Source organism: Salarias fasciatus, chromosome 8, assembly GCF_902148845.1.
Source record: "Salarias fasciatus chromosome 8, fSalaFa1.1, whole genome shotgun sequence".
NCBI classification, from domain to species: domain Eukaryota; kingdom Metazoa; phylum Chordata; class Actinopteri; order Blenniiformes; family Blenniidae; genus Salarias; species Salarias fasciatus.
The window spans coordinates 8,506,822-8,569,285 of NC_043752.1; the positions used below are offsets into that span (position 1 = coordinate 8,506,822).

Consider the following 62,464-nt stretch of genomic DNA (forward strand, 5'->3'; position numbering starts at 1 on the left):
CTGGTCAACACAGTGAGCGGCGACAGATCGGTTATCTTTGTGTTCTTTATTAACTGCAGGATCTCCCCTGTTTCATCGGTTGGCTGGTTTATCACATGTCAGCCAGGCAGAGGGGGGTTGAATAGCCCTACAAACAGAGCGCAGAGCCAGGACATGGCTGTGATAAATGCTGCCACCCCCCTGTCCTCCTCCCCTCCTGACCCCGATGAGTTAGACCTCCTCTGAGAGAGCGGGGGGGGAGAACGCTCTCCTGCTACTTCATCTTCCTCTGAATCGGCGCTGTCACCTCTCATGCTGGAGACACAAACATCTCTCCCCTCTAACGAATGGAGAGTGTTTTTCTATTTGCTTGTTTTGACACAGAGCCACAGCAAAACAAACATGTCCCTATAGCGTCTCACATTCTGACACTAACATCAAGGTCTTAGACCAGTGTCCTACGTTTTATCAGCTCACATGTTTTCAAATGACGAGTTGCAAATCAGGCAATGCGATGAGAAGCATTTCATCTGTTGGCTCATCATGACTTTTATTTGCAGATTTTATGATACAATAGAAATCTGATCACTGATCACGTGCCCTACTGTTTTTCTGCACTGATATGTTTGATAAATTCTTCCACAGACACGTCCACCTCCATTGTTAGGGTTAGTCCATCTAATACGGGTCCATCTAATAACTCCTCGGTGAACAGATGCATCGCAAACAATTCCGTTTTCAGAAAAACTGTTAAAACTGTGTGTAACACACACAAAAAAAATTGTTTCTTCAAATATTCAAATGTATCAGCAAGCCTGATAAATGCATGGTCTTCGATGGAGATGATAAGAGAAACGGCACACACGATGACCACCATCACTTCCTTCAGCTTGTTAGGTCTCACTCTGCCCCCCCCACCACAAACCCGCCCCCTCTGACCTCCGATGGTGACCCGGTAGAGCAACAACAGGCCTGCCTCCCGTCCCCCTGACACATCGTAAACATTGACAACAGCCCCTAACTAGCAACTAATTGCGTTCCTGCGCCGGCGCGGACGGCTGACCGGGAACACTTAATGAAAACTTTCCCATGAACAGCCGACCGGACGAGGCACCTGTTAATGGTGACATGATGTCACCCTGTTACCACGGCTACTGGTCCCATTAGTAAACAGATGTGTTCCCCTGGCTTTTTTTCTACTGAGGGCCACCAACAACACTATTCAGTTGTGCTGCTTCTGTATTTTTTTCTTTTTGGTTTTGATGGCGAACAGGATCGAAACAAAATATCTTTGCAGACGAATCCCAGCCGACCTCAGCCGAGTCTGGTTCCCGGTCTGGAAGTGTCCCCCAGTCTGATGTGGACATCCGTGGGTGTCATTTGATACTGTGGGTAACGTCGCTTTGAAAGAACTCTCCGTTCTCTGCCCTGGAGGTTACTCTTAGAGGTAAACACTGCTCCGAAACTACAAAAAGCTACCGGACAGCCGGCCACTGCTCACACGCATTGTTCCAATGGCTGGAACTATGAAAGTTCACGGGCAGTTCACTGCCCACCAACCACACATCGAGTGTTAAATAAAGCGTTCTGATCCCGAGCCTGTTAGACCCAACCGACCACCCTGGACCCTCCCCACCAAGCGCAGCCCCCTTGAGGTGAGGCCAGTAAAACGTGAGCAATAATCAGCCATTTTAATCACGCATATTATCCCTCCAATAACTTTAAAAGTCACTTAATCCTAAAAAAAAAGGTAAGGACTGTGAGAGAAAGCTGACCCTCAAGCCTAATTTTACCCCAGTGGTTTTCGCCGGGCGCCTGGTCTAATTCAAACTTTACGTGGCCTCAACACGTCTGAGAACAATGAGGGCGCCTTCAGGGAGCAACTGCGGTGACAAATGAGCCCAAATCGGCCTGGTGCTCTGTGACTGTCGCTGGACTGAATGTGGCTAATCTCTCAGAAAGTTTTAATGTGTTTCAGTGCTTGTGTGTGGTTTAGGACTTATCGGTCACGCACGCTTGTGAATCTACGGTTGGATCTAAAACCCAGAGGTGATTTCAAATGAGGTTTTTTTTTTTTTTTTTCTTCTCCCCATATGGTTGACCTACAAGGGAACTCGGAGTTAAATTGTAGGTAAAAACAAATCGATGTGTGAGGTTGTGTGTTCATGAATCCGCTGTGGTAACTCCGTGTCATTTTGAACTTTGACCTCCGCGCATTACCAAAAAGGAGAAAACGTGTTCGCTGGAGAGGCTGCAAAAAAAAAAAAAAAAAAAAAAAAAAATCTACATCTGTTCAAGTGAAAATGCCACAGTGCATAAACATTAGTGTGTGGTTTACAACCGGTCGCACATGTGCATCTGAATACATGCATATTCTCCACGTCCAGAGCTCTGTGTGTTTTGCTTCCCTCGACCTGCGCAGCTTGTTTCTCATTGCCTGCAAATTTCTTCCAGTTCTGTTTCATGCAAATGAACAAGCGGACGTCAGCGCTGTTGTCTGACCTCACACCCGCTCACTCTCTTTGCGGTGTGTGTTGTGTGTGTATCTCCCGTACCGAGGGCAGCACTGGGAACCACAGAGCAGGAAACTCATTCTCTGTGGGCACGAATCACGTTCGCATGCAAACACATAAATGTCCAACTGTAAATAATTTTTGGGTTGAACATCGTTAAAGATGCAACACAAAGCATGTTACTGTTTTTGGCAATTACTTATAAACAAATAAAGATAATTTAGCCGACTGTTGAATGTTGAGTAAAGGTGGCCTGATCCGAGCACAGAACATTATTTGTAAGCTTGTTTATTTTTAGCAGCCTCCATAAACAGCGCTCCAGCTGTGAGCACGATAAACAGATATAAACGCATCTTGGACGCATTAGGAGGTTAGCATTCATTATACTGGATCGGCCTGTTTTGTCAGACCAATCAAATTATTATTGTTGACTTTTTCCAATCGCACAGATCGAGGTTAGAAACTTAACCCTCGTCTGCCTGAGGACTGGAGGCAGACTGGAGGATCAACGGTGACCTCTAGTGGTCATGGAAAAAATGATGATGGCAAAGTAGGAGAGGAAGTATCGCAGAGCTGATCGCAGATCGCCGCCCGATTGGTCTGTCAGGAGGATAAACGGACAATGAGAAACTGTTTGGAAGGATTTTTTTTTGGGTCTGTCTTTGAAGAGGCTGTAAGAAGATTCCAGTTGTTGATTGGTAACATTAGTCCTGCTGTTAAATCAAGTGTTTTTCAAAATTATCAGTTAATATTTATGTCCTAATTACAACTTTAAAGCCTGACATAATAGTATAAAAGCCAAATCTTGGTGTTATCCTGTACTCTTGTGCCCATGCCCATGTATCCGATGCAGGCTTCCTGTCTGATCGGCTGTGCACCTCCTCTCTCCTCGTTCCCCAATTAAAAAGCGGCGCTGCTTTCTCCGACATCCCCCCGCTGACCCAGAGCGCCGAGGCCGAGCATGGCAGCTTTTGTTTTATGTGCTTGTAAGTTCTTGGCATTAAAGAGGAAGCGCTGGGTTTGCCAAGGATATATATATATATATATCTGTCCTGCTTGAACCCCATCCACACCCGTCACACACACACACACACACTCCGCACAGTGGTAGCCAGTGTAACAGCCGCAGAACATGCATTAATCATGAATCCTTCCTGGATTCCTGCTCCGTACCCAAGAAACATGAGCATTCTGTAGCAAAGAAACCAATTGTTTTCTCAATCAGCTTCTTACTTGTAACCTCCTGAAATCTGAGGACTGAAAATTATGCGGACGATTACCTCTCTTTTAAGGAAACATATCGAAACAATTCCATCTCCAGGCTGCAGGAGCATTTCTGTTAAGGTTTCCGTTGACTTTTAAAATGTCGATTGTGATTCCAACTTTTTTTTTTTTTTTTTTTAATTCTAATAAACTTCTAAATTTCCTTCAGTGGTGAGTGAACCGTGTTCAGACAGCAGGTCTGCTGCAGAGAGAATACAGGGCCACACACACACATAAACACACATTCCCTGTGTGTCCAAAGCGATCTCCTCCCAGGCGCTGCTGCTCCTGCAGGATGAGCTCATGCTCCGCCAGACCAAAGCACTTAAACATGTTCTTATAAAAAGATAACTGTTCTCTCAAGACCTCCGAGCCAGACTGACAAAGTATATGAGCTCTGCTTATAAAGACCGCGGCTCTTCAGTATGTAAAGCTTTAGGTGAGGATCATCAAGATGTCAGTCACAGCAGTCCTTTTTTTTTTTATTACTCTATTTTGATCAGTTCAAGAGTCTCCGATGAAAGGAGAAGCTTTTTGTTCTCTTAATGGTTATTTTTAGAAATCTCATCCTGCTGATTTCTTTATGTATTTTTTTTTTTTTTATGTTAATGAAATCATGACTCTCAGTTGAATGTTCGGCCATTTAAATGCTTGATCGGAGAGTGAAACTGCACAATAACAGATACATGTGATAATGTTGTCAGGTATTGCAACACTATATTTGATTTAACAGTGCTCTTTCTCTTGTCCCAATTTACACCAATTCGAATTTTTGTGAATTGCAATATAAATCTCAATTTTATGTTACAATTCATATTATTTCATTTTCAAATTGCAGAACAAGCAAACGCCATTGATCTTAGTCAATATGTATATCGTACATGTCGATATTGTGAACTCAGGAAAGTGTCACTCTCTCCTGGAACCAGGGTTTGAATTCCTCAATCTGCCTGTCTGATTCTCTTCTCTCTCTCTAACCGTTGTATCTGCTTTATGATGACTTTGTAATTTTGATGAGTCGATTGTAACTTTTCCATGATGGAAACAGCAGTATAGACGATGGTTGGATGATGGAAACATGGAAACAGTTCGTCTTGTGGAGTTATTTGCAATTTATTTGTTCAGAACTGCTTCTGTTTTAATACTTTCCACAAAACTTGTTTTCCTTACTTTCCGTCAGGTTGAGAGTCCCCGGGACGGTTGAGAGTCAGCCGGGTCGGCTCTGCCGGGACTCGCACCGCTCCAACGGTCCCGCATCGGTTCCCCGGCAACACTGGGTCTTCGTTAACCAGGACATTTCAGCGGGACACACACACATACAGACACACACACACCTCCCTGAAGGACATGCAGATACTCCAGCGTCACTGTTTGTCTTTTCGTTAGCGACAAACATGCAAAAACCAAAGTCAGATTCCGCTTTGGGGAAATGCAAATCCAGTGCTTGTGTGTGGATTTAATGAGAGCCATGCTGCCGCGGCGCTTCAGGGGTGGAGTGGCTTGTTTCTTTTTTCACTTTGAACTCTAATTTACATCACCGTGAAGACTCATGGGGGATTTGCAGATTCGGTGGGTATGATTCTCCGGAGATCTTGAATTTCAGAGTCAGAGGGCACATAAACACAGAGGGCCAATCCTTTTTTTGGTTGCTTTCTTTCTTTCCAAAGTTTCCTCTTCCGTAACGACTTTGCTCCAGTTTTGATCAGCTCAGATCGTCTGTGTGGTGCTGAAGCCGACACGCTCTCACCTCCCACCTCAAGGTCAGGAAATCACACAAACCACAAAACGTTTGATCGCCTCTCTGAACTCATCTTCATTAACAGGCACAACTGACATCAGAGGTGGAAAACACACCCGGCCTCGGGTTAAAATCCAGCTTTCGATACAGAGATTTCAGCTCGGTTCAGTTGAAAGACCTTTTATTTTCCGGCCTGGGCGCTGGAAATGATTCAGCTCCAGAGAGAGAAAGAGTCACTTCATTAAAGAAAACCCAGCCTCTGCTGTTACAACATAATCAGCAGGCAACATTACTGTCTTGAAATTAGTGGAAGTAGAGAAACGGACCGGCTCTGGCGAGCGTGACCGCTGGACGGTGAATCAAAGCGTTCTGCCTCGGCGTGTATGATGCTCTCCACCAACGGAAGACGTGGGTCGATCTGTTTCTGCTGCTTTGTGTTCCCTTCACGTCTTGACTTCTAGGTTAACAAAAAAAAAAAAGAAAAGACTTCATAATCCTCCAAGAACACGGCCGTGCTGCTCTGCCCAAAACCGACAAACCAAACAACCAACTCAGCCAAAAATGTCTGTAAAGTCTTAGGAGTGGGTCGTTGAGTTTTGCCATTGAACAGAAACAGTTTAGAGTTAAATAGTTCTGTTGCAGGTTGGGCTGAGATGTTTTCCTCAATCAGCTGTCATAAAGATATTATTTTAACCTTGACAGGAAAAAGAAGCGGCAATTAGCAACAGACAGATTTTTTGTTATTTTTTTCCTCCCAGCTGAAGGTTTGTGTCTGTGTGAAATCCCGCTAGAAGGAAATCTTTCACCTCCACTTCTGCAGACCTTTAATTGCTCCTTTGCCTGTTGGCTCCGCTCTTCAGAAATAATGACGTACCTGTGCCAGGCCTGCGGTCGACAGCGACCCGGTGACATGGGAGCAGGTCTGGAGCTGGCGCGGTGCCAGGGGGCATGCGCTCCCAAGCCTCGGCCTGCGAAATCATTTAGCTACAAAATGCGCTGCAGCGAAGCATAAAATCAATGAACCGTTTTATGACACGAAAATGTTGAAGCTGTTTTGAGATTTTAAGGGCATCCGATTTGTGTTCGCTGCGACCACGATACTTTCCCGCTGCCCGGTGGAAGTGAGAACTTCGACTTTCACAAGAGGAGGTGATTAGTGACGTATTTCTACCCGACTTAATGTTCCAGAGCTAGTTCATTTAGGATTACACTAATCCAACTTTGCTGTTTTAATGACGTACATATGCACGGTTTTGGCCATGAGGTAAAGATGATGTACTTAATCTCGTAATTATATGTAGGTGCGATTTCAGTGGAGTGTCAAATAAATCAATCTGAATATCCTCCTGGGTGGCATCTGGGTGGAGTGGTTAACAACGTCGCCTCACACTGAACAGAGGACTAAACCAGCCGTGAGGAAATAGCCTGTTTTCTCAAACCCATATCATGAGGGCGAGCATGTGAAAAAATGCCTGTTTTATGTTATATGTTAACATATGCGATACCCTTTTAAAGACATTGAAAGTAAATCTGTGTTGTTGTTGGTAGATCTACTACTATACTTTGAAATGGGTACGGCTCAATAAATAACACCCCCCCCCTACTATTTCATGTGTCTTATAAATCAAATCTCGTTCTTCAAGATGAAAACACTGGAAGAAACTTTATTTTTTTAATAATAGTGGGGGCAAGCAAGAGCTTGGATTTTCTTTAATGGCCTCTCTAAACTGTCACTGAGGTTTTAGCTGTGATGTTTTAAAGCTGTCTAATGATGTCCTGAAACACTCAAACCGTGCAGCACTAACAGAGATGTTTTCCTCTCCTGCGGTGAGGCTTTTACAGCGTTTGCTGCACCAGAATAGCAGATGAAAATATTTAGCTCTGCTACCTGCCTCAGCTCCGTCGTCTCCCTGCAGCGACCCCGAACCCACTAACATCTGTATCCGTCTGGAGCACAGCTCCTGTTGTCCCTGTTTCTGTTGAGCTGTTCCATTTTGGCAGGTGGACCGATGGAATTTTTTTATTTGTGTGCCGCAGCTGAGACGAGAGGGTTGCTGACTCTGTTATTTTATTGATATCGGCAATGAGAGCGCAAATGTTGTCGTCCTGCAGGTCTGTTTGCTCAGACCTGGTAACAGACGTCTGGATCTCTTGTGGCACCTTCTAAATGCTAACTCAGAGTGGACCAGGCCAGAAGTCTGACTGCAAGCTTTAAAAACAAAGATGGGGTTGCATCATAAAACCTCGGCTTTCCGTCTAGTTCCTGTCCTCAGACGATCTTTTCTCTCACAGGAAAAGTCCCTCACAGATACTTTTACACTGTTGGACAGGCTATTTTTTTTTTTAAATAAAGAGTTGTAATTTAGTTTCTTCTGTCTCCTCTATTTCATAATGCATTGAATTATTCTGTACGGCTTCCAGAAATGAAGCATGGACTTGGCAGAAGTGGGAGAGATGGCAAACATAAGGCAAACAAACCACAAAGTGAAGCTGGTACACTGCAGAAAAAAAAATTCTTTCTGTTCTTTTTTTAACTTATTTTGGTGTAGTAAAGGCTTCGCAGTCCCCCTGCTGTTGTGCGTTAATAGACCACAAGCCTCAGGCATGGGGCATGAATTTCCCCACAGAAATTAAATCAGACAGACTCCGTTGGGCTGTGCTTAAGAACAGCGTTGTCTCGATTTAAATACCAGCATTAGCATGCCAACATGCCCACAACGGCAAGCTAACGTGCAGATGTTTCAATAAAATAGAGAAACAACGACTTCACCTCAGTTTCAGAGGTTAGTATGTTAGAATATGCGAACGTGAACGGCAGGTTCACATCACGTTTACCCAGATATGGTGCGACAGTTGTGTAATGATTAGCTAGCTTCCCTCGATTGGGAGCGGATGATCATTATTCAAGTCCATCATGAGCAGTTTTTTTTTTGCTTAAACTTAAATATTGCCCTTCAAACTTGATTCCAGTTTCTTGTCGCCTCCCAAAAAAGCAGTTACCGTTGCTACTAGTTGGTGAAAACGACACAGCTGTGACGCATTAGCCGGGCTGTCAGCGCTGCGTGGGTCCCAGCGATGACGGATTCACTCATTAAGTTCAGCTGAGGTTACATCAGTTGGCTGGAGCTCAACACACACACACACACACACACACACACACACACACTATATTCATCTCGTTTGAGTTTTCCAGTCACAACTAAGTTTGTTTTTTTCAACTGCAAGTTCAACAACTTCTTTCATGTACAACAAAAATAATTGTGTGTGTCATCAAAAGACAGAAATCATAAATAAGTCTCACTGATATCTATCCGTATTCAGCTGTGACTATACCGTCAAAAATCCCAACATCACAGCTGCTGCTGCAAAGAAAAAAAAAAAAAAAAAACGTCCTGCAACATTAACGCTCGTAGGTTTTTTTTAACCCCAGAACGTCTGAAAATTTTATTTTGAAGCACAAAATGATGTATTGAGTGACTCTAGAATGTCAGATGTTCTTTGATTTAATAAACGAGATCATGTGCACTAACAAATCTTTGTATCTCGTTGACCCTTGAACCTCCGCCGGGGAAACTTGCAGAATCACAATAAAAGGTCAAACTTTCTGAAAGTTTTAGGGGAAATATGAGGGAAGGTGAAGGGCGAAGTGCCACCTCTGAAGTCAAAGGAAAACACTCCAACAGCTTTTCTTGTAATATTAAAGAGCCTGAAGTGTAACGCATGGTCATGAATAAAGATCTGGTAACTAATCAATCACATCTATAAGCTTCTTGTTCAACACTGAAGTCACTGTGTTACGTGAGTTTTTCAAGGTATGGATGAATCCAGGGATGGATCCCAAACATCTGTCTTTAATAGTCTTATGTCCACTTCTCTGAGTCTCAAATGTTCTAAGATGGGCTTTCTTCAAGTTGGAGAGCATTAAACCAGTGAATGAATAAACACTGTTCTGAAACATTGAAAACACAATATATCTGCATGCATTTTAAGAGCCCTCTCGGCTTATTCTCCAGCATTTTCTCCAGCACTGGAAAAGCATCAACCTATCGCCTCGCCCACTTGCTTTTTCTCAAGCTCCAAGCCTCTTGGCATGTGTGCTCTGCCTCTCCCAACTGGGGCTGCAAAAACAGCATTAGCATACGTGGGAGGGGAGACTTTTTAACATTACTCAGAATCAGATAGCGCACACTTGACCGTGACATAATTTTATTTATAGTGGCTCAAGACCGAAGGCCGAATAAAAGCGGTATCCGTCTATCTACATGTCTGCCCGCAGAGCATGAAAACCGAGGGCGAAAAGGTGGAATTTTGGAGCTCCGGCTCGGCGAGGCCCGGCCCGCCGCTGCTCGTAATATAGATGCAATTATACAGTGGGTAGTTTTCGTCAGGCAATCTGATGGGGCGACTCTGCGGCCCGACCGTGGTGATAATTCCCATGAAGCAGAGTTAGCTGCGGCGAGATCAGAAAAGAGCAGCAGGTTTTTTTTTGTCACTCGGTTATCAAAACAGATACTTTTGGGTTTTGTTGTGCTTTTCGCTCGGACGTCCTTGGAAATGACTTTCTTCCACATTAGCCTGGATCAGCAGGCCGAGGTGAATCCGGGGCAGAGCGAGTAATGAAGGCGAGCTAAAACCAGGCCAGAACATGTGCTTGATAGCATCGTTGGAGTTACGGATCAGGCGCTGGTCCCTGCCGCTTACGTAAAGCCTATTTAGACAAACAGTATGAACTAAATTCAGCATTTACTATTTATGCGCAATTAGACTAATTTCTTCATAAACGGTCAAGCTAGAGAGAAAGAAAAGGCAGAGATTGCGTTTTGGAAAGGCCCTTGTGTGGGTTTAAGATCTAATTGCAGATTTACATGCAGCTGATAGGCCACCTTAGTGCACATGAGCCAGGGCGCTATGAGAAATTTAACTGCAGGAGTCAGACGGCGTAATTTATTGTCAGACGCAGGATCGCCGCTTTGATGTGGCAAACCTCAGGAGCGCGTTGAGATACAGCAGCAGGCATCAGGGTTCTGGTCGGGTCGCGCAGCCTGGATGTCTGCTCACAACGAGGGAAGATGAAGACTTTCCGTCACTTTGTAATCTCGAAGCTGCTGAAAATACAGTTTCTGTCGCTCTTTAGCCGCTAGACCAGAGTTCTAATCATAAAAAAAAAAGAGAAAATGTCCCTTCCTATTACAAGAGATGTTTATGAGGGAGCTGAGAAGGCGGCACTCGATCCTGCAGGTTCATGCAGGTCACAGGTGGCTTCATGTCGGGGCGAGCAGCTCCAGATGGACGTCAGAGGACACCTCTCAATTTCACAGCTCGTCTCTGAGATGAGTCGACACAGCGGTGAGTGGAAGGTCGACGGCGTCGGCCAGGGGAAGAGGAAACGCCACTTCTGTCTTTTTTGACTTTATTCACTACGTTGATGTTGACTACTCCTATATAGTATTCTTTTCTTCTTTTTTTTTTTCTGTCTCTGTTTCTGTTAAGTTGAAACTTTTTCAGTGACTTACAACCCGGGAATTTCCCTCCTCCGACACTTTGACGGCGCAGGCCTGTGTTGTTGGGGATAATCAGTGAATTTCAGAGTGGAGCCGAGCCTGTAATTACAAGGGAAATTAGCAATAGGCAGTAATTTGTGTCTATATGCGGCCAGGCGTTTGACAGGGGCGAGTTCAGTCCCAACGCTTCTCACAAAGAGCGAGTAAGTTACAAGGGATGATCTCCGGTCTGAGTAGATATTCATCCAGTGCGTCCAGCATTGCGAATCACGTGACCGTCCAGAACATGGTTCGCCGTTGATCCGCTTTTCCTGCCAGGGTATCTGTTTAAGTGCAATTTGCGCTGTGACGCCGGTAGTCTTGAAACCATTTGGCCCTGCAGAGAGTCCGCTGCCCAGAACGCAGCCGGTTCGTGTGGTTTTCAAAAGCCCTTTTTTTTTTAAAAAAAAAAAACGCTGGATGTTGCTGAATCACTCCCAGCTGCCTCCGCCTGCCTCCTGCCAGTTTACTCATCGGCGTTTGGCTCGCCGGCTGGCAGCTGCAGAGGCTTGGTTAGTTTGAATTAGGCGGCAACTACCAGCACAGCTTGAGGCTGCAGCAAAACAACCGTATGACGCTTTTTTTTTTTTTTCTCTTCATCAAACGATTCATGATAGTTTTTACTCTTCAAAGTGAGTTTCTAGAATATTCCTATTATCAGGAACTGTGCTGAGTTGTTCTGGTTTTGGTTATTGATTTTTATTTCTCGAGATGATGTTTGTCTGTTTGAGTGAGCAGATGTTTCACCTCAAGCCAAAACCACATGCTCAGAAATGAGAAATGATTTTCCTCGCTGTTAATGACACCTTTCATGTTGGTATTTTCCCCCAGTGACAAGATGAAAACATTTTAAAACGCAGGTTTACAAATACGTGATTTACAACGCCGCCTGAGTTTTGATTCTGGGTTACAGATGTGAGGATCGAAATTCAAGTTCAGGTTTATATTTTCATTATATTGACTCTTTTTTTTTTTTCTTCTGGTTGATTGATGGACAGTTACACTTCATTCATGCTTTATTTGGGGAAAAAAACTGATTTTTTTAAATTATTAGATTGCACTTTTTGTGCATCCAGTTGTCAATTATTCAGTTAAACGCTCCGATTCTCGGAGGGGGGTTTCTTGTTTGAAGAGAAAAACAAAACAATAAAAGTTCAAATCAAAAGCTGCTTATTTTCTGCTCATAAAACTCACCGCTCAGGCCTTTTTTTCCCCCTTCTTGTGTTTGTTGTCTTATCCTGTTTCCCAACAGGTTGCTATGATATTTGTCTTGTCTTGCAGCACCTGTGGCAGGGAGGGCGCTTCTCCAGTGTGTGTGTGTGTGTGTGTGTGTGTGTGTGTGTGTGTGTGTGTGAGCCAGCTGCTCGGGGGATAACAGCAGCATGTGATGACAGGGTTTGCAGGTCTAATTAGAGACGTCCTCCAAAAGTTGCAGTGCTGATGTCAGTGACACTGCAGCTGCGAGGGTCTTCTCCACACACACACACACACACACACACACACACCTGGAGGGGTCGGAGGGAGGGTACTGGTGTCAGTCTTCTGCCCCGGCTGAGGGGGATTACGTGCTGACTCAGGCAGACAGCTGATCCACAGCAGTCATTAGCCGCCGGCGGGGCTTCCCCCTCCAGCGCCGCTCGGTTCCACTGACTTTACACCTGCAAAGGAGAGTCACTCCGTTTTCAGGATCCTGAGAGTCTCAGAAAGCTTAAATAGCAATCACAAACCAATTCTCCAAATTTAATCCGTGGATGCTATATTTTCAATTTCAAAAAATGAAAATAAGAAATAAGAAAACACAGTTTCAATAGCATAAGTACTTCTTACTGCGATGTGTGTCTGTTGTCTTTCTTCTGAAGGAATCTTTTCCTTGGAGTTTCCAAATGTGTGCCCATCTTCTTCCTCCCACTCGCTGAAGCCCAGACTCCTGGAACGGCGTGCGGCACCGCCGCCAAGTCTCAGAAGACCGACTTCCTCCAAAAACACAGTAATCTTGTTTGGACTGCCAAATTGGGGGTTAACAGCACCATTCTGCTGTTTTCACTAAAGGCCCTTTATCATTCCTGCGCTGACCTCAGCGTCCCCGCCGGGACCCGACGGTGACGGCATTAACAAGCGCCAAGGCCTGCTGGCCGATAACTTCCCGGGACGGTGTACAGTAAGCGGCGAGGCCGGACCGTGAGGATGGGGAGCAGAACCGGAGACGGAGAAGAAGAAGATACTCGGTTTAAAAATAGACATGCAGAAGGTCGCCAATCGGCAACAAATAAAAAACATCTCAGAAAAGAGAAAAACAGAACCTCGGATCCTGGATTCCACCTCCGGAGTTCAGACATGACAGTCGGCGCTGATCAAGATAACGCCGGCGGTTCCTCCAGATGTGCCGGCGAGTTTCAGAAGTGGGTCACTCCGCTATAAATACCCGCCTTTATCTGCTCTCGATAAAAACTGAGAGGAGAACGAGCCAGACAACACGTCAGACACGACATCTGGTAAAATATCAATTTAGAACATCTTCTAAACTGAATTAAATAATACGACTTAATGCAATTCAGATTCTTCTTTTCCATGGTAAGGGTGCAGAGAACTATAAATACACACAGCAACAATACATTTAAAATCAGTTTTCACCTGTAAACAGGCCAAAGTCTCTGCAGTGTGGATGGAAGCTGAGTTCAGGGAGAGCGAGAGTCTACAGAGCGAGATGTTTTGAGAAACTGACACCGAGCACAGACCACATGTATAAGCACTTATGCTAACAACACGCCAACAACGGAGAAATGTCGGTGATTCCTACATGTTGAACACCTTTCTGCTAAAAAAAAAAAAAGAAGTTATTGATCATTTTAATATCTTGTAAAAACAGATAATTCCAGTTTTTTGCTTTTTCAGTCTCTCTCATGCAAAACCTATGAGCATCTTGTTAAAAAGTGCTGTCTGAAATCTGAAGTCCTCCACGTCTTGAGGCCACTGGCATCAGTTCCATTATTGATTAATTTACAGAATAATCTCAACTCGTGCAGTGTCGTCTCTTCTCCGGTGTGCCAGCATTGGATAAATGAATGTTTTGAAACTCCTGTTCTAATTAGTCACAGCTCTGTGGAAACGAACAGTCTTCATTCTGTAAACGCTGAACGTCTTCGTCGTCATCCAAACAGTCCGCTCAGCCATGTTTACAGCAGACTTCGTTATTCTGGCTTCTGGGTTTGACCTCACCCAAGGTGAAAAAACACACTGGATGGTGTCTTCGGAGGGGAAAGAAACATCCTGACAGCCTGACAGTCTGCGTCTGCAGCGTGAATCTCAAACCAAACCGTCACACGGAAGCCGAGTTTTCAAGCATTTCGCCAACGATAAAGGAAGAACGCTGAACTCCAGTAAATTTTCACCACCTGTGTATCAGGACACTTCCTTTTTATCTTCTTCTAAGTTGCCCACATCTTTTCTCCTTTGTGTACAGTTCATAACGTCTTTATAAAGTTTTCACTTGTAAAAGGAAGGTGTTTTTTTTTTTTTTTTAAATGATCTCTCACGAGGGAACATATGGCAACTCCGCCTGAGCTGCTCCTCCAAACACTGAGCAACTTTTGTTTTTAATCTCAAAAACTTTTTCCAAAAACTGGAGGAAAACTTGCACGGTGTTGCAGAATCTTCAAACTAGAAGCAGTCGTCAATTCTCGGGTCAGCTCAAGAGTGCAAATCTAATTTTAACATCAGAACTGGCGGACGGTTGCTGCTTTTGCCAGTGTGGCTGAGGCTGTATTTCTTCGATCTAAACTGAAAGATAAATTGATCATTCCAACACGTCTACAGCTGCAAATAGCAGTCTGGTTAATAGACTTTAATTTGTCTGTACACAAAACACAGGAACGACACACCCGAGGAGACCAGCTTTGACTGAAAGTGTGAAGCAAAATAAAAAAAAAAAAAAGAGCAGAAGAGAAACAGGGCTCACATGGAATCACTGCATCGCCTTTAATTATCTCTTTCCTTGGACTTGCTCAGACACACGCCTCTCTGTTGCTGCTTTCTCTGCAGTGCTTTACTACACCCATCAGGACTTCTCAGAAACTGCAGCTGATCAACAGGCTCCTGAACACGTGAAGAACGTCACTCCTGCTCACACGATGATCGTTTCTGATCAATTTTAAAGGTTGAATCGGCCCTTCGAGCATTCAGATGCAATGTTTTATCATTATTTAGCAGCAGAAAATGTGAAAGAAGCAACAATCTGAAGTTTCTGTGACCAAAAATCTGAGTTTTCTGTTTGGACTGAATCACCAACTTGCTTTTTCAGATTATTAATGTAAAATAGACAAATAATTGTCTGTCTGGACGCCTTCCAATGTGTTTGGTTTCACTGTAATATTAAGAGTTTGGAGGAGGGAGGGGGGGCTCCACCGGGGGTCCGCTAACCCCAGCATCGTCATAAACATTCATTTATGATGAAAGAAGAAACGGGAATGATGAGCTCTAATCGGATGGAAAAAGCCTTATTTCTCCTCTCCCCTGTGAGACAATCTGGACCCAGATTACAGACCGGGAGTCTATAACACACATTAAACGCATCAGTGTGTATCTGAGGCCAGATCCCCGCTTCACTCATCCATCTAACAGCCGACAGGCAAATGGATAAAAGCTTATTGGCAGCCGGGGAGAACAGGTATCGGAATACCACGACATCTTTCTGGATATCTAAATGTCTTTTCCTTTTGTACAGAAGCTGCATTCTCGAGATATCTGGACCAGAAGACAAATGATCCAAGCTTGAACCGGCCGGAATGAAGAGAACCACATGGCAGCTTCTTGCGTTACGTAAAAAAAAATGTTTTCAAATAACTCAACAGGCAATTTTCGTAGAATGAAGACACCGACGGAGTTCCTGACAAATGCAATGCAGTAATGCCTTCGCAGTAATGCCTCTTCCATGAAGAAACGTTTGGGGCTGTTCACATAAACTTTAATGCTTGAAGTGTTCAGCGCTAACAGCAGCATGCAGGCATGAACAGCAGTCACGAGTCGTTAGCAGACGTCATTGCACGGGGAGTTTTTGGACGGTTAGAGGCGTATTAATGAGAATGCTGCAGGTTACTGCTGCCAGTTTTAATGAAGTCTGCAGGGATCGAATTTCCTCATGACGGAGCTGGATATCCAGCTCGGTACTTCTCTGTTGGTCATCTATGGGCTTCATCTGGGTACAAGAAAAAAAATCTGACACAGAGGGGACGAATATGGCTGTCGAGAAGTTTATGAATTCTATCTTTCTTCATGACATCTCCTAACTGTATATATCGGTACTGACAGTCTGGGATGTTCTACTTCAGAGATCACGGGCTGCCAGGGTTTGAACTACTGTTCCAGTCCTGTAACTCCTCCCCATATCCAGGAATGCTTTTCTGATTAGAAACATTGGATCGTTCCAGAGAAGCACATGGTGAGATGGAGAGAGCTGGAATAAAGCAGATCATTCGATTTCCACCATGTTGTGAGGATTGTGTTAATTGTGAAATTGATTTTATAACATAGTGTATGGCTTTTAATGGATTTATCTATGAAAGGAGCCTTGGACTTTTATTCCCTTTATTAAATTTTCCTTCATTTCCAGCCATGGTGTATTAATCTGGGTTCAGGGACTGATGCACTGCAGCTGCTGGGAGAAGAAACACAGATAAACATTTAGGCCTCAGTTCTCCACATTTTTTGTTATTTTGAAGAGTGGCGAGTTTGATTCTTGTTTTTTCTCATTTTTCCAGTAGAATATCAGGATGGAAAACCGGCACAGGGCTGGGTTGATCGGTTGCTTCTTTTTGGGGAGGATCTTCATTTTAACTGAACACATTCTGAAAATAACAGAAAGCAGTTTGAAGAGTTCATCTAAGGTATTTCATGCATTTACCTGTTTGATTAAACACTGGGTTCAAAGTCTGAGCATCCTGTCCACTTATAGGCAGGACTTTTGATATGACCAACACACCACTGTATGTATTAATACGACTGCTGGAAGTGAGACTAAAGGGTTTGTAATGTTTAATACAATATCGTCTGCATATAAACAGATCTGAAGACGGTCAGACTCAGTTTGAATCGTGACAATGCTGTCAGCTCGATTGAGGCAGGAATGTTAAATTTGACCACAAATGCAAGTTAAAACCCAGCAAAATTCAAGACATACGACACTCGAGAAATGCTAGAGCGGTAAAAAAAGCACCACAAACACATTTTCCACTGAGTGTGATCATAATACCAAAGAGCCAAAACACAATGTTTAGCCACTCAACAGCCACTTCAGACACTCAAGGACAACAAAAAGAGCATAAACCTGCTCATTCCAAAATAGCTGAAGTAATAAAACGAGTAAGAGCTCAAAGCAATTTATCTAAATGAATAATAGTTTTAATATTTTCTGAGGAATCCCAGAAAACCATTGAGATTAGGAGTGTGGACTGAATGGGACATCGGCTGAGACTCAGGCTACATTTTCAAGTGAAAGCCTACTACTGAATTTAGATGATGATAACAGGACAGAATCACAGAACACACAACTTTTTTTAAAATGCTCCATGTAGATGGAGGAAAACCAAACTTCTCTGAAACACTGCTACTGTGTATAACCATGGCCATAGTGAAGAGTTCTTCTGCACACAAACGAGTAAATGGATAATAACAACAATGGCGGCCTCCAGAGTGTCTTGACTCCCTTTTCGTATTGGACTTGGTAGTTTTATAGTTGAGAGTCACCAAACAATGTCTCTATTGTGAACTTTCATAGCATGTGTTTGTGATTTTTTTAGCAAAACAGCTACAGCACCAACTCCTAGCCTAGCATGCTAACTACGTAATTTGCAGCATTTCTGCTGCTTCATTTTTGAAACTTTGCCATGTAATTGCAAACTTTTCCTGAAACAAAAATGCTTAAACGTTGTGAAAACAGGGCCTCAGTTGGTCGATGATTAGTTGGGTTTGATCTTCTTCTGTTTACGTGTGTGTCAGTGTGTATGTAAAATGAGGATCTCGTCTCTCAACCTGAAAGAATCCAAATAACTTGAGTTAAAAACTGATCATGTGTTCAGAGATCATTCAAAGTATGGAAATACTCTAACATTCGAGAGATTGTTCCCCGAAAGGCAAAATAATCAATTGAACAACAGCTGCTGATTTTCTCCGTTGGAAGCTCATTAGAGCCCAAAATCCATGGAACTCTGCAACGATTCACTGCTAACGATTTCACAACACACCCGGAAAACCCACTCAACTGCAAAAGTATCTATGCTGCGTCTTTTAAAGGCTCCAGCAGTCCGCGCAAATTATTTCTTCTGTTTACTGCAAACAAACTGGAACAACAGCGGTCGGGACTTGAGTCAGGAACTTCATCGGCTATAAAAATCAAGAGGAGGCCAACGGTCGGCGTCCAGGGCTGCCAGCCTCGGAGCCCTATGAGCTCATTAATTATTCAAACCTTTTCCACGGCTTCGCTCAGGAAATGTCATGCCTGGACGTACCCAGCTGCAGCTTCTCAGTTGTTCACTCTTGTGCCCTCAGACCGGTTCCTGCCGTATTTCACTGAATGTGTTCTATCAAGGGAGGGAAGGATTCCACTTGTGTTGCTGACTCCACACATCCGTTTGCTGCCGCCGCCGCCGCCGCTTCATAAAGTGCTCAACAGTCTCCCTCTGCCATTACGCTCACTGTAAATCGTTTTGGATGGGAGCGATCGCAGAACTGCCCGAGCCGCCTGAGTTTTCTCTCCCCGCAGCTGGAACAAAGCAGCAACAATGCTCAAATCTCCTGCCAGGCCGAGCTGCGAGGGGAAAGCCGGAGCAGATGTCTGATGGGAGACGTTTCACGAATTCGGCCAAACCTTCAGGGAATTTCACACTCGGGCAAGGCGAGGGGGGACAGAAATGAGAAACAGAGAGATAGAGAAGGAGGGAATCGGAAATTTAGATTGAATATCGCTGAATTAGATAGGAAGCGGGCTGCCAAGCTGTCTTGCATAAGAAGTGGTTTTGTCACTGAGGACCTGCAGTCATTTGCCCCGAAGCTCGATTATCGAGTCCCAGAGTGGAAATAATGAAGGATCTGCCTTCATTACTGCAACCCTTAAACTCTCATCACTAATCATACTTCATTAATCCCCTTGGGGAAATTCATTTTACCAGGGAGCTGATGGCTGAGGAGTCTGCAGTGATCTCCTGTTGACTGTGGGAATCAAACCATCACATTAGCTATTCTGACTGTTTTCCCCTTCAAACCATTTCTATCAACTTCAGTCACATTGTCCAATTTTCAACCTTTCTGGCTAAAACAGCCACTTTTGCCACTTAAGATCAAATTAAATCTGTCTGAAAGTATATTTAACCTTTTTCTTTTCCTTTTTTACTCTTGCTCTGAGCTGTTTTACCGATTACAGCAATTTTTTTTGTAGTTCTGAGCGATTTAGTGCAATCAGCTCTTTGACAATTTATTCTTAAAAAAAAATACTGTAAACTGATTAATCTAAAGGTTGGAAAATTTGATGACAGAATGACTTTCAAGAGTGTGAATAATAAACACGGCACAGCCAAAAGGCGGAGTACGGAGCCAATTTGCATTTTAAGCGCACGAAAAGTCTAGAAATCCAAGGCTGGAAATACTCTCATTATTTAATAAAATGTGACACAGGCTCAAATCTCTTGAGCCTATTTTAACTGAAAAAAAAATTCAAGCAAACTTAAAACACATTTGGAAAAACACTGATTTTGGCACGATGGAGCTCTTATTTTGTAATTGACTCCTAATATGCAGAGGAAACTTGTTCTGGAACCTGAAGGATAATTTCTGCTGGATATCAGCGAAATAATAGTTTAAATCGTGACCGTTTTGACAGTTATTCCAAAGTGCGAGAAGAGGAGGAGGAGGAGGAGGAGGAGGAGGAGAAGGAGTGCACAGACTCGATTTGAGGATTCAGGGAACATGCAGTGTGTGTTTATATTGTTCTTGGAACTTTCTGCTTTATAACAAAACCGAGAATAAGTGGTGGGCAGGCCCTGCATACCTCTGGCCAGGCCTGGGAGCTGCAGCCAGCGGAGTAATGGGATATCATCTGGGTGAGTCCAGGCAGTGCGAAGCTTTGGAGAAAAATCGAACGTTGGTTGTATTAAGCAGAATAAATCCTCCCAGAGCGTTAAAACATACACAAACGGCTCCTCTCTTCTCCCGAATTGTATTAGGAAAGATAAGATCAGCTGATCGTGCCCGACAGGTTGTGTTGGATCCATTTTTCCTTTGGTTTCTGTTCTTTATGTTTCCCTGCTGCTGAGAACAGGAGCGATACGGGAAGACTGAGGCATTCAGCATAGATTTCTTTCAAACCATTAATCTGATGGCGATCTTGTGTAAATGTTTATCAGTCTGAAACGATGCGTTTTAGACTGCCGGTGCTCGGTGGAGACATTTTCTGGAGCCACTCGGCCCAGAAAGCAGCACAGAGGCGGCGATGAAAACTGCCTTCGGTCTGCGAACGAGGAACGCCTTACAGAAGCTACAACAACTGGAGCTCTGAGGAACCAACACAAGCGCTGCTCCGTGCCATAAAAACGGAGGTGCGGCCATAAACTGGAGTGAAGTCGACGTTAAAACAACAGGACGGCCGTCCTCCTGTGTGACGTCTCCGCCGCGGGGCCTCGGACGGTTCTGTTTGTCTTGGGTCGGCTGCAGCGATGCACCGGTGACCCCGCTGAACTCCGCGCTTAATGATGTGTGCGCTCCCCGAGCTCCAGTATAATGCAAGAGTGATTGGAGGCGTATCTTCATGATGAAGAGCAGTAGGAGGGAGCAGCGTAAAAAAAAAGCTGTCTGCTGTACCGGAGAGGGGAGGCGCCTGTGAGGTTCTTCTGAAAGTTTTCTGCTTGTTTCACTTTGGATAGAATCCCAGGTGAGGTTTTCTTTCTAGTGTGATATAAAGTGATTTTTTTTAAAAAAAGAAAGGAATCATAATCATATACTTGATAGTATATGCATAGTTTCACACTCTGGCCCTGGTCAGTGTGTAAAATATCTGAACACATTAACCCGGTTGTCACCTGCAGGTTCGGTTCCCTCCCTTGTCTGTCTGGCCCGAAAGCCGCCGTTGGAGCCAAAGTGCTGCCATTTTGACAGAGTGAACCCTTTCCAAGCTTTGCAGGAGCATTAGGAGCAGTGTGGCATTACACTAAATTACTCTGAAGGGGACAGAAGCCAGATTAAAATCAAGTGCAGTTTTTGCGTGCAGTCAGAAAACTTTTGGTTGGCACCTCGCAGTTCTGGGCCGAGCCTTTTTTTTTTTTTTTTTTTTGTTATTCCTGAAAAGTATTATATAAATTCTGAACTACAGCATGCAGATTGTTGCAGCTTGTGGACGTATATCAACTCCCTGGCCTTGGAGTTGAAAGAACGCGGCGGGTTGCAGCATCATCCAGCTGCAGGGTCTTAAATGTTGGATGTTTTTTGCAGACTGATGGTTTTTGTCCACACCAGCACTGGAAATCACCTACTTTTCTGATGTTTTCATTAAAACCCAATGTCTTTTCCAGGAAACTGAATAAATCGCGAGACACCGGTGAGGTGTTTTGGTGTTGTAATTGAGGAATCAGACGACGTCTCCGACCCGTTTTCCAGACAGATATTAAAAGATAATCATTCGGAGAAGAACCACACTTTATATGTGCCTCTCAAATCAAACCTGATGTTATCCTCCGCAAAGAATGAATGAAAAACGGGAAGCCGTTCAGTGCTCTGTGGGTGAAATTCACTTTCTTCTCCCGCTCACTGGGCGCAGTGTTTCCTCCCAGAAGGAAGCTCTGCATAATCACACCAACATTTGGGGGGGATTTATTCACTTTAGTTGTGTGCTTTTTGTTTTCTTATGGGTGCAAATATACATTCCCCGACATCTGTGTGTGTTTTTACAACATAATATTGTTATGAAATTATCAAGCCAATTTGACTTGGAGGACAATTTTATTTTCCTTTTGGATTTAGGATTAAGTTATGTTCTTTTCTTTCTTTGTCTGTTATGTGCTGGAGGGACACCAACATCTGGGACATGCAGCAGTTACAGTCCAGGATTAAAGTATTTGGACTCGGATGTTGTTTTTGTGCGTCTGAATAACAGCGACGACGTTCAAATGCCAAGCTTCAGCTTTAATTTGATTGAGCTCGAATCAGCACAGGACAAACCGTATTTGGTGCAACTTTGTGTTCTTTCTAAGTTAATTAATTACAAAAAAACAGCATAAACTTCATTTGACGTCGTCTGGGAATTGAAATTTTCCTTTCCTTTTGTTGAACTTGAAAGAAATGGAAGTGAACAGTTTGAGAAATTAGAAGGAAAATATGATCGACACAACCGATCCGAACCCATTCATGCTTTGAATGTCAGAGTTGGCCAATCGGATGGAGCCTGACTGTGGCCGCATCTTGATTCATTTAATTTGTCAACGTTACCAAAACAACGAGAGCAAAAGTCTGAAATATGAAGGCAAAATGAGAAATCTCCTTAGCTGTATCTTCATTACAGTACTTTACAATACTGACCTAATCAGAGTGAAAAAAACAGATACACTGATTCGAGACATCTCCAGGCTGTGGAAGATCTTTCTCTAGTGTTTACAAGAGAGACCAATGTTGCAAACCTCGAGTAAAGATCATGAACAGAGAAGACGTCAGAAAGGTCCTTGGTCACATCGAAAACACAGGATGATGGTTCTGCTGACAGATTCAGCCTCATGGCTCCAAACATGTTGGACTAAGTCTTAAGAAGAGGATGTGGAGTCAATCTCATGGTATTAGTGTCATTTTTTTTCTGTTGAAAGTCACCCAAAACTGCAAATCCTACTGTGTTGTCCGTCTATCCGAATGGCCGCGTACTTGTGAACTTCAGTTCATCTGCAAAGACTCATTCAGTATGGAGTAGTATGAAACTACTACAGACATTCTGCGAAATTGAGCCAAATGTCCAAAAATTCAGCTTTTGCACGGTTTCAACTGGGAAAATTGAATTGATAAAAGAAAATCGCTTCGACTAAACAGCGCAAGATTGATTTTCGGGATCCTCCCTTCTACCCAGCAGTAATTTTCCAGCCACTGTTGGTCGGTCAAACAACTGCGGAGACGAAAACTTCATTTTTCACATGTTCTAATCAGCTCGGCGCTCATCAGCCGCTGCAGTTTTGACAGGAAAAACTGGCCTATTCAGCAATCTGAATGGTGATAAACATTCCTACAAAGCAATTATCCATTAATAGAAGAAATCAAATCGCAGTAGCTACACCCAGGCCAGGCCTCACACCTCGCCGCAACACACGTATGTCTATGCACGGGTGTGTTGCTATAAAAATCAAGACTGGCAGCGGCGAGAATTTCTCAGTCATTAATTAAACGCAATTACAGTCAAACCAAACTGTTATCAGCCTGTCCTCAAACGGGCAGTTTGGTTGAAACTTGAGCTCAACTTTGTACATTTGGCATCGTCTGTCGCACTCGCACTTTATATAAACACTTTATAAATCCTTCCAACTATGAGAGGACACACACACACACACACACACATACACACACACACAAATAGACACGGAGTGTATCTACAAGCTCCAAGCAATTGAGGCACTTATTTATAAATGAGGTCTGTCTAAGATTGTTCATGGAGGCTTTGCAACAAAACCACAATCTGCCCGAAGCAAGAAACCAAAGACGTAAAGAGCATTAGCCATGTTTTTTTTTTTCCCCCTCAGCCTTTGTTTCCACACTTACATAAAAGCAATATTTTCTCACATGTACTTCATTTGTTTTATTATTCAAACAAGCTGAATCCTTCTACGTAGGTTTCTCAGATTTGAACTGATACACTAGATGCTTTACTGCGACCAAAATTAACATTTCAAAAAGCCCAAATTTACCTCTAAGGAATGCTTTTCCTGCACTCCTTCTGACTTTTTTTTTTCTTCAACTTGTAGCAGAAAGTCTGGCTAATGAAACTCAAACTTTCAGCTTGAAGATAAAGTCAGATGGAAGAGCCACAGGGCCTCGGGTTTGCTGGTTTAAGGAACAGAGATGAGAGACTGCAGAGTATTTGGCGCTCGAGTGGCCCACCGGTCAACCAGAGTCCCATTAGGAACTCAGCGCTACAATGGAGGAAGAAAGAAGAGGAGGGTGATGATGAAAAATGGATGTGTGTGCTGGATGAGTTCCATATGCCGCTCGCCGCTCAGACAGGAGCAACGCGCCCGGATCGGGTTGCATCCATTGCAAATCCCGACACTCGGCCATCGGTGAGAACGCAGGAAGACTGACCACAAATCAGAATCTTGGGTTTCTTTATCCTCTCACATCAGTCTTTTATGCGATTTTGTCCGAACGACGAGCCAAGACTTTCCTCAGAGCGAACTGTGACCTCAGTCTCATCAGAGCTCTTCAAATTCGAGGTTCTCAGCTGACTTGCGCTTATCAGCAGATCTCCATATTCCAATCCTCCACATGAGGTCTCGTTTCACCGACAGTCTGATAAATATTCAGCTAAGCAGTTAAATTGAACCGTGCTGAAAGTAGCATTTGTGTTGCTCTAAAACTGTGAAACACAATATATTCGATTAGCTGATTGATTCCAGTCACTCCGACTCAAACTCTTGGCTGTCAGACGGGCAGTAAGTCTTTCATTGGTCATTTGGAGGGCCTGGTGATTGATCTTGGATTACTCAACGATCAGGTTATGATCTATGGCTGCACGGTATCCTGTTGAGTCGGTTATAATGATATGATGATCTACTTACGTAGATGATGTTCATGTATTTTGATGTGTTTTTTGACATGCTTTTTGTGGGTATAACATCACAACATGAGTAGATATTACATGGAACTATTCAGTCATTCTTTTGCAGTGTGCTTATTGCACATGTTGAGTCGATCACTGTGCAGCTTCATTGGTATCATCCACACGGAGGGTCATCTCAAAAGTTATTGTTTCAATGACAATTCAAACATCACAGCGATGCTTTGAAAGTATTTGTCGTCCAGGAGCCTCATGCAGTTAAATCTAAACTTAAATAAACCACATTATTTGCCTCACACCCTCAAATCCCGCCTCAACCTATGATGGTTTAAACTTTAAAGTTACAAATCCTGAACAAAATCAGAATTCCTTACAAATCAATGTAATTTGAAAATCTGCTACTTTGTTCACCCTGCTGGCTTTCAGCAGCTGCAGCACTGATCTCAGACCTGAAGTGAGACATGTGTTGGTTAGTTCTGGTTCTCTGTGTTTCACAGGTCTTTAATTCTTAAACATGATCCTCATGAGGAATTATCACTTTTCAAAAGAAAAATCATCCTCAGTTGATTCAGTCGGACACATAATCTCTTCCTGTCGTCTCTTCTGGGTTGCTTTTACACTGAACCGTCAAACTCAAGTTAACTGATTCAACAATAATGTTTCTCTTTCTGAATTTGAAAACACACAAAGGTGTCAGTGCTTTGTGTTAGACATGTCTAAAGTCGTATGTATCTTCAACATACAACTGAAATTGAGCCTTAAATGTGTCTCTTGATGGGATGTTTTGTTTCCACACAAATGTGAAATGTAAGATTTTTATGTTATTTATCAGAAATCCATTTTTTTACACTAAATCTTTCATTCCTATTCATTCAGGGAACCTTATTAAATACAATTTTTACAAACTATGGTTAAAAAAATAAAACAATGTGAATAACAATGAGGCAATTTCTGTGTCCGTCAGATTTTAGACAGCTGCCTGTTGGGTGGATGTCCAGTAGGATTTGAACTACATCCGTGTTCTGTGCCACTGAAATGCAAGTTATTTAAAATAGCTCTGAGGTGGAACTTTTAGAAGACTCTAAAACGATGCATTGTGAATTGTTTTCGTTGTAAATGCAGCCTTAAAAAGGTTTCATCGTCTCCATAATGTTCTGGTTAGAGGGTTTGGTCTCCGCCGACTGAGAAGCTTCTCATTTGTTTTCCTTCTGACTGAAAAGCTTCAGACTCTGCAGGAACTACAGCGGAAAAAAGAAGAGAAAAAAAAAAAACAGCGAGTTGGATTCGATAGGCAAGCGTCCAGTTTTTCCTCGCACCATTTGTGATCGACATTTTTCAAAACCGGAGACCAGTTTACACAAACAGAGAACACAAGAAAGGGAGCGGGAGATGTGAGCTTCAGATAGCAGACCCCGGTAATAATGAGCTGGTAGCATGATGTATGAGCCAATTTAAACAACATAAACCCCCTTACTGCATCTGGAGACTACACACACACACACACACACACACACACGTCCATATAATACTCGCCGTACAGCACATGGCAAAGCACATATGGCATTGACAAACAAACATTACCCTTTGCTCCTCCACGTGCGCGGTTCCCTGGAGCCGCTGGAGCCATAGCTACAACAACTGGGCTACTTCAGTCTATTTGGCCAGTCCGCCTTAATCTACATCAGCGCAGCTGCAGGAGCCACAGGATGTTGGCATGCTATGAAAAAGAGCAAGAAAGAGAGAGAGAGAGAGTGAGTGCAGAAATTTCCCTCCTGCTTACCATCCCATCAACACACCCATTATTTTGTTTCTGTTCAACGTGCGACGTCTTCGTCTGTCCCGCCGTGACGAATGACGACTCTGTTCACATTTAAAGTTGCATTCATTCGTTTCTGGGCCTCGGAAGCACAGGCTGGGAACATACTGCCCACTTACTGTACTGTCGCCTTGAGAAAAGGTTGCATGAGAATTGTCGATCCAACACAAACTGGTTTTATAAAATATTAAAATAGACAGGCGTATCCCATCTGGAGCCACTAGATGTCACTGTTTGACAGCAGAATGCTGCTACAGGACCACAAAAGAGCCTCCATTCCTTCAGTATCATCATAAATTATATAAACATGGACTAAAATGAGAGATCTCGGAGAAGAGACTAGCCGAGCTGCTTGGGAATATCAAATATTGATCCCCAGCTGGAAATTTCCCCACCAGCAAAGATAATGTCCCGACACCAGGGGTCAGCAGCCCTTCTAGCAGCTTCCTGGAGCTTGCCATAAATTTTGTAGGGAGAAACATTTTTATCTTATTTTTCTTTTGTTTATACAGCAGATTCATTGAAAAGAAAAAAAACCAGCTAGAAATCTTTATTTTTCAAAACTGTTAGATCTGTTATGTTCTGCCACAGGGGGGTTTGTGGTTCTGTTTTGGCTTCAGGGGGGCGGTGCCAGGCAGTGTGCAGAAGCAGGGAGCTGGCTGCTGATGGCAGATTTGTTTCACCTGCAGTGCCGGGGTGGCGATCGTTCCCCTGATGATGAGCAACTCTGTTTAAGGGGTCTTGAGAGGGGGCGTCTTCGATGCTGGACTGTTACATGACAACTGTTGGTTGAGAGGAGTGTCGGCTGTCAGTTTTGTAGCTGTTGTTTGACTCCGTTCTTCTCTGCCTCATGTGCATTAAAAAAAACTCAGTAGTTTGACTCTGGAGAGCAGAAAAACAGAGTTGAGCAATAAAACTGTAGACTAAATAGAAAACAGTGAACTTTATCACAGTAACGAGCGAGCGAGCGAGCACCGTGTTCAGGCACACTTCGGCAATCAAATATGAGAGTTTTTCTCCAAGCAGAGCGGCTGGAGCAGGCCGGGCAGGTGGCCGACCGTGATAACAAACAGCGTAATGAGGAACAGGTGGATGTCATAAAGCGTTTTCTACTGAAAACACGGGGACGGACGCATATTTCGGTGATTGGGAATATCATCTGAAAGCCATAGCCAGATGAAGTAGCGTCTGGCTGACTTAATGACAGAAAGGTGAGGTGGCCTCGCCTCGCCACGCCGAGCAACAATAACCAAAAAAAAAAACATGAATGGAATAATAACTGGACAAAAGCCATGTACAATACGACTCCCTTCGCAGCTCAGGCCAAGACTAAATGATTTCCCATTAAAGCAGCGATTTGAACGAGGTGAAAGATTGAATTCAGATATCGGATTAGGGAAGTGGAGAGCAGAAGGCTTAAAGCTACGAGGAACATCACTGCTGGAGTTTCCCACCAAAGAAAAGTCAGATACCTTTTGGATAAGTTTTTCTACATTGGTTCGGCTCATTTCTTGAAACAGAAATTAATTTCATCACACTGGCGATGTATGTGTGTCTCAGAACATCTTTGCAAGTGATTAAGCAAACTAAACTGAAGACTGTTTTGAAAAATGATCATAGAGTTTTGAAAAAGTTTTTGAAAAGCTCTTGGCTGTTTTTCCAGGATGAAAATGATTCATCAAGCCAATTCTTCATCCATGGAGGGACAAAGCAGGAAGTCCTCTGGTCCCTCCTACCTGACCCCCACACCTGCTCCGGGGCCGAGGAGGATATCCTCCAGTCACCCTCATGGCTCCAGCGAGCATTAAGGTAACGCTCCGGCTTCCAGAGCCCCGGCTGGAGAGCCTCTACTTTCAGCTCTCCTCACTGCAACATGACATCAAACTGCACTTTGATGGTTTTATGAGGCGGAGATTTAAGAGAAAACGTTCCATCTAGATTAAATTGAAAGCGAGTGAATAGAGTGAAAAGGAAGACGCCACACCGAATGAAAGAAGGAAAACTTGTTTGGTCTGAATCACAGTGCCAAAGAAGGAACACTCCTCACAACAACAACAACAGCAGCTGACGCCTGACACACACCTGAGAGCTGAAGGGAAGTCAAACCATTTCGGGGAAATGACTCTGTGGCACTGACAGGTCAGTCTGTGGTAGGACTGTATTTACATGTTATCTTTTGAAAAGCATAGTTTTCTTCATGAAATTTGTTTGATATATTAATATCATAAAATAATTGCATGAATTCTCATCTTGATCTGTCTTTTTAAAAACTCTTCATCTTATCGGTGTTGGGAACCAGGAACCACAACAGGATTCAGGATTTCATCAAGTAAACAGCAATAAAATGCTTCTGTATTTTCATAGTCCAGATATTTTAGGTTTTACAATTGTTGTGGGGTTTTTTTTTTAATTTTAGCCTATGTTTTATGTTTTGTTTTGGTTTTTGTTTTTTTGAGATTGAGATTTTTGATAGGAGTTTTGTTTGATTTCAGAGTAATATTAACTTTCACAGTGATTTCATGAAAGATTATAACAAGAATTTTACACTAATATAAACAAAATGTGGAATGTTTTTATTCATCATGAGCACTTCCTATTTTCAATTTAGTGATTGAGTTTTTATTAATTTATTATATAAGATGTGAAATATAAGGTCATTTCCACAAACAGATTCTATGTGAATAAAAAAATGTTTTGTGTGACTAAGACAAAAATGCATGAAAAAAAATTTGAATATTGTTTAAAATCTGTTTAGGTTTGATCCGATGGTAACAAACCAAGAGAACCAACAGAAGCCTGCACCAGTGGTGAAAACGACGTGCACCTAACTTGTTGGTGAGTTCTAGATAAAAGAACAATCCAAATAATTCTCAACACTGATTTTTTTGCTGTTATTTGTTAAAAAAAAAGGACTGGATTTTAACCCTTTAAAGGGACTTAAGGCAACTTTACAAAAATTACCTCAGTGCTGCCGCAATAGGCGCTGCGGGTAACTGCAGCCACCAGCCAAGGCGGCACGGGAGCGTGCACAAACATTTTACAGAAAGTCCGTCTTCACAGCACCAGGGATGCTAATGCTGTTTACTACGTGGTGGTTTACTGCAAGACCACAGCGCATATTATGTGATTTTTGTCAGCATCCGTTTTCACTCCCAAATGCAGCTGAAGTTCCCTCCATGAATCAAACGCATATCCAATATTTATTCGGGTGCCTGTGGCTTCGGTCATATTTTTTTTTTGACTCACGAGATAACGCTGATAAAGTCCTTTTTTTTGTCGTTGTGGCACTTTTTTGTGGGCTTTGAGTGGATGCAGGTCGTTTGATGGCTGCTGAAGAATCGATTTGTATCCGTGTTTGAGTCCGTGTCCACGGCGGCCATGTTCTTCCTGTTCAAGAGCCTCCGGCAGCGCGCATACAGCGTCAATTTACGTCACATCCCCACGATTGGGCAAGAAATTCAGACCCCGAACAGCAACAAATTCTGTGGCACACAGCCTGTATAAGGCAACAGACAGATATGTGGATTGGCCTGTTATTTTAGGTTTTTAATGCTTCACGGCCCATTAGCATTGAATAAACTGGAAATGCATCTGTATTTTTTCACAAATCTTGTCTTAAAGGTTGTATAGAAGATCTTTATTACCAACAAAAATGATTAAAGCTAAAAAATGGCGTTATTAAGCTGTAGCAGCCTTGTTTTTATCGTGATCAAAAAAAAACAAAAACTAATCAACTCTGGACTTTGTAAAACCAACATTACTTTAGCCAATGAATACCGAGGTAGCCTCGTTATCTATTGGTTTTCTAACGTGTCAATCAACCTCTGTACATTTGTAGTGTAGCTGTCATGCTCCTACGCCCTTTCCGTACCCCCCTCCCCCACACGCCCCACCCTGCTCCACCCATGCTAAGCTCTGCTGCCGCTATCAACACCTTTTCACCTGTAGACTTGAGACAATTTGTCTTAATCATAGCTGCAATGTGTTTGCCATTTGGCAAAAATGTATGTTTTAATCTTAAAACAAAACTTGCATGAAAAAGTCCGGAGAGTGAGAGGAGGAGGGGGGGGGGGTTGTTTACGCCTGCAGGCTGCAGCGCACACAGATCAGCTGTGAGCTCCGAGCGTCTGCTCCAGTCATGCAGCTCCACACAAACCTCCCCGTCCTCCTCTGATCCACCCGAGAGCAGGGACGGCTCAGGTACAGGATTTGGCGCAAGTACAGGATTTTACTCATATTCGCTGTGTTTTGTGTTGTTCAAAAGGGCACGTTGGTAGCTATGTGTTAGCGCTATGATGCTAAGTTGCTACATGCTACTTTCTACGTAAGGAGGAGGCGGTCCTCCGTAGAGAGCAGGGGAGGAGGGGATGTGGGTCACGCATGCACAGCATTTCAAAAAGGACTAACCGTCACTAGATTTACCTCTCCATGGAAAATCCTCTATACAACCTTTAAGTACCTTTAAATACCAGTTTGACAACATGATCAGTTTCTTAACGAAAACCAATAAGCCATCCATCTTTCGGCCTGAACCCGGCCGGGCCCCAAGGGCAAAGGCCCGGCCCGGCCCGGCCTCCCATGCAATCCCCAACCCCAGGCCTGGCCCCAGGGCGGAGCCCCGGCTGCATCATAACAGGCCTTGATTTTGTTTATGACATTGGAGGATTCTGAAGTGCTCTTAGTCTGGTCTGTCACCACAAGAAAAAATAATAAATGAATCAAAAATTTTGAATAAAACGTCGATCATGAAGTGTGAAGGTGAAAGTAATCACAAAGCATCATGCCCACAATAAAACTGAACACTATGCCTCCTCTTAACCATAAAAAGCCTCATACATGTACCAACATCCTAGTTTCATGAAATTACAAGAAAAACGCAGGAATTATTTTCTGTCTCAAACATGATCAGTATTGAAGTGATTTGCATTCAAGTACAGCCAAACAAAATGTGTTTTACTCAACAACAAACAAACTCCAATATTATCGGTCATTACTGGAAAGAGTCAATAAGTACTTCACTGGAAAAACTGAACCTTCAGGCTAATGACTCCAGAAATGGCTAATTGGAGACAGATCTGAGCTAGGTGTAGAGCTACTCTGATTTATTTGATGGAGTAAATAATCATTAGCATCACTATTTAAAGCTGCTCTGATGCTTCAAGTCTTATTTAATGCAACATTTTCAAGTGAAAATACAAAACTTTCTGTCTATATGACAACGGTGCTCGGAGCCACTAAAAGTGCAGCTATTTGAAAATCGTCCAACAAATTTCAACAATGCTGATACCGGCCATGAACAGGTTTCTCAAACAAAAATGATGCTTTTTCACTTGAAACGCTGCTGTGTAACTGTGGGATTGAATGATTCTTTCTGAAATGTATGTAATGTGTTAATATGTTTTTTTGTTTTCAAATTTCAGAACCGCATAACAATGGTTAACAGATCCTCATGAGCATCTTTCACCTGCCGAAGCCAAGAGAGGATCGGTTCCTGTGGAATTTTGATGGTCATCAAAATGTACAATGGCCAGAGAAATACCAAATCGATTGCTTGTTTTACAGAGAGAGTTTTGTGAACATGCTGCTTTATTTCTTGATGAATATCATGAAAATATAGAGGGAATGAGAGCTACTGAAAAAGAGCATTGTGCGATTGCTGCGGAAGCCAGCAGGCTAAAGAATGAAACCAAATGGTCGACTTACAAGGGGAACGGCATGACAGCATTTGGAGTTCTACTTGGACTAAGGGCCAATCCCAATTCTACCCCTTACCCCTTAGCCCTACCCCTTTGATATGCGCGTTCACGAGGCTTAAGGGCTATCCCAATTCTCCTTTTTGAATAGGGGTAGGGGTAAGGGGAAGGGCTATTTCACCCCTTTCAGCGAAGTCTGCATCGATGCTCCCTATTCTCAATAGGGGTAGATGGAGTTTCACATTGGCCAGAAAAAAAACAACATGGCGCCCACCAAGGAGTCGCACAAGTGTAAGCTTGCTTTCCGTTTACTATTTAAAAAGCTATAAAAAGTGTATTTTCTTTACTGAAATGTGTAGATATACTAGCGTGACAGTGTCCCAGTCATGGATTAACGTTTTAGCGCTGCGTAGCACCGTTTCCGATCGTAAATTTGTAACTTCTGAAGAGCACTAATCACTGTATTAAAGTCATATTTTATCATGGTTTTAACGTCATATGTTTGACACAGGGACCCCCGATGAAACCCGACTTCTAATTCAATTCAGAGGTGAAAATGAAGAGAAGTTCTTGAAATCCAAATACAGCGCCAAAACACAGTGGGAGTAAGTTATATTATTCGTCTAAGCTATAATATGTTAGCAATAAAACCTGTTTATATAAACATATATGTATTACTTTGGGACATTCTTGAAAGACAATGGCTTGGAAGGGGAAGTTACAGCCCAGCAAGCTTCCAAAAAGTGGGAGAACCTGAAAAAGAAATACAAGGTAAATAATAATACCATTATAAAAAAAAAGTAATTTCTAAGGTAATTTCGATCATTTCTAATATCCATAATTTCTTGTTGCAGGACCTGAAACTTGTAAAGTCTGGCTCCGGCACAGAGGAGGGGGAAACCACTGCTGCCAATTGGCCCTATTTTGAAGAGATGCACAGGGTGCTGGGATCCAGACCTTCGGTGGACCCCCCTGTAGTTGTTGCATCTTATTCACAGGATCCAACAGCCTTATTGATGGTAAGTTATTACTTTTTAAAATTATGTATTTTTAAGAATGTCACAAGTTACAATTTTCTTTACTTTAAAATACTAGGAAATGGTGGAGCCTAGCACATCTGGGGCATCCTCTTCAGCTTCACTTCTATCTTCCACTCCTGCCAGTGCTGCCACTCCATCCTCCACCATCACACAGCCGACGCCTCCCCCAGAATCACCCTCCCCACGAAAAAAGAAAAGGAAGTCTCACCATCTGCTGGAATTTCTGAAAGAGGAATCAGCCAAGGAGCAGAGAAGACATGAGGAGAGTGAGAGGAAGACAGACAGGCTCCTTGAACTTTTTGAAAAAATGGTGGACAAAATGTAGCCAAGTTGGATGTTAATTTTTAGGCCTTATCTTTTTTTTTTTTTTAATAAGTTTCTATAAGTTCAGGGTAATTGTGTTCATGTTTACAATTGTATGGTAATTTGCACTGTTCAAATTTGCACATTTTTTTGTTTTTGTATAAGCCAAAGTACTTGAAAAGTTACGTGTGTTTTGTGAGAAATGTTTTTGAGTGTGGAAAAAATAAACAATTAAACTTTGCTTTTTTATTTCTCTTCAAATGAGCACACAATGCAAAAAGTCAAAAGTTGGAGAAAACTAATGCAAATCAACTATATACACAAATCACTGTTAAAACAAAATGCAAATCAAGAATATATACACAAATCACTGTTAAAACAAAATGCAAATCAAGTATATACACAAATCACTGTTAAAACAAAATGCAAATCAAGTATATACACAAATCACTGTTAAAACAAAATGCAAATCAAGAATATACACAAATCGTTAAAACAAAATGCAAATCAAGAATATATACACAAATCACTGTTAAAACAAAATGCAAATCAAGTATATACACAAATCACTGTTAAAACAAAAATCAATTGTTCATCATAGCTGCCATTCCATCTCTTCTCGCATTGGCAGGTGCCTCGTTGTGTAAGAACGGCTCTCGTGGAGGACGAGGTTCGAACACATCTTCTAAAATGTCATTGTCTGGTTCAAGCTGGTCTCCATCATCCAGACAAATGTTGTGCAGAAAAGCACAAGTGGCAACGACAAGTGGGGCGAATGTGTGTTTTACTTCTAGAGCTTTGAAAAGTGTCGATCTCCACCTTGTCTTCATCATTCCGAAAGCTCTTTCGATGATGCTCCTTGCTTTTGAATGATGGAAGTTGAATCTTCTTTCGGTGCGCTCATGTACGGGCTCTTTGTAGGGAGTAATCAGTGTGATTGGGGTTTCTAAGCAGGGATAGCCACCATCACCTACTAAAATGAATCCAGGAGGGGGGTAGGCTTGAGCCCTGCAGAATGTGCTGTTTTTCATCACTCTTGTGTCATGTACAGATCCTGGATAAGCCACAAATATATCCAAAAAACGTCCGTCTGAATCACATATTGCCATCATGTTTATAGAATAGAAGCCTTTATAATTTAAATAGTCCATGTGACACTGATGTGGGGGTTTGATTTGAATATGCGACCCATCTATGGCACCAGCCACACAACTAAACACAGGACTTCCAGAGAGGCGAGCAAAACCCTGGCCTATTTCATCCATTGCATCGGCCTTAGGGAAGCTTATAGCCCTCCCCAAATTTCGGCAAATGTAATTTGCCACCCTGTGTACAACACGATGAACAGTAGCTTTGGGGATATTGAAAACGCTGGCCACAACACGATAGGACAGTCCATGAGCAAGCCAGTAGGTGTACATCAGGATCTCCAATTGATACCCCCAGCCATGGTCCTGGTCTCTCTTCAGAAGTCTCTGCAGATTGGTCATGGCTCTTCTGGAAAGACGAAACTCTTCCTTCAGTTCCATCTCGACGTTAAACCAAAGTCTCAAGATGGGGACATTGATGTTCAGCTGACAATAGCGTGGTCCATATCCTCTCTGTAAATAGAAAAATAAGAAAATTAGATTGTTATTAATATCATAACAAGTATATGTGTATATATATATATATATATATATATATATATATATATATATATATATATATGTATGTGTGTGTATGTGTGTGTGTGTGTGTGCGTGTGTGTGTGTTGTAATAAGGTACATGCAAACAACATTGAGCGAAACTCGTGTATTATAATTTTTATAATTGTGTGTAAAGGTAAAGGCTGTAATTATTTTTTAAAATGTTTTTGTTAAAGATCACAATACAATGAAAAGCTGGGAGGAGACCCAGGGGACGACCCAGGCTTTGTGGGAGCGACTGTTGCTCAGAAAGCCCCGTGTCGTCGCTGGGCTTCTCTTCTCCGGCTGCTTGCCCCGCAACATGACTTCGGATGAGCGGAGGAAAATGAATTTCAAGCATTGTGGGCTACACAACACCCACCACACATCGGCTAAACTACATATAATTAATTAATACCTGTATCTGCTTTACGTAAAGTACGATGGTTGTTGCGTTACGTATGCTTGTAATAACCTAGATTTTCGCTGATTGTAGTTATAGCCAGGCTCTACTTCAGATAAAAGTGCACTGCTACATACCAGAAAAGTTTCAGACAGAGCAGCCAGTTGTCGAGAAAACGCACGCCTTCGTAGTCTTCTTCGCCTTGACGTGGAAAGACGAAAAAATAAAGCAAGAAAAAAAGATACAGCTACGAGTTGCACACTCGGCGCCATGACCATTTCTTGCCAGAAAAGAACAGAACAAAGCTGGGTTTACGGTCTTTCTGGCGGCGCATGTTATGACGTCATATCAGCGCGGCGGGGCTTAAAGGGCCAAGGGGTGTCCCATTTCATAGTGCTGCAAAGATAGCCCTCGCCCTCAGCCCTATTCTTAAAAGGGGTAGGAGAGTGATAGGGGTAGGGCCAAGGGCTAAGGGGTAGGGGTAAGGGGTAGAATTGGGATTGGCCCTAAGTGCATTGGGACTGTCTGGTGGCAAACTTGCTGAGGTCCTGTTATTTTTGGGATCATACTGGTGTGCAGTGGTGGGCCGTCAGGGCCTGCAAAGCCTTCTCTGCTGGCCTAAAAATTATCTGAATTACAGACTGATGTAAATTATATTTTGTCCATAAATAATTAATAAATGATTCCAAACGGTATGTTCCAGTTCCTTTCATAGTTTTCCGTGGTTGCGCTGCTTCCAGACATGTTTTTTTCACATTAAATCATTTAACCAATCAGATTTCAGGCATCATCTGTTGCTAGGGCCAAAGAAATCTGCCCGAGGCCTTCGCTATCCGTTCCCGATGGCGCAGTGAAGTAAAGTGAAGCGTCAAACAGACAGCTGCTTCAACCAATCAGATTTCGAGTTGGCGACTCAGCGCCTTCTAGCTTCTAGCAACAGCGTATCCAGACCCTCTGATTTACATTCACCAAGAGATACAGTAGGTGGCGGTATGCACCTAAGTTGTTGGTCGCCTACAGCAATTATTCCAAAGAAGAAGAAGAAGAAGCCCTGAAGAGAAATAAAACTTACGCCATAAATACCACAGGGCAAGCTGGACTTTCAGCCCTGGCTTTATGGAGCTGAAACGCACGGATAATCTATATGACAGAGCAGTTGAACTCTTTTTGAGGAAGGAAAGGAGGATGTATTTTGTTTTCAAATAATCGGGATTTTGGTGAGTAAAACGTTCCTCTTTTCCTAAATAATATTGCTGTTTTATTAAGTTGATGATGCTCATTGTATGTGCACAGATGTAGTAGGAGAATTGTGCACTTCAGCAAAGGCATTTATTCTGGCTGCACACGTATCTATCTGCTGTGCAACAACTCTTTATATGCATATCTGCATAATAAGATTTTTTTTTGTAGACAAAATAGTTATTGAGAGGTGGATTGGTTCAGGCGGATCTGTTCTGAAGGCCTTAGTGTGAAATGCACGGTCCGCCACTGCTGGTGTGCATACACTGGGGGAAACATGGCTTGGCAAGCAAAAACAAGGAGGACCTCGGAGGAAAGAGACCTGAAGATTCGTGCAAAGCAGTTGGGTGAAACGTTCATGGTCCCTGTCACAAGACAGAAGAACGCTCTGGAGGAAATAAAGAGAGTGTCAGATCGATTAAATCAAACATCATCCATGCTGAGAACAACACCCGGAGAACAAGCGGGATTAAGTCTTTCCCAAATCAGCGAGTTTGAGAAACTTCTGGAGTTTCCGGCGAACTCAGACACCATCGACTGTATAATCGAGTTAGCTAAGCAGGGAAGTAAGGTGTTGGAGGAGCTGGACAAAATGACAGGCCACCTCAAAGACCTCGACATCAATTAGTTTCCAGAGTGATGTGAGATTCCTGCTGTTAGAGAAGTTTGACAAAGTTGATTAAAAACACACAGAGTGACAACAAACATTGAGAAAACAGACAGAAGTTAAAGGTGCTGTAGGCAGGATTTTGCTAGTCAATGCTAATTTTTCTGTGTTTTCTTTGGATTAAATGTTAGCGTATCCATTGATAATCCTTTTGGAGTGTAGCATAATTGCAGTACCGCGAAGGCGCAGCGTTTCCATCTCTCTCTATTCTGAGCTGAAAAGGAATCTCAACAGCTCCAGGTATCTTTGACCAATCAGAACAGCCCATGAAGCTCTAACAGTGATTGGTCGAGGGGCGTCCATCGCACGTTCTTGTGGGAGGGGCTTAACTTGCGTAAGGGCGTAATGTCAGAGAAAACAGGACAGGATTGGCTGTGCTGGGTTTCAAATCCCCATTTTAGATGGGTCAAATCACCATTGGAGATGTGGAATCCTGCCTACAGCACCTTTAAGACCGTCGCAGAATGATGATGGAAAAGGAAATGCACAAGTGTTGGATGAATAAACTTAATATCACAAGAAACTTAAACAATTATGAGACTTGAAGAAAGACAGACAGAAGATAGAGATACAAAAGATGCAAAATTACTTTTAAGAAAGTCAGAAATACAAAAAGTGCATCACAAAACTATTTGAGATGTAAAACTAAAGAATCGGTGTGAGCGTAAAGTGACAATTAACACAAAACAGGAAGTTACCGCAAGAAAAGGCACAAAAAAAGAAAAAAAATGGAGAGATAAAATGCCAAAGAAATGCCTAAAACAACCTTGAATTTGAGGGCAGTCACACAAAGCCACCAGACAGAAAATTTAACCTTCTCCATATAGTGACAAAGTAACTAAAGTGGTTCAATACAGGACTCAGAATTTGTCACAGACACTGAAGCTGAAAGCGAACAAAAAATTATGAAAGAAGGAACAAAATGTACCTACGCAAAACTGACCATAGAGATATGAGAATATATAAAACACAGCAAAATGATGAGAGTGATGCAAAGCGACCTCAATAAGACACAAAGCTGCTTTAAAAATATACAAAAACATCCACGACAGCCGGTCAGGGCAGAAGAAACCTTTAGACAAAACTACAATGATTCAGGGTTTGTGGAAAAATGTTGTTATATTTTGCTTTTTTTTGTAAATGATTTTGGACAAATTTATCCTGAAGTTAATGTATTTGGTGGAATGTTTTTCTTTTATTTTCTGTTAAGATAATGTTGAATTATTTGCATTCTTGGCTGCTGGTGTGTATCAAAGAGTCTTGAAAACAATGTATTCTTGGGGCAAATTCCTAATGTCAATTTTTTTTCTGATGAATTTTAGCTGTACGTGTGTCTTGTGCATATAAAATCTAACATCCTCCTCAGGAGGTAAATTTTTACATTGTGAAAACAGTAAAGTTTGGTTGGCGGAGTCAGGACAATATATGTAAAAACTCTTTTGCTATGTTCATTTATGGGTTGTACAAACATTGTTTGCTGTCTACAAATAAACCATCAACTAAATTGCAAGTAGGTTGAAATTCTGTTTGAGGGTCTGTGTCGGGTCACTCCTGCTGCACCTCATTATCCACCAGTAACCAGATTGTGAGACACTGAATAACTGTTATTACACTGTTATTCACTTCACATTATTTCAGAAGTGTTCTTAGCGAAATAATCAAAACATTAAAACTGATCTTTATATCACTGCATATATTTCAATGCTCCGTCATCTTTAACTGCAACAGTAAGCCTGGATTTGATTTGTTCCGATACCTTGGAGCAAAATGGAACTTTTCCTTTTAAAATTCCACAACATCACTTTGTACCTGTTACAGTTTCAGTTCAGCACTGAAAGAGTTACATAGGATTTGTAAATGAAGATAACATTTTGGCCTCCAAAGCCAGCTGCCAGTTTCCACTCAGAGAGAGCTGTCACATTTGATGACTGAGGAGTTTTAGGAACCATTTGGGGACGATCAGCCAGAGTTTACCGGCATTCAGACTCACGCTCTCTCACTGGCATCGTCAGGTCGAGGAAAACAAGAGCCGATCGGAGGTCGATTAAGCTCCTGCATATTCAGACAGTTAATACCGGTAAACAAAAGAACATTAATCCCTTGCAGAAAAAACTGTAATACAAAAGCAAGTGATGAGCCGAACTGGGCAAGTTATTGTGAAACAGTCGAGGAAACAGTGAGCTGAGGCCGAGTTTACATGACAGTGGTGTTGAAAACACAACTTTTGGAAAACACTCCAAACACACCAGGATAATTCCTGTAGCTGATAACAAATTAATGAAAAACTCCATTTGTTTGAGCACAGATGAAAATGATTCATCAAGCCAATTCTTCATCCATGTTGGAACGAAGCAGGAAGTCCTCTGGTCCCTCCTACCTGACCCCCACACCTGCTCCAGGGTGGAGGAGGATATCCTCCAGTCACCCTCATGGCTCCAGCGAGCATTAACGTAACGCTCTGGCTTCCAGAGCCCCGGCTGGAGAGCCTCTCACTTTCAGCTCCCTTCGCTGCAACATGACATCAAACTGCACTTTGATGGTTTTATGAGGCGGAGATTTAAGAGAAAGCGTTCCATCTACATCGAATTGAAGGGGAGTGAATAGAGTGAAAAGTACGATTTAAAGGATCCACATTCAGACAAAGATGTGCTGTTCAGTAAATTCAAAACAATCACAGATTACTTTCATTTTTGTCATTACAGAAATGCCCATCCTCAAAATATGTCCAACCTTCTGGTGACGCCACACCTAATGTAAGAAAGCAGGAAAACTTGTTTGGTCTGAATCACAGTGCCAAAGAAGGAACACGCCTCCCAACAACAACAGCAGCTGACGCCTGACACACACCTGAGAGCTGAAGGGAAGTCAAACCATTTCGGGGAAATGACTCTGTGGCACTGACAGGTCAGCCTGTGGTAGGACTGTATTTACATGATTTTTTTTTAAAAGCATAGTTTTGTTCATGGAATTTGTTTGAAACGTTAACATCATAAAATAATTGAATGAATAGAATAGAGTGGGTATACCTACACGCAGTCATGAAGAGGTTTGGATTTGGTGAAACATTTTGTAATTGGATCAAAATTCTTTATAGCAACCCAACCTCGGCTGTTAAAACAAATGGTTTAATATCTTCATATTTTCCTATTCTTAAAGGGACACGTCAGGGCTGTTGCTTGTCACCTTTTTTGTTTGACTTAGCCATAGAACCTCTTGCAATAGCGATGAGAGGTGATGAGGGAATTAAGGGCATTCAGAGAGGAGACGTAATTCACAAAGTTGCGCTCTATGCGGATGATTTGCTTCTTTTTATCACCGATCCGTTTCAGTCTATTCCCCACCTTTTAGTTTTATTACAGAAATTTGGGAGTTTTTCAGGCTATAAATTAAATTTAACAAAAAGTTTATTATTCCCTATTAATGACATAAGTAAAACATTAAATTATAGTTTGTTCCCATTTAAAACTGAACGTCAGTCATTTAAATACCTAGGTGTGAATGTAACCAGCTCATTTAAAACACTTAGAGCAGTAAACTTTGACAGTTTATTAGAACATACAAAAAAAGAACTAGAAAGGTGGTCACGCCTTCCAATCTCACTAGCTGGCCGTATCAATGCCCTCAAGATGACAGTATTACCAAAATTCCTGTATCTTTTTATGACAATTCCTGTCTGGCTCCCAAAATGTTTCTTTGGTAAATTAGATAAATGTATTTCAGCTTTCATATGGAACCACTCAATACCCCGAATTAAGAAAACTTATCTTGAAAGACCCAAACCTGAAGGAGGGCTCGGTCTCCCAAATTTTCTTTACTATTACTGGGCATCGAATATTTCCAAATTGTCATACTGGATATCAACATTTTCTGACAATGATGGGCCCGCTTGGGCATCAATGGAACTTTCATCACATGCATCAATATCACCAATCTCTTTTGTGACGGCTCCACTCTCATTGTGCACCAATAATAGGATTTTTTCCAATCCTGTTGTTTCAAGTTCCATTAAAATCTGGATACAATTTTGCAAGCACTTTAACCTTGATCAGATGAGTGGCCTTTTTCCTATATCCCATAACCACCTCTTCGCTCCCTCACATACTGACTCAAATTTTGCTGGCTGGCGCAGACATGGTTTGGTCTTTTTTGATGATCTATTTGATGAAAATTCCTTCCTCTCCTTTGAATTCCTTGTAAAAGATCACAATATCCAAAAATCTAATTTCTTCAGATACCTCCAAGTCCGCAGTTTCGCTTCTAAATCTTTTCACTCTTACCCAAAGCCCCCGGACAAAAATGTCTCTCATAATTTGCTAAACCTAAATCCATGGAATAGGGGTCTAATTTCTAGGAGCTATAAAATAATACAAAGCATTGACCCTCCATTGCAAACTAAAACACGAGAAGCTTGGGAACGGGATCTCGGTACCGCAGTTACAGATGATGTTTGGGCTCAATGCATTACTAACATACACTCCTCTTCTATATGTGTTAGGCATGGGTTACTACAATTTAAGGTCCTTAATAGAATTCATTACTCTAACGACAGACTAGCAAAAATATATCCATCCATTCAGCCCATCTGTCCCAGGTGTGCCAACTTAGTATCACTAGGTCATATGTTTTGGTCCTGCCCCCGCCTCACAAATTTCTGGTGCTCTGTATTCCATTGTCTATCAGCTCTATGCAATACATCTCTCAATCCTAACCCATTAACGGCCATCTTTGGAGTCGTACCTATGGTAACACATACTACAAACTCTCAAAAGAGAGCAATAGCGTTTGGTAGCCTTATAGCACGCAGGTTGATCTTAATTAATTGGAAGTCCGACAAATGTCCACCCTTTAGGAGATGGATTCAGGAGGTGCTGTCTTTACTCCAACTAGAAAAAATCAGGCATACATTAAATGGGTCAGATGACAAATTTGTTAGAGTGTGGTCTCCATTTATTGAGTTTGTGAAGAAGTCACATTTTTCCTAGATTATGTCATCCGAACGACAGGCTTAGCTGACCTGTTTGAATAGTCCACCGAGATTATAGTTCGACACTGACAGCTTTAACAGTGATGCTAGTCACCCCTTCTCTTAAATTATGCCATGCTCTGCCCATGCCTTATTGATCGTCATTATCACTCTTCCAAGATCATTATGGCCTTGCACGTCTGAAATTTCACCAGATATCAATGGGTCTCTTCTCTTTTTTTTTTTTTTTTTTTTTTTTCTCTTCTCTCTCTCTTCCTTTAGTGTACTTTTGGTCCCACGGGAGGGTATATGGGGAGGGTTATGGGATTATGTTCTTCTTTGCCATTTTGTATGTCTGTTTGCTTACTTGTTTATATAACTGAAAACCTGTTTAAATAAAGTTATTAAAAAAAAAAAAATAATTGAATGAATTCTCATCTTGCTCTGTCTTCTTAAAAACTCTTCATCTTATCGGTGTTGGGAACCAGGAACCACAACAGGATTCATCAAGTAAACAGCAATACAGTGCTCTTACGTTTTCATTTTATGATTTACAGTTGTTTTTTTCTTTTCTTTTTTTTCAGCCTAATAAACTCCTGCGTTTTATGTTTTGGGTTTTTTTATTTATTTATTTATTTATTTATTTATTTTTTGGAGATTGACATTTTTGATGATAGTTTTGTTTGATTTCATAGTAATATTTACTTTCACACTAACTTTATGAAGTATTTGAACAGGAATTTTTCTCTAATGTGAAGAAAATGTGGAATTTTTTATCTGGACATGTTCTTATCCTCAGGGATTTTATGGAACTAATGACTTTTTATGGGACAAGTAATTTATTCATCAAGATCACTTCCACAATTTTTTAAAATTCCTTTATAAGTATTGAAAAGTTCATTTTAAGAAAACATCCCTTTCAGGACTGTTTTACAACAGGATCATGAAGGTTTTCTAAAGTCATCCAGTGAGATTCTATAGATTCTAAAGATTCTATACAAATAAAAAATGTTTTGTTTGACTAAGACACAAGTGCATTAAAAAAAAATGTAAAATATTGTTTAACCTCACTCATCTTTGCATGTCTTCAGGTTTTACTCGATGGTAACAAACCAAGAGAACCAACAGAAGCCTGCACCAATGGTGGAAACGACGAGCACCTAACTTGTTGGTGAGTTCCAGATAACAGAACAATCCAACCAGTCCTGAACACAAATGTTTCTTTTTTTGCTGTTATTTCTTTAAAAAAAAAAATCACAGGAAAAAATTCAACTCAGCTCAAGGATTTTAACCCGTCTGACAACATGATCACTTTTTTATCCATCCATCCATTCATCCATCCATTTTCTTAACTGGGACCGGGTCACAGGATCAGCAATCTCAGCAGGGATGCCCAGACTTCCCTGTCCCCAGACACTTCCTCCAGCTCTTCCAGGAGGATTTCGAGGTGTTCCCAGGCCAGCAGAGAGACAGTCTCTACAGTCCTGGGTCTTCCCCGGGGTCTCCTCCCGGTGGGACATGCCCAGAACACCTCCCGAGGGAAGCGTCCAGGAGGCATCCTAAACAGATGCCCGAGCCACCTCAGTTGGCCCCTCTCGATGTGGAGGAGTAGCGACTCTACTCTGAGCTCCTCCCTGGTGACTGAGCTCCTCACCCTATCTCTAAGGGAGCACCCAGCCACCCTACGGAGGAAGCTCATTTCAGCCGCTTGTATACGGGATCTTGTCCTTTCGGTCATGACCCAAAGCTCATGACCATAGGTGAGGGTGGGAACGTAGATTGACCAGTAAATCGAGAGCTTCACCTTTCGGCTCAGCTCCCTCTTCACCATGATGGACCGATACAACGACCGCATCACTGCAGACGGTGCACCGATCCGCCTGTCAATCTCATGTTCCATCCTTCCCCCATTTGTGAAGAAAAAAACCCAAGATACTTGAATTCCTCCACTTGGGCAAGAGTCTTTCCACCAACCTGGAGGGGGCAAGCCACCTTCTTCCGGTCAAGGACCATGGCCTCGGATTTGGAGGTGCTGATCCTCATCCCTGTCGCTTCACACTCAGCTGCGAACCGCCCCAGTGCATGCTGTAGGTCCGGGTTGGATGAAGCCAACAGGACGACATCATCTGCAAAAAGCAGAGATGAAATCCTATGGCCACCAAACCGGACCCCCTTCGGCCCCTGGCTGCACCTAGAAATTCTGTCCATAAACATGACGAACAGAACTGGATATAAAGGGCAGCCCTGCCGGAGTCCAACATGCACCGGGAACAGGTCCGACTTACTGCCGGCAATGTGGATCAGGCTCCTGCTTCAGTGATACAGGGACCGTATGACCATACAGAGACCCCTTAACAAGGGGCCCCAGACTCCGTATTCCCAAAGCAAGCCCCACAAGATACTCCAAGGACATGGTCGAATGCCTTCTCCAAGTCCACAAAACACATGTGGACTGGATGGGTGAACACCCATGAACCCTCGAACACCCTATGGAGGGTATAGAGCTGGTCCAGTGTTCCATGACCAGGATGAAAACCGCATTGTTCCTCCTGGACTTTAGGTTCGACGATCAGTTGAATCCTCCTCTCCAGTACCCTGGAATAGACTTTCCCAGGAAGGCTGAGGAGTTGAAAACCCTGCTGACAGAAGGTTCCGCCAGACGTTCCCAACAGACCCGCACAACATGTTTGGACCTGTAAATTCTGTCCAGTTTCCTCCTCTTCAGCGAATCCAACTCACCACCAGGTGGTGATTGGTCCACAGCTCTGCTCTTCTCTTCAGCCAAGTGTCCAAGACATGAGGTCAGAGGTCAAGATGACGTGACATCAAAGTTGATAATCGACCTTCGGGCTGTACTTGTACATGAGCTATTTTCTGTCTCAAACATGATCAGTATTTAAGTGATTTACATTCAAGTACAGGCAAACAAAATGTTTTTAACTCAACAACAAACAATTCCAATACTATCGGTCATTACTGGAAAGAGTCAATAAGTACTTCACTGTGCTACTGGAAAAAAAACTAACCTTCAGGCTAATGACTCCAGAAATGGCTAACTGGAGACAGATCTGAGCTAGGTGTAGAGCTACTGTGATTTATTTGATGGAGTGAATCATGAATCATAAGCATCCCTATTCAGAGCTGCTGTGATGCTTCAAGCCTTATTTAATGCAACGTTTTCAAGTGAAAATACAAAACTTTCTGTCTATATGACAACAGTGCTTGGAGCCACTAAAAATGCAGTGATTTGAAAATCCTCCAACTCCATCTCCGTATAAATAGGAGAAAAGTAAAATTTCAACAATGCTGATACTGGCCATGTTTCTGAAACAAAAATGATGCATTTTCACTTGAAACGCTGCTGTGTAAATGTGGGATTGAATAATTCTTTCTGACATGTATGTAATGCATTTATATGTGTTTGGTTGTTTTCAAATTTCAGACTCGCATCGCAAAGGCTAACAGATCCTCATGAGCGTCTTTCACCTGCTGAGGCCACAGAGAGGATCAGTTCCTGTGTAATTTGGTCTTCAAAATGTGCAATGGCCAGAGAAATACCCAATCGATTGTTCGCTTTGCTGAATGAGCTTTTTCAAAATGCTTCTTTGTTTCTTGACGAATACAATGAAAATGTACAAAGAATGAGAGCTACTCTAAATGAGCTTCAGACGATCACTGCTGAGGCCAACAGGCTACAGGATGAAACCAAACAGTCGACTGCAGCAGGGTTCAGTGTTGGAGGGTTTGGAGCGGCTATAGCACTCGCTGCAGCGGGTGCAGCCGGAGCATCAGCGTCACTTGAAGCCAAAGCTGGAGGAGGGGTGATGTCAGTGGCATCAATAACTTCTGCGGGATTTTTTTTTTTACAAAGCTTGGCAAGCAAATACAAAGAAGACCTTGGAGGAAAGAGATCTGAAGAATCGTGCAAAGCAGTTGGGTGAAACGTTCATGGACCTTGTCACAAGACAGAAGAACGCTCTGGAGGACATAAAGAGAGTGTCGGATCGGTTGAATCAAGCAACATCCGTGCTGAGCACGAGAGCTGGAGAACAAGCGGAAATAAGTTTTTCCAAAATCTGTGAGTTTGAGAAACTTCTGGAGTTCCCAGAGAACGTAAACACCATCGACTGTATAAACAAGTTAGCTAAGCAGGGAAGGACGGTGTTGGAGGAGCTGGACAAAATGACAGGCCACCTCAAAGACCTCGACGACAACTAGTTTCCAGAGTGATGTGAGATTCCTGCTGTTAGAGAAGTTTGACAAAAGTTGATAAAAACACACAGAGCGATAGCAAACATTGAGAGAACAGACAGAAGTCAAGACAGTCACAGACTGATGATGGAAATCGAAATAGACTATTATTAAGAAGATGCAGTGCCTTACAGCAGGGGAGCTCAATCCTGTTCCTGGAGAGTCCCTATCCAGCATGATTTTTTTTGAGAAAAGCCACAAAAACGACATTTAAACCTCAAATATCTTGCCCCATAATGCATTGTGGCACCACCACTATGGCATCCACCACTACAATACTAATAATATATGTGCTTCGTTTTCTATAAATAATCTGCACTGGAAGAGCAGATAAACAGCTCGGAGCATGTGAAGCGTTGCCTGGAGGAGGCGGGTCTTCGAGATTTCTCCAGTCACTGGTTAACAGTATACACGAATGACATGAAATTAAACCAGCCAGCGCCGTTGAATGGCTGCGGATTGAGGCGAATTTGAGTTCTCCCATCCCGATCTGGTTTACCAATGCACTGAAATTGAAGAACGATGAAGCGCTCCACCTCATAAACTTTTCCAGGCGTGACTGTAGTGCTTCCATGTGCCCACAAGGGGGGGGCAGGACATATAAATATACCCGTAAAAAAAAGCACTCAAAACCGACTGCAAAGAGATATGTATATATAAAATGAAAGACTTACAGAAGACAGCAAAATGAGTGATGCAAAGCGGCCTCGCTAAGACACAAAGCTGCTTTAAAAATATACAAAAACGATCCACGACAGCCACTCCGCGCAGAAGATAATTTAGTAAGGCAAAACTACAATGATTCAGGCTTTCTGAAAGAAAAGTTTTTATATTTTGCTTTTTGTTTAAATGGACTTTGCACAAATGTTTCCAAAAGTTAATGTATTTGGTGGAATGTTCTTTTATTTTCTGTTGAGATATTGTTAAATCATTGCATTCCTTGCTGCTGGTTTGTATCAAAGAGTCTTGAAAACGATGTATTCTTGAGAGAAATTCAGTTTTCCATTAATTTTGGCTGTACAAGTGTCTTGCACATAAAACTTAACATCTCTTCAGGAGGTAAACTTTACATTGTGAAAAAAAATGAACTTTGGTTGGTGGAGTCAGATGTAAAAACTTTGTTGTTATGCTCATTTATGGGTTGTACAAACGTTCATTCTTCGCTCTCTTCAAATAAACCATCATCTAAACTGCAAGTAGGTTGAAATTATGTTCATGGTTCTGTGTCGGTTCACTCCTGCTGCACCTCATTATCTGGCAATAACCAGATCATAAGACACTGAATAACTGTTATTACACTGTTATTCACTTCATTTTATTTCAGAAATGCGCTTAAAGAAATAATCAAAGCATTAAAACAGATCCTTAAATTACTGCACATCTCATGCCGTCGTCTTTAACTGCAACAATAAGTCTGGATTTGATTTGCTCTGATACCTTGAAGCAGAATGGAACTTTTATTTTTTTAAAGTCCACAACATCACTTTGTACCTGTAACAGTTTCAGTTCGGTGCTGAAGGAGTTACAGATGATTTGTAAATGAAGATAACATTTTGGCCTCCAAGGCCAGATGTCAGTTTCCACTCAGAGAGAGCTGTCGCACTGACCACTGAGGAGTTTTAGGAAACATTTGGCGATGAGCAGCCAGAGTTTATCAGCATTCAGACTCACGCTCTCTGACTGGCTGAGACTTCTGGCATCGTCAGGTCGAAGAGAACGAGAGCAGATCAGAGGTCGAGGCAGCTCCTGCATATTCACACAGTAAATACCGGTGAAGAAAATAACATTAATCCCTTGCAGGTTTCATTACACAAACGACAAACAGCACCACCTTGTGGTCTGGCATGCTCACTCCATCATTTTCAGAGTTCTTGACATTTCTATGTAAATGGACAATGTTTCAACGCACAAATGCGTTTCTGTGACACTGAGATTTCAGGCACCGGTAAACACCCTGCTTGTTTGTCATCAGAAGTGACGGAAAGACCAAAAAAAAAAAAAAAAAAAAAAAAATCAGCCATGTTACGTTGTGGCTGCCTTCGACACCCTTGTCATATGTTTCCACTTTGGCCGTGACTGTATTGCTCTTCATTATTCACCGGAGCAGCGCTGCAGCAGTGGCCAGCGCTCGCAGCAAATGCCTTCCATGTGTCTCTAATTGCCTCTCAGACGTATTTAACAGGAGACAGAGTCATTAACACATGGCTTACACTTGTCAGATGTGGAGCCAGGCAGCCCTGGGTGAGAGCACGACGCCCTAAAGGTAACACAGCGCAGTGATGGTCTGCAGAAAAGACGAAACATGAAGATAGATGTGGTGAGTGTATTTGTTGGTTAACGTGATATAAGACGATGATGGATGATCTCAGAATCCTTTAAAGAAAGTCTAAATTTAAGAACCAGAGTCTTCATGAAGTTTCCCTCGAAAACCTCAAGGTGTTCCAAAGTCTCTACTGACCTTTGCCATTTTGAGCTGCAGGGTTGTTGTGTAGTTATATCCAAGTCAATGGCGCCATCTCCTGGTCAATGTGAGCCACTGCATCCAGCCAAGTCCTTCACAATGACAAGATATATTTCCAAGTCACAAAGAAAACTAACTTTACTGGTGACTGCAGTGTTTTAGTAAGAATAGCAGATAAATAAAAGAGTGACAACTGAGCAAATGAATCAATATGTCAGCTACCTGACCACCTGCTACAGAAAGAGGGCATTTCAGCATACTTTGAAAATGTGCTTATTTTTCTTGCTCAGGTTTTGTAAAGATTTGATGAATTCAATGTGAAAAGTTTTGACCTACAGTGATTTGGTGAAAGGAAGTCAAGAGACCCAAAATAAAACACAAACCAGCACAGGGAGGAACATGCAAACTCAACATATCAGGTGCAAACTGCTGATATTGATGAGCATAAGAAAGACCAAGTCGCACCGAGTAAGGCAGACTCCTGAAACTGGCTGTCTGCAGCCTTTTGCAGGCACAGGACCTGCATACCAGCTGTATCCTCTTCCCGGGTACTCCTGAATACAGCCCTTTTTTTGCTGTGTAAAACCAGCAAAAAGGTAAAACTTCATCTTCAACATCTGACATACATATAATTTTGCAGGAAAATGATAATAAGTGAAAACGGAATACTGAAATAGCATTTGTTTGAAAACACTGCCACTGACTAAATGTAAAATCTTTCTGAAAAAATGCAAAGATGATGCATTTTCACTTGAAAGGTTGTCAAGTAAACATTGTGTGAATATGGGTGAATATAACAATGTAAAGCGCTTGTGTGGATTTTCTAAAGCAAAGAAAAAGTGATGAATAACTGAGAGTCATTGATCATTTTACATTGATCATTTTACATGAATCTATCATCCAACACTGTTCAGTGTTGACAACCCATGAGTGAACAACTTCTCACTCAGTTTAGCTGATGTATTGATATGAAAATAATTGGACTAATTTATCCATCTTTGAACTGGAAATCCGGCCCACGGAGTCGCTGCAGCTCCATTCCAGCCTGCAGTGCCTGCTGGTAATCAGTCCGGTCCACTGTGGCCGACCGTGGTCTGAGAACATCTACGTCACAGGGCTTCCCTTTAAGCCTATCGGGAACCAGCACACGGTCAGTGTCAACACTGGAGGACATCCCACACCCGCCGGCCGTCTCGTATCGCTCCGTGTGTTACGTGCACAGAGGGAAGCACAGAGTCACTCGGGCGTTCAGCTGTTTCTCTCTGACAGAAGCTGAATCAAAATATAAGTTAATAGTTGTTTCTGAAGTCACAGAAGTAACGGCATTATGTGTGCTTTTACTGAAAGTATGTTCAGTGGGTTAAGGTTAGAAACAAGAAGAAACAAGTTCAGCAAATTACATCTTCCCCATACATTCGGTCATCATCTTAGTTTGGAAGAAACGATGAAGTGATCAGTTGTGATTACTTGCCTGACGAAGAGTAAATGAATGGACTTTGGTCTTGTTCCCAGTCGTCCCTCCAGGTGAATCCATCGATGTCCTGAGGAACCCGAACCATGATGTTCAATCCACAGATGAACCTATATCTTGAGACTCTATTTTCCCATCTTTCTCCCATTTAACAGGGAAATGCACCGACCCAACAGTACATTTATAGGCTGTGTAGAGGACGTAGAAACCACCAGATAGAGAGCAGTTTATCTCGGTGGACTTCATAGACATCTCAGGCTTCTCTTTTACTCGACCAGCTTCTTGGAGCTCCCTGCTCTTCCCCCTCGACCGATTGGCCATCATGAAGCCTTAGCATCCCGACTCCTGCCTGACATCTCCCACCTCCTGGCTGATGCTGCTGTAACCAGATAATCAGCGTTATTGTGGCGGTTTAGCCTCAACGCAGCACTTCATCCGAGTATATTCCTCATAAAGTGTCGGTTTACTCTTTAACAACCAGAAATGACGCGAATCAACATAGAACACAAGTTGTGCAGCAGCTAATCTAATCACAGGTTGATCTCATGGTGTCTTGTTGACACTATTTACAGCCACAATCAATCAGAGGCTTATCTGACTGTGTGGCCGCTGAGAGGGATCAGTAAAACAAAAAAAAGGAGATGGGTTGGGGGGGGTGCTTTCACAATGTGGCTTTAAAACAAAGTAATGGGCCACTAAATGAGGGGATTAGCGTTCCTGTTTAATCACCATGAATTTGATTGACGATAAGGTGCCTCTGCTCATCAGAGGGGACGATCCCGGCCCTCCTGGCTGATTGATTGATCGGGGATCATGAGGGATCAGAGCTGATGGTGGAATAAACACTTCACGATGATGTGAAGTGAGTCACTGTTCAAGCAGGGAGGCGGGCGACCCGTTTGGTGGAAATGGGAACAGGCCGCCCCCCGAAAGCGCACGTCACGTGCACGTCACAGCTCCGTTATTCGTTTGCTCTCCGGCAACTGGAGTCGTGCTGATAACGGACGACCAGGCCCAGAAACACACGGGGTGGGGCGCCGGGGCCAAGGCGTCATAATGAAATAACTTGAACTCTCATCGATCAGCAGTACAGGAGAGTAAAAGAACAGTGAAGTCATAATAACACAGACTTTATTCCGAAAACTGGGGGTAAAATAATAAATTTGAATATCAGAGTTTGTGCATTTGGAAACACTTTTTGTATGTTTCTGCTGCTTTATACATATAAAGTCATCATTAAGATTTTTATCATTTAGATAAATGATGGCAAAATGTGATACTTGTGCACAATTTTAAATAAAAATAATATAAAAAAAACATGTCATATTTTCAAATAATACTGGTTTTTTTTATGTTTTTGCTTTTGAAAAACACCTTTTGTATCCAGCGGATGTGCCCGATTAATGCTTTTTACTGACACTGTAGTCAAATATGTGACACCATAATGTATGAATAATTTCCAATTTCTAACACAATTTCAAACTTTAAGTCATGAAATATTGACCTATAACACAGAAAATTTGCTGCCCTTTTTTCGTGCTTTTTTTTTTTCACAAATAACAATAATATCAAGTAATCAAGCTGGAATTCAAAAAGATAAAACAGCTCAAATTACTGTGTGCTTCGTAATTTTGTGAAGCACTGAAGTTGTTGGCATTTGTTCAGAATAAAATAGGGAAAGCAATTTTTGCCATCTTCGTGACGGTTTGATGTCCTGGGTTGGAGCCTTTTGCGAGTCAGTTTTGGTCCATGGGCCTTATGTTTGACACTGTCACACATTTTCTCTACCTTCTCAAAAAAAAAAAAAAAAAAAAAAAAGTCCAGCTCTGACGCCCAAGTATAAGAGGAAATCAGAGTGGGTCAGTCGTGTGTTCTGGCCTTTGTTTCTTCCTCCAGAGGCGTTCACACCTTCCTCTGATCCGTCCGTTAATCACGTTAATCGCCCCCCGGTATTGGCTGGAGACGCGGGGGCAGCGTGTCATCCGGGGGCGGCCTTTATCTGCCACCGGCCCGCAGGTGCGGAGCCTCTCTCACTCCTCCCCGGCGTCTTGATATGGCAGCAGGAGCTGCTCTGCGCCTCTGCCTCCTGCTGGCTGCGCAGCTGAGCTGCGTCTCCCAGCTGTGGATCCCGCAGCCGGACGCGCGGCTCAGCGTGGAGGATTTGCCCCGACGTCCCGCGGTGGCCCCCGGAAAGAAGGCCCCTGAGTTCATGGTGGATCTCTTTAACACGGTGTCGGTGTCCGGTGGGAATCCCAAAACCCAGAAAGAGATTTTACATGGAAACATAGTGCGGAGTTTTGAGGATAAAGGTGAGTAGAAGAGTGTGCGTAAAGGCGTGCCAAATGCGCAATTACGCACGAATAAGCACCGTTTCTCGCTCTATTTTGTGCGTTACTTTTTAAATTAAAACGTCTAACATTTTTCTTTAGGTCACCCTGGAGAGAGGTTTCACTTCTTCAACTTATCTTCTTTCGACAAAGAAGAGAGGATGATCAAAGCAGAGTTCCGCTGGTTTAGAAAGAAACAAAAGTTTTTCCTCGGGAAGTCGCACTTCTTTCACTTCTACAAGGTAAACCTGTTTCCTCCAGCGGGTTGTTTTCAGTGGAAATCACGTTTAGATCTAGTGCATCACCTGCTCAGACACATACATTAATGAGTTTATTCAAAGGAACTGAAGTAACAGTAATAAATAACCTCGACTATCAACATATTTCAGTTGGAGGGATGCAGCTCAGTGAAGCCATGTAATGAGTCAGTTCATTTGTAATTCGATTAATCGTGCGATATTTGTCAGTCAAAAGAATGATAGTGTGAGAAACATACACAGGGCCTCAGAAATTAGGTAGAAAGACCAACTCCAGGTAACTGCAGCTGTTATGCAGTCACTATAGAAACTACTTAGTGGAGACTTTTAGGGGTGTTAAATACATTTTAATGCATAAGCTACATGCAGTCCACTGAACTGGTAAAATGGTGCAAATAATGACCTTTAAATTCAAACTTGAAAGTTTTTCTTTGTTGTGGTGCAGAGAACATGAGATGAAAATGTTTAAATTGTCATAAAACTAAACAATTACTACTGAAAATGTCTGCAGTCTCAATGTAAAACGAATGAAACCTTAAGGTTTAAATTTAAAGGTTATTTTGACACTTTAGTTTACTGGATCCACCACTCAAGAGGAAACTTGACTATTCGTGGCCCCTGAACCAAAATGTGTTTGACACTCCTGCATTCTGGTGTTTCTTTTGATTTTTGTTTTTTTTTTTTTTTCTTTTTTGCACATTCACTGATTGCATTCATTGTTTCAAGTTTTGGATGCAGGTCCTCCACTTTTTAACGCAATATTTTTGTGGCATTGACCTTATTGACCACCAAGATGAGTAGCTAGCATACTTTAAAATGTCCAATCATGTGACATTGACAACATTTGGAGAAAAAATATGAGGAAAGAACTTTGATATCTTAAATTGCCAGTGTTTTTGTGTTTTAAACCGTCCAGGTGGACGTATTTGAGGTGCCTGACAGCCGAGATGAGCCACAGATTGGAAACCTCGTCACCTCCAGACGTGTTCCTCTGTACACTCAAGGATGGGAAGTCTTCAATGTCACTCAAATAGTGAGAAACATTTTCAACATTTGAATTTGTCTGCACTTTCTTTTGTATTGTTTAAACTCCTGATGCACTGATACCTTTTTTTTTAAAAAAAGGATGAACACCAGCATGAGTACTATCCTTTAGGTTCTTGTTGTTTTTGGTAAAGCAGTCCATGTAGCATCAATTCGATCTTGTATTTGAAGGTGTCAAGGTGGATCCAGAACAACCAGAGCAATGGGATCCTTGTTGTGACTTCAAATCCTTTTGGGAGCTGGCCGGACTCGTCTCAGCAGAGCAAAGATGAGCCGGACAGAAACGCCTACCTGGTCATATTTTCAGATGACGGAAGGAGTGGAGCGTCACACCAGCCGTTCTTGGGTATGATCGGGAGAACTGTGTCGGTGTTGGATGCTCCTGTGTGCCAGACTGTGATGTTTCAACATGCTCTCTCAACAGGAGGAGCGGAACCCACCGCAGCAGCCCGGCTCAGCCCTCAGGACCGCCGCAGCAGAAGGCGACGTTCGTCCTCGGGTTTCTCGTCCAGCAGGGCGTCCCGGCCCTGCCAGCGGGTTCCCCTCTACGTCGACTTCGACGAGATCGGCTGGTCGGGCTGGATCATCTCCCCCCGCGGCTACAACGCCAACCACTGCCGGGGCTCCTGCCCGTTCCCGCTGGGCGGCGGCCTCGCCGCCACCAACCACGCCACCGTGCTCTCCATCATGCACGCGCTCCGGCTGTCGGGCGACGCGGTGGAGCCGCCCTGCTGCGTGCCTGACAGACTGGAGTCTATCAGCCTGCTGTATTTCGATGACGACGAGAACGTGGTTCTCAAGCAGTACGATGACATGGTGGCGGTGAGCTGCAGCTGCCAGTGACAGTGAGAGCGACCACTGCCCCAGTTGATTAAATCAATGCACGTGTGCATGTCTGATTGGTTTTATTGGTCTGTTGTTAGTCCATCCAATAACCAGATTATGAAGACTTCTTTCAAACACAATGGTTGCAGAACTACTGAATGACTTCTTGTATTTGGGCGACTAATTAGATTCCTGTTGAGAAATGATCTTAAGACCATTGTACTGGAAGGTTCCCTTTTACCGTCTTCAGCTTCCCGACAAAGACAGAGATTCAGATTAGATTTTCGGAAATATTTTGCATTGTTTTCTTTGATATTTGCCCCAATTTTGAGAAAAAAACATTGACAAGCTTGCACAGGGAGAACATTCAAACCTCAGACAGAAATTCTTGACCTGGAATAGAATCTGAACCTGAACCACTATCATGTAACCACTCAGCTCATCAGCAGCATAACACTGTGTCATAAGCTTGTAATTATCAAAGTCCCAGGTTTCTGTAGCATTTTAATTTTCGGAAAATAAGAAAAAAATTGAAAATGAAATTATAAAAATATGTGATCCGAAAACTGACATTTGCAAGTTTAATGTTTCACACAACACATTCTGATCCTTTGGTGATGATTTGTTACAGTTGGCTTGTGAATCTTTGCTAATTGTTTCACGCTGAACCTCACTTGAAACAGTGGTATGTGAAGGGATCCACACACATCCACAACACTGACTTCTTGGGGTTGTGAGAGCATTAGATGTGCAATATGAGGGAGGTACATCTTAGAGGTGTCTTTTCACTACTTGACTATCAAATAAAATATTACAAAATATAGAATATTGTGGATTTCCCCTCATTGAGTGGTTTGTGGTGACTTTCAGTGGTACTAATGTAACTTATGTCACATTTTTTTTGTGTAATATGACCTATTGATAAGAAATGTTACCAAGAAATAAACATTTGTTTTCAAAATGTAAATAAGAGCAATGTGATGCCAAATGAAAAAAAACCTGCTGCAAAAAGCAAAGCGAAATGCATCATCATCAAACGCGCTGCATAGAGAAACGACGCAAAGCACAAAACGATGCAAACCGAGAAACCACCATTAAATGAAAAAACGCTTCATAAGCAGGCGCAACAAACGGAAGTGCTCCAAACCAGCAGGAGAAAGAACAGCAGACTGAACCACGGTGTTTACACAGCAGGACGGTATTGTGGCTTTTATTTGATTTATGTATGCATTATGTTTATATTGTAGAGCCGAAGAACGGGAGTCGGAGGCGGCTTGTTCAGCAATGAATTCCAAACTTTACTCTCAGAACCAGAGAACCAGAACGCATGAAGGAGTCACACCAAAATCCTTCCGTGCAGAAACCACGCACTCTCTGTAAAGATAAGTTTTCCCCCCACTCCACTGTCCATGGGTGAATTATGAACTAACCGATCACCACAATATCACTGTACAATGCTGCACATTATGTGACTTTTTTTGTATTTTACACCAGAAGTCACAAGGCTGCACATATACAAGCAGATTAGCCTGCTTAGTAATGTAAGATGATAAGAGATTGACATAAAACACCCATCTTAATAGTACATTAAAAAGCCCTCTTTTCCGTCTCTCATCAGTCCCTTCAGTCATTTTGTGGAGCTGCACTTGCAGCTTCCCTGTACTGGAAGCTGTTACCTCTGAGACTGTTGAAGTGCGTTTGTCCCCTGTCGGCCACCGTACATAAACAGTGCTTTGGATGGAGTACTTGATATTTTTAAATTTATACTATCTATTGCACATTGGCACATTTTTTTAATCTGTGAAATTAAAATGCGCCATGACTCTATGAACAATGATGCGAAAGAGTTGAATTGTGGACGCGCTTTCTACTCAAGGTCGTATAATTTAATGTGGACACTGCAGAGTGTGTTAACATCAGGTGTCCAAACTGTAGCCCGTGAGGAAACTGTGGCCAATAAACCATTTTTTTTATTCGACCTCAGGTAGTTATCCAGCTTCTAATCAACTTTCGGTTTTTAAAAGATTTAATCAACTTTATTTGCGATAAGGAAAACTGTATATGTACTGTATTTGATGTGATGATATGTGAATAAAGTCACCTAAATCTAAGTGGGACTGCTAACTTCGATGTGCTACTCATAGTCCATGAGCCAAGACCCCAAAATTGACCCATCGCAATAAATCGGGTGGGCAATTTCTAGTTTGTTTTTTTGAGTTGCTCCACATCCCTAGTTTATGGTTTGGCATGATAACTACTGCAGACTGGTAGCTTAGTGGTGGTTATCCTGCTTTTAATCTATGGACCCCTGTTGCAGAAATACCTGAATTTCGTATGGTGCTTGTTTGCTTTTATGGGACTTGTGGACTACTTGTTGACTACCCTTCCCCCCTAAATCATTCAGATTTATTCCCAAGACATCAAAGAACTGAAAAAAATAGTTTTATTTGTTTTCCAGATAAAATTTGACACTTTTATAGCCTTCTTTAAAAAAATATTTATAGGCGGAAATAGGATTTTTATTTTTCTCTTGAATATATTTTCTCAGCAGAGTAATTGGGTAATACTTACATCATTTCAGACACTGGATTTGAATTCTGACAGGTCTTACCTTTCATCTGGTACCAAACTTATGCCTGTAGCCCTCATAGTTATGGAAATGCACACATTTATATGTTCACATGCACAACAAGATTTAATGGCTTCTGACATTTCCAAGCTGTCACTCAACTCTCAACCAGCTATCACTCAGGTAAGAAAGAATTTCTGTTTCCCATATAAACTATTAAAACTGCATTAATCAAACACAGCTAGTGATAAAATAAAATATTAGGGGGTGCGTTATGTTGTGATATGACTTTTGATTGATGATTATGCTTATGGATGAAGTGGTGTCACTGAGGGAACGCTACTACAGTGTTAGCTAGCTGTGAAGGTTAGCTTGCCAAGACATAGTGCCCATGGAAGGCCTCAGGAAGCGATTTAAAGAATTGATGTTCTGTCATGGAGCCAGTCAAGTAACCAGATCATCCATGAACAATCTTCGTCACCATCTGGAAAAAGAACTGGCACAATCTATTCACATCTGCCCTGATGACAATGGAAAACTTCTACTGTGCACCAACAGGCTCTCCAAGAGTGACCTTGTGAAGAGAACATATGCCCTGCAGATTGAGCTGGATGTTCTCAGAACTCAGTCAGTTGAAATGGTTGTTAAAGCTGCACTGCTTCTGCGGAATGAAATAAAACAGAATGAAACCAACCAAGAATGGCCCCCTGATGTGGAACAGGACAAAGATGTCATCCCTCAATCAGTCAGCAAGTTTCTCCAAACACTGTTGACAGGCAAGCCAGCCGATCATCAGCCATCTGAAAAGGTTGAACGACTCACCAACTCCCTAGGCAGTGATCTGGTGTTTGCCGTCACTGGTGGTAAAACCAAACCACCAAAGCACATCCTTCTGCCTTTTGCAGTGAAATCTCTGACTGGGAATACTGAACTAATATGTATTCTTAATAGACTGGGCCATGGTGTTTCTTACACACAGGTTGAAGAAATTGACACTGCACTTTGCCTTCAGAAACAGGAGAGATCCCAGACAGGAGTGGCATTGCCAAGAAATATTTACCAAGGAGTTTTCACAACCCTTGCCTGGGACAACATAGACCGGTTGGAGGAGACAGCCAGTGGTGCAGGCACATCACATCGAGTAAATGGCATTGCTGTGCAGCCCAGCATCATTGGACCAATGCTTCAATGTGAAAAGATGACACTGAAAAAGTCTAAGAAAAGGAGCATCTCGCCAGCACCAGTATTACTCCAGACATACAATGCTGGCCAAAGAGTTGGACATCCAGTCACTGTTAGCCTCGATGTGGATGCAGAGAAACAGGTCAAAAATTCCAGAGTCAAGAACTTGATCTGGCTGCTCACTCGAATGTGTAACTCAGAAGACCAAACCATTAGCAGCTGGACTGGGTTCAACATCCTCACACGCAGCAGCATGCATGTGGTGCAGGACACTGTGAGTTACTTACCCACAATCAACGCGCCAGCAACTGAGATGTCAACCGTCAATGAAATCCTAACTCAAACTCTGGAGATCATGAACACCCTTGGACTGGAGAAGATAGTTTGTGTGTTTGACCAAGCACTCTATGCCAAGGCAGCAGAAATCACATGGAAGCAAAAGAAGTTCCAAAACATAATACTAAGAATGGGAACATTTCATACTATCTGCAACCTTTTAGCAGTCATGGGGAAGAGGTTTCAGGATGCTGGCCTGCGTGATTTGTGTGTGGAATCCGGAGTCCCAGACCAGGCAATGTCCCTGACATCCAGAAGAAGTCTGCAAAGAATCCAAAAATGATTGTTTTGCAGGCTGACAGAAAGCTTTTTGGCCTCATGGTCCTGGCAGCAGAGAGCCGTCATCTCCAGATGGTAGATGTCCTCTCCCACCCTCTAGGGCCATTGCCATGGTCACTCGCAAATGGAGACGGGACACTACGGAGGACGAGCAAATCGGTTCTGGCTAGACATCTTCAGAAGCAAGTCATGCCAGCAGAGACCATCCCTGCTCCATCTGCAACCATCATTGATGGTATGGGTCTGATACAGAAGATTTAGGTCAAAGAGCAGACATTTTCTCAGCTTGCAGAGTCTGTCCTTACTCAGATTTTGCATGAAGGAGCAAGCAGCCAGAGGATTGATGTGGTATTCGATGTTTATCGAGAGGACTCAATAAAAAATGCTGAGAGAGAAAATCAGGCTGGCACCAGAGGAGGCGCAGCACCACAATTCCGTAATATTGCACCAGGCCACCGGATCCAGCAGTGGAGAAAGTTCCTCAGCAGCTCGGCTAACAAGGCAAACCTTATTAGATTTTTGGTGGCTGAGTTGAAGACGCCCAAGATGAGAGCAAAGCTTAACAACACGGTCCTATACATTGCCAGTGAGGAAAGCTGCTTGCATCTGACCAGGGATCAGTGCATAGAGGTTGCAGGCCTGCAATCAAATCAAGAGGAGGCCGACACAAGAATGATTTTGCATGCAGCCCATGCTGCAGAGAAAGGCTACAGCGCTGTAGTTATAACATCTGATGACACTGATGTGCTGGTGCTCTGCCTAGCATTTTCAAGAGATATCTCCTGTCACTTGTACCAGAAGTGTGGAACACAGAAACGAGTTCGGTATCTCGATATAAAAAAACTAAGCCAGGGGCTGGGAGATGACGTGTGTGATGCTCTTGTTGGTATGCATGCATTTACTGTATGTGATACAGTGAGTGCATTTGCAGGCCGTGGGAAGCTTCGAGCTTTGAAGCTTGTCACAAAATCAGAGCAGTTCCAAAAATTATTCCTTGAGTTGGGAAAGTCCTGGAATCTATCAATGGACCTGTTTGAGAGGCTGCAAGAATTCACATGCAAACTGTACTCTGCACCAGCAACAACAAAGGACATCAATGCAGTGCGCAACCAACTTTTCTGTGCACGCCGTGGGGAGCTTGAATCTAGCCAGCTACCACCATGTGAGGACTGCCTCTTTCTGCATGCCATGCGCGCCAACTACCAGGCTTGCATCTGGAAAGGTAAGATATATCTGTAACATAGAGTATCCTATTGTGTAACATATCTGTAACAAAAGGCATCTGTAACTTGATCTACTGACCTCTGAAGTGAGTGTTGTCTTCCCAGGAGCCATGTGCATGCACAGTACAGCTCATTGTTTTAGCAACAACTACCTGCTTTAATGCTGCAGAAAAAATCCTGGTTTGTCTTTGTGTCATCCAACAGATATTCAGGCATGTCACACAAAAATAGCATTAGTTACATCCATTTAAAACAATGAGCTGTACTGCGCAGGCATGTGGATGCTGTTCAGAGGTCAGCTGATTAAGTTAAAGACACAAGACTTTAATTCAAATCCAACAGGTAGTCTACAACAACATCTGCTAGTCCCAAGCCCAGTTGAGCATGGCTGGGCCAGAAATAACGATGGTCAACTCATTCTGGAATGGATGCGAGGATCTCCAGCCCCTGAGGCAGTGCTGCAGCTGCTGTCCTGCAACTGCAGTCGGAAATGCAAGCTCCCTGAATGCCAGTGCATGAGCAATGGCCTGAAATGCACAAACCTGTGCAAATTGCAGACATGTGACAATCAACCCCAAGAGGATGACCTTGATATGATCACAGATGCAGACCTGACTGACTCTGATGCTGAGGACTGATCTTGTGTAGGTGTCACAGTTTATTTGACCACTGTGTTGTGTCTTTTTCTCCGATTGCATTCACCTAGCCCCATGCTCACATGTGTATCTCTTGCTCCTCAGAAATTCACCTGGATTCGCCCCTCCCTGTGACCCTGTGACCCTGTCACCGATTACATGAGGGAATGCTTAATAAGTGTAAAAGTTTCAATAACGTACATTCTTTGTATTTATATTCGTAATAAACTAATGTGGTTTCATATACTTCATCTTACCCTGGATTCTTCATCAAATCCATGCAAAATTCCACCTAATACAACATGCAAAAAAATGTGTGTATTTCCAAAACTATGAGGGCTACAGGCATAAGTTTGGTACCAGATGAAAGGGAAGACCTGTCAGAATTCAAATCCAGTGTCTGAAATGATGTAAGTATTACCCAATTACTCTGCTGAGAAAATATATTCAAGAGAAAAATAAAAATCCTATTTCCGCCTATAAATATTTTTTTAAAGAAGGCTATAAAAGTGTCAAATTTTATCTGGAAAACAAATAAAACTATTTTTTTCAGTTCTTTGATGTCTTGGGAATAAATCTGAATGATTTAGGGGGGAAGGGTAGTTAACAAGTAGTCCACAAGTCCCATAAAAGCAAACAAGCACCATACGAAATTCAGGTATTTCTGCAACAGGGGTCCATAGATTAAAAGCATGATAACCACCACTAAGCTACCAGTCTGCAGTAGTTATCATGCCAAACCATAAACTAGGGATGTGGAGCAACTCAAAAAAACAAACTAGAAATTGCCCACCTGATTTATTGCAATCAGTGGTCTTGGCTCATGGACTATCATGGGTTGATATACATTTTACTTCTGTCATGGTTTCAGAACTGTGGATCTTTCTGCTTGTGCAAAATCAAAATGACCAGTTTTTTTTCCTTTTTATTTTGCGTCATGACTGAGTGTGACCAGCAGGTGGCAGTGTGGGGCTGTAGTAGAAAACTGCTGTGTAGC

At 42.6% G+C, this 62,464-nt stretch overlaps 1 protein-coding gene and 2 long non-coding RNA genes across 3 annotated transcripts; all 3 read left to right on the plus strand.

Moving 5' to 3' along the window:
- The first annotated feature begins 28,692 nt into the window (after positions 1-28,692).
- On the plus strand, positions 28,693-33,861 carry LOC115393481 (uncharacterized). Its single transcript, XR_003931960.1, has 5 exons — positions 28,693-28,771; positions 29,388-29,467; positions 32,053-33,096; positions 33,180-33,344; positions 33,421-33,861. It is a non-coding gene; the product is annotated as an uncharacterized LOC115393481 (long non-coding RNA).
- Positions 33,862-40,467: 6,606 nt separating this feature from the next.
- LOC115393864 (uncharacterized) lies at positions 40,468-48,048 on the plus strand. Its single transcript, XR_003931978.1, has 3 exons — positions 40,468-40,548; positions 43,699-43,778; positions 46,050-48,048. It is a non-coding gene; the product is annotated as an uncharacterized LOC115393864 (long non-coding RNA).
- Positions 48,049-52,843: 4,795 nt separating this feature from the next.
- Positions 52,844-55,261, plus strand: LOC115393740 (bone morphogenetic protein 2). The gene is made up of 4 exons (XM_030098849.1): positions 52,844-53,099; positions 53,220-53,359; positions 54,291-54,407; positions 54,590-55,261. Exons 1-4 carry the CDS (start codon positions 52,844-52,846, stop codon positions 55,259-55,261), a joined length of 1,185 nt encoding a protein of 394 aa, XP_029954709.1.
- Positions 55,262-62,464: the final 7,203 nt, after the last annotated feature.

What these genes read in the sequence shown, in the direction of transcription:
- LOC115393740 (XM_030098849.1), top strand. Translation starts at nt 52,844, where the DNA reads ATGGCAGCAGGAGCTGCTCTGCGCCTCTGCCTCCTGCTGGCTGCGCAG. An exon ending in GCGGAGTTTTGAGGATAAAG is followed by an intron (nt 53,100 to 53,219) that starts GTGAGTAGAAGA and finishes ATTTTTCTTTAG; the next exon opens with GTCACCCTGGAGAGAGGTTT. An exon ending in ACTTCTTTCACTTCTACAAG is followed by an intron (nt 53,360 to 54,290) that starts GTAAACCTGTTT and finishes TAAACCGTCCAG; the next exon opens with GTGGACGTATTTGAGGTGCC.